Below are 72,089 nucleotides of genomic sequence, written 5' to 3'. Positions count from 1 at the left end.
GAGGGGTTATCCCATTCAACTTTTCCGTTTTCTGCATTCATCATTTATTCGTAAAGACGTAGAACACAATCCGTTCATTGTTCATTGTTTACAAATAAAGTATAGGTATTAACTACCAATCTGTCGTGCATCTTCCCAATTCAAGGGTTTCTGATCCGCAACGCTTCTCAAAAATCGGTTTATTTATAGCAGAGCGGATCAGAAACTCTTGAATTGGGAAGATGTCTGTCATGGTATAAAAATGAAATTATAAAACGCTAGCGTATGCGTGTTTATTTGCATCAGATTTCAACGGCATTAAACAAGCTCTTGACCTCCTCTTTAAAATGATGTCAAATTGAATATAGGTATCGGGATTACTTTTAATTCCCGTGATTAGATATTGAATGTCAAAATATTATTTTCTACATAAGTACTTTAAAGCCGTAAAATACGGTAAAGATTCATCAACGGCAGTAGATAAACAAGTCGGTGGTCCGGTTACCTGGCGCAGCCATGAACTCTGACATTAAAAACTTGAACATTCCCTTTCTAAGTGCCCGTACACTTACAGTTAATGTTATAAGAAATCAAATAATAAATGTTCATTTTACAATTTTTGCGACTACCTTTTGACCAAGTTTCACTGATGTTTGAGTTGAAATACAAATATGGTACGAATATATTTACCAAGCAATATAAATCTGACAACGACTTTACATTGAATTTTGACATCATGGCGGCGCAGCGAATATACTGTCTTCAAACTGGTTGAAATATCAGAAGAAGACTTTTTAAGGCCAAGCAATTGCTTAAACAAAAACTATACGATGACAAGGGATAAAGAGCTTCATGTCGTCATATTTTTTTTACTGATGGTTGTACTAGAATTAAAACAAAGGGACTAAATATCAAGCATTTTTTACACGATAACTTTTGTCAACAGTTCTTTAATAATTGTATATACAAAATGACTGAAGGAGACATTTACAGTAATTTGACTTTCGTGTAAAAATAACCAGAATTTTTTTCCATAAAAAATCAAGAATGAGAGAAAATGTAAATGATGACATCTTGAAATGAAAACAAAAGATGAGAAATAAAGAACAAGTCTTATTTCTGTTCGTTTGTGATGTGTTTAAAACACAGGAGCAATGAGAAGCGTTAAAATGACGGTGCGAAAAATTTGCAGAACTTGCGCCGGGTCACTGGTCCAAGGCACGTTGAACAGCTAACTAGGGATGACCTAATCATGCCGTAGACAGAAAATTTTTCACATCAATAAACTCTATCCTAATTTAGATTATTGTGAATTTTCAAGGGTTAATCTTTGTTCCTAAATGAATAAGAGAAAATGTCTCAATAATTACTGAAAAACCCTCGTATATTGGTCCGCTCGTATATAAAGCACTAAAAATGGCTAGCGACACGAAAAATTGAAATTGTGAAAATTCGCGTTGTTAGCCATTTTCAGTGCTCTATATATTCAATTTACTGGCTTAGTATCTATACATTAGACCCGACACGTTAAATGTGCCTTGTGTTATTAATATTGGGGATATGTTTTGTATAATTTAACACATGTATACAATGTACTTTGATCATGTTTGTTTTTTTTTTTACGAAACTTGAGGTACTGCTAGCAAGCTCACAAATGAAAATATCAAAACTGAAGTCTTTCTCTAACGGAAAAGAATCGATATGTCTCTTTTTCTTAAAGTTATGTTGAACTAGCACAAATGAACAAAGCTCCCATCAGGACATAATTACAGGTCACAAACAATCTTTGAGTCAAACTTTTGCTCATTTCCCATTACAATATATGGCCCAATCAGTGAAAAATGGCACGTAGTTGAAATTTCATTTGTGTAACATGTTGTTACATAAAATTCATTAAGTGCATCAATTATGAACATACTTAGTATCATATGGGTATTTCAAAGTTCATTGGGGTTCATTGGGGTAAAAAGACGCACCCCTAAAAACGGTCGTTAAGGAGAAAATATATCCCACATAAACAGCCCCCATTATATCAATAGGTATAGAAATAAATACGTGAAATAAAATAACAATAATGGTAAATATTTACTTTTTCCAGTGTCTTTGCCTGTGATAACACTACGTATTGATTCTGTATTATATAACACATAACTTCAAATGTCGTATAATTGGGGCCCCAGCGGAGTTTGCTTATTTATATTTAAATTTTTAATCGTACAATGGCTTAAAATTATATAAATATAAGTAATAAGGAATCATTCTTTAAAAATTATAAGGTGATAATTTCGGTCGGGGCGTAATCAAATCTATCATAAAGCCTTTCGGGCTTTATTGGGTTTGATCACGCCCCGAACAAAATTATCACCTTATAATACTCAAAGAATGATTCGTTATTCATTAAATATACACATAACACTCCTTTGCATAATATATCATAGATAGTGTTTTACCCTTTGTATTGGGTAATGACCCTTACCTTATTTTACACCTTTTGTCCATATGCAAGAAAAGTGAGCAAGCTTACAAACCTCCGCTCCCCCATTACTTGACAGTGCTACACGTATTGAAAGTCTGAGTAGGCATTAAATACATGAAATAATTCAATACAGAAGGACAACTTCATAAAATACCTCTTGCAAAAATTCAAATCTATATCCTTTATTTTAATAACAACATTCTTAATTTGACACATTTTTCGTCTTCTATCTACATATATCTACAAGTTATACAAATTCTGTGCAGATGTGTTTATTTTTATATTCAATGTATGGCCGAAATTATAAATTCAAAAAGGTCAAAATTCCAATAAAAATATTTTTGAAAAGGAATTTTCCAGTAATATTATGCACATATAGCCATTGTGTAATAAACAGCTGTAAATTTGTAGTTTTCTTTTACACAAAACAGGGCTGACCAACGGATGGACGTGTGAAAAACAGTATGTGTCAGAAAGACTACAAATTATATACATTGTTTTTAAACAGAAGTACCATTATACATATGTATACTGTTGGGTTTTCACTTGTAGGAAATAAACAAAGTACAGTGCTCATAGCAGTTACCTGACAAATAGAAGCTAGCAAAAACAAAGATATATACATGTTGTTCAATATCTTGTAAATGCAGCATGTGGTTCAACAGGAATTCCAATCAGTGAAGTACGTAATCTTTATCGTCCTTGTGGTCATTCTATATATTACAACGAACCAATGTTTTTATTATACTTTTTCGATGCTGGTGCGTTGCATCTGTTTGGTCCCTGTAGTAAACTTGAAGCTTTTGGAATGGGTTCAGGTTCAGTCGATGGAAACCCTAGATTCCTTATTTCCACTGCAGTAAACCCCGACTTGTCGGGTTGAGGAACGGTCGTTAGTTCGGTTTCATTTGATTCCCGAGAGTCCCTCCTTTCCCTATTGTTGTCCGCCTTTTTATGTTTATCATGTTGCCAGCCTTTTCTTGTTAAAAAAAATCAACAATAAATGATCATTATATACAAAAGAAAAAATAAGTGAAATATGAATAAGTTTAATTAGTTTCTTAAAGGTGCTTGGTCCGATTTTATATCAAATTTTGTGACCGCTTTTAAGCGATGGTTATGCTACAGAGTGCCGTTAGCAAAGGATGTGCAGTGACCTTGAACCAAGATTCTAGGTCTAAGGTTAAGGTCAGAACAGAATTATCTCGCTCAATCTTTACCCACAGAGTGCTTGATTTTGAAAAAGAGTGTGTAGTGACCTAAATAAATCTAGGTCAGAGGTCAATATCATATAAGACTACCAAAGAAATTTTTCAGAGCAATTTATTTACTATCCCATAAGTCATATTTGGCTCAAAGTTTACATTAACAGAGCTTTAAGGTGAAGAGTATGCAGAGCTCCTCTACAAAGTTTCAAGGCCGAATTTGAAGGTCCTAGCAGGTCTCCTCCAGTAAAGGCCATAAATTATTTTCCAATGACCTAAGTTTGCTTTTATTAAACCCCAAAAATTGCTATAAAACCCCAATGCTACTCCTCTCAAACGGTGACACTTAGGTGCACGAAACCTTCACAGATAATCTCCGTCTTAAGAGTAGTGTTGCTTACAATGTATCTTTAAGAACAATGATTTCGCACTCCAGGCTAAGGATAGCTGTCTTTTTTGTTTTGAAGATTTTGCGAAGAATAAAAAAAATATATATATAAAAACCACTGTTCCTAGTGACACAACATAACGTTCACCTTTCCGCATGTAAAAAAGTCGTGTCGTTAAAGTTTCTCTGTTATCCACCCTAAACAAAGACATTGATTTTTTTACCTTGAACACTATTAGAGACATTTACATATGCAGTAGGTATCAAAAGATTGAACTTCAAGGTAGGAAACTGATAACAAAGTCAGAATATCACTGTGTCCCATGGTACAATTATCTATACTATAATTCAATTGCAAGTCATCCTCGATTCACAGTTTGCTGAATTACCCAATATCAATTTAAATTTATAAATACCTTAAGACTCAAACGATGATCTTTCAAAAGTGAGAAATAGTTCAAGATTTCTGTTTCAAACGCCCCCTTAGCTTTACGGTTTGAATACTCGGCTAAAAGATATGTTTACGGGGATGTTGCATTGCAGCAGACATTAAAAGTACCGATGATATCATTTAACAAATTACGAAGTTTTCCCAAATGACCCAAGTGTCAACAATTCACATTTAAAATCTACGTACACAATAAGTATTCGTTCTTGTGAATTTTCCGAGTAAATAATGATAATGTGTCAATAAAGATACATGTATTTAGAATATTTTATCTTTTATCATGTTCATAAGTATTTCATTTACACGTACATATATGTGCATATCTAATAAAATCGTCCTAATGTTACACTATAAGACCTTGGGACAGGCTACAACATAATATTTATCTTAATCGGTAGATGTATATAGGAATCACCTTGTTCGTCCGTCTGTCTGTGCAATTATGTCCGGACTACATCTTTTTTATGGAAAAAAAATTGGAAGTTCTTCACAAAATGACTTTACGGTATGTCATGATTTTGACGGTAGGTCATTTGAAAAAGTTTAAGGTCATTGGAAAGAAAAAGTTTATAATTTGTGTCCGGTCTATGCCTTCCTTATGGAGAAACATTTGGCATTCCCAATTCAGTTAAAAAATTGTTTATGACCTGGGGTGTGTCAAGAACTTGACAAAGGTTAAGTTGTTCAAGTGTTTAAAAAAATGCATACTGCCTGTCAATGTCATATCTTGTAATGGAATGGAAAATAATTAGAGGAAAATAATTAAATTTACATATATGTAATTAAACTAATTGAGAAATTAATTAAATCTGTAAATTTGTCCTGATCATGAGTTTTGGTCATTTTTGCAAGTTCAAGTTCACTGCAAGAAAAATGATGCATACATTACTTTCCAATAGAGAAATGCTTGAATTATTATATTTTCTTAGTGGGGGTTATTATTTGTGAGCTTGCTCGCATTACCTCTAGCAATGTCAACTTTTAATTTTTTCCGATGCAATTGTCGCTTTCAAATTCCTTTCCACAACGTTCACTCTCCCACATCACCATGTATTAGGCTATGCATGTACGCGGTGAAATACAAATATCAATACCGTTACGTCCCTCTGTTTCTTAAAGTGATCAAATACAAAAGTTGGAGCGATTTCATAACATCATGAACATGTTACCTTTAAAAATTCTTCTTATTGAAGATATTTATTCCCACAGCTTGGGAATATTTGCTGAACTACATACCTCCTAGCAATCATGAATATGCAGGCAATCACCACTAGTATTCCAGCTCCAACGATGCCTCCTGCAATAATATCTGAAATAAGGCCAAAATGTACTACATATATCCTTAGTAATATTTTTAATATTTGGGCACGGAATGTCATTATTTCAGAAGAGGACATTATGGACATTATAAACAATTGAATGCATTTCGTTTATCTCCAACAGCAGTAAAAGTACATAAGAAAGTATGTAAAATTTTTATATTTTTAGTATGCTGCATTATTGGTCAAAACCCCTGGTCCAAGTGTAATGAATTATACAAATTAGCTAGAGTGTTTCATAGCCATACCTTAGTTTTTCAAAAATATATAGGGAGTAGAGAAGATTTTTTTAATTTAATACTTTCACACTTGATGGCCATATCGTTCCCGCCCTAGGACCAAGTGAACATAAATTTCACAATTTTGGTAGAGGACTTCATGGGCATTATAAGTATGCATTTAGTTTTTCCCCACATGTATGGAAGTAAGAAGATTTTCGAAAATTTGACGTTTATTATAGTCTGTCCTGCCCATGAATTGATGACCCGAGAGTGATTAAGTAATGAATTGTACAATTTAGATGCATTCTCTCGAAAATATGCTTCAAACAAAAATTGTAATAATTGGTTTAGAAGTCAGAATATAAAACGGACAAAGGCTGATAAAAATAGGTCACCTGACTGACTATGGTGACCTAAAAATAAATGGATTGTAAAAGTTCAATTAAAAATGATGTAATAAAATTTTGTGACTTAACAAGAAAAGGTTTCTTTTGTTTGCATGATCTACAAATATTTTTATTTAAAAATGTGCCTGCATTGATTATTAGTTACATGAAAAACAGATATTTACATTTAATGTTGTCTGGATCATTCGCAGCTGAAGAATCATTAACATTGAAAATTAATTGACTTGATCCCGACTTCTTGGTAGAGGATGGCATGGTAGTGTCTGATGTTTCACCACATGGTATACTGACGATTCCACCGTTTCCATCTAAAACACAGGTGTTTGTTATAGTCAAAATTGAATTAACTAAACTGACATTATTTGATAATTTTCATCTGAGTATTGTATCTTTAACAATGGTGATATGATACTTTTGAAACGACATTGTTTGATTTTGGCTATTATATACACTTCATTAAACACAATAAGCATGCAGAATCAATTTTCTAGTATTTTTAAAATGTTTGACAAAAAGCAAATTACTCATGATCAAAAGTTTATTTCATAACATTTTTCAAAGTGAATATTGATATCGCTGTTGCATGTATGCATGTAATTATGTAACTCGATAAATAAGTATACGTGTAAAAGTTTGATATATATGAATATCTTTTTTCATTTATATACAATGTACTGTCTCTGTTTATGTCATTTTTAGAATTTCAACACGTTAGTATAGCTCCAACTGTATTGCAAGGTTAGATTGTTTCAAGTTCTGCCGAAAAATATAAATAGGTTAAATTTATCATGTAAACGAGGTGCAGCTGAAAATATTGCGAAAAGCGAAAAAGCGATAAAGTAATAATAAACAAACTTTAATTTACCAAAGACGTCAACTTAACAGTCTGGGAGGAAAAACTTCAGAAATATTGTTGAATATACATCTGTACATGTAATATAGCCTCGGACTCTGGTTGCTCTTGGGAATGTTGAATGCATTTACTAGTTTAAAACATCTTTACAATGAAGTTGCATTGATGCTATAATTCGGGTTTTGATTTGATACACTGCTTGAAGAAGAGATTTTTTTTTATTAATGTTTGAATGATTACATGCATCAAACATCCTATGCATGATGCCCCTTTTAGCCATAATGTTGTCGACGTCTTAAAACATTGTTTCTTAGTAGAATATTTGTGGCACAATATCCATCAGAACATTTTTCATTATTATTAATCAAATGTGTTATATATTAAATGTATTAAAAGAATCTACTTCTTACCGTCTGTAGTGCACTCCCCTGCAAAATAAAAAAAAATTAAATCAAAATATATAAACTAGCAATACAAATACTTACTTTAAAAATCTACTTTGTATGATGGCATACTTCGAAAAATAAAACTCTTAAGTATTACAATTTTATCAATGACGTCAAATTAAGACTTTTGCAATTCTTTCGAATCACACTCTTGATGTTTATATTATCTTATCGGTTTAACATATAGGCATGCATTTTAAAGATTGACTCTGTGGTGAATGGAGATTTTTAATATATTCAATCAGTGCTTACTATCTATTCAAGATATATTACTAAACTCAAGTACTCTTTACACAGTTGCGCTGAAAAATATAGTACCATTCATCATCAGCAGATACAACATTATAACAAATTTTTAGGATATCAATGTATATTTTATGCGTGAAAGAAAACAAAATTAACGTAAAATTGTTTTAAATAAATCATTCTTTTCAAAGAAATAAAAACGTGAAGTATTCATGATCCTACGCTATCTGCCTCTAGCTCAGTCTTTTTCACGAAAATATAGGTCATTCTTCGATTGACAATTTTTCATTAGTAAATATTGCTTATATTATTACAATAATTAAACTACTTTCATGATAATTGTTCGTTAGTTATCACATAATATCTTGATTACTATTGTGTATTTCTCTTTTCTTTTTGCTAATGACGGAATGGATATGTAACGTGTGCACTGTTTGCTAGTGACGCAAGACTGGTGGCAATATTTTCTAGAACTATATTTTTTTTAACAAGTTCAGTGATTTTCACTTTGATTTTAACAGCGATCGACTAAGCACAGTACATATTCAAGTAATTTAAAAGTCGAATATCTTGGATAAGGGGTAGCCCATATCTATTCTTATTTATGTGAGATTCATTGAAAATATTAATGCTTTTTTATCACAGATAAAAATAATGAACAATTCTGAATATTTTTTAACTAGTAAAGTATGTATCTAGGGAAATGAACCAAATTTACGTGACTGATAACATTTAAAAAGCACGCCAATTTTTTTTAACCTTAAATGTTTAGAAGAGTCATCCTCCCTAGACGAAAGGAGTTTATGCATGTATTCACCAAACAATTTGTACGATTTCCAAATTACTTTTTACAATATCTAAATGTTAAATTTGAGGTGTATTTGATTTGACAATAATCCAAACTTTATATATTCGTTTCGTGAACTATTTTTATTTGAGTACGCCTGCAATGCTATCATGAGAAAAAGTATCTGATCAGTGACTTATTAATTATAAGATATGGCCGTTATACATTGAATAACTTTATTGCAAAGTGGCCAGTGTGTCGTTTTAGAAAACATGTATGATTTTCTTGATTGGTTCGCAGATTAAAGATATGTTGGAAAATTTGCTCAACTTTAAGGTGGCTCGACACACCAATGCATTATTTGATGGATCGATGAAGAATTCTCTTTGAGAAATGATTATTCAAAAATGACTGATTATTTTATATGAATTTTTTTGTATTGTTTTTATAGAAACCGGAAACATCATTTTAGCTGCGAACAAGATATGTTAGAGCTAAAAATTTGTTATCAATTAATGCACAATACAATTATCTATAAATACATATCAAAAACGGCCAGATAAACTTTGAAATATTTTTGTAAATGAAAAACAGGATTGTATATATTTTTTAAATCTATGGATAAAAACTGCAGATAAACTGTTACTCGCATTTAACAATTGCTGTACAATCATATTTCAACAAGAAATTGTAACCAAATAGTGAAATTAAAGTATAAATGGAAAATTTTATAATCGAACCGATCCCGATTGTAATTAAACTGATCCCGAACGAAATCACATAAAGTTAGAATGAATCAGAATTTTGCAAAAATTTCAGGTTGTTTAGCTGTAAAAAGGTTTCGTCATTTACTAACTTCATAATTTATATCAATTACTTAGAAAAAAACTGCAGTTTATTTGTAAAATTTCAATTTTAAAATAATTCTGATCGGGATCAGGTTTTTTTCAATCGGGATCGGTTCAAATTTGATAAATAGCAATTTTTCCAAAATTCGCATTTTCATTTCAATTTCTTTGTAAAATATCATTGTTTAGTAAATAGTTTATGTGACTATATGTTATTTTTAAAATTTTATCCATAGATTAAAAAGATATTAAAGAATTACAATTTTGATTTTCAGAAATATTTTTTTAATTAAAAAATTAAACACTTGACCAAACGATCTTTGGCATGAATTTATTTATAATTATATTACACATTAATTGACAACAAGTTTTAAGCTCTAATATATTATGTTTGTCCGCAGAACAGTTTTTCCTATTTCACTGAAAAAATACAAAAAAATACGTATTAAATAACTGAAAGCCGATATTGATCTCTGTTTTGTGGAATCATGTTTCAAAAAAAATTCTCTATCGATCCATAAAATAAAATTTTGGTGTGTCGAGGAACCTTAATTTAGGTAACGCTATTTATATTTAGGTCTCGTTTTCACGAAATTGTTAATTTGTTGAATGAGTATATACTTGGAATCTGAGTAAAATCAGATCCTCGATCCAGGATCTGATTTCAATTGTTAATTCCACGTGATTTTTTTTAATGTAGTTGTTTGAGATTTACTTTTAAGGTATCCGATCCATAATAGCCTCAGATTCAATGAATCTGGGTGCATAACAGATATGTATGGGTGTAACACTCAGTATACTTGAACATAATGCTCCTATTTAAGTATCAATATGTAGGTGTGGAATGTGTCCTAATTAATGACCTTTTCCTTTTTTTGAAGAGTTGTCCCCCTTTGCGTTTATTCTATAAAAATTAATTCTAAAAAAGTCTACACGGTATAAAATTTATTTTCAATAGTTTTTGTATTTCTATTGATAAAATACATCTTTCCACCAAAGCATTTTTTGATATTCCTAGTGATTACTTTTTTATCTTAAAAAATGTTCTTGTCTCCATAGACCTTAATGCAATCTTCATTAATTAATTACTACTTAGTTAATAATATTTTTGAAAATTTCTCTCGGTAAATCTTTTTCTACTCTAAAATGTTTTAAATGAATATCAAAGTATTAAATACATGATGAACATTCAAGGTTGGAAAAATTTGGTTGTAATATGGATCGGATACCTTAATACCCTGAAAACAAATCATCTTCTGAGCGTTACTTTTTATTCATGAACTTCAAACAAATAGATTTATAAAGAAAAATGTATGGGAATAGACACAAATTATTAAAGCAAGAAAATAATTTGCTATCATTAATAAGTTAAAAAAGTCTCTACTAAAAAGTGCAAATTTCTATGTTAAATTCATTCATAACTGGCAATGTATATGAACTCGATTTTAGTATTTTACAATACAGATTTTCGACAATTTTTATAAAGCCGTAGTTCAAGAAAATCTAAAATAATTATAGCATAACTGATATTTCATATTTAACATGCTTTGTAAAGCGATAACATCTACTGATAAAACACTTGTTATATGTTTGTTCAATGTGCGATGCTTTAAAAGTCGCGTCTTTGTGCTACACGTATTTGTTTAGCTATCTCGGCCCTGTCGAGAGGTTTAAGGTGTCATATTACATCAAACAGAAATTTATTTCCCAAACGCAGATTTATAACTTTTATATCAAAGAATTTCAACCATTTAAATTCAAATTTAAAAAACCACAGGTATGCTGTTCTTTAACACAATGTATCTATTTGCGAGACCGATCTCAGGGGAAATCCTGTGACTTTACATTTATTCTCTTCAATGCTTCATACGTTAACTTTACTGCTCTGAATAAATAACAATTTAAAATTCTTTACTCAAAATACATGTTTGTGTTGAGAATACATCAAGATTTAGAAACAAGTGGCATTGTGCACTCCGATTGTAGTTTATTTCAACAGTAGTTTGACAACTGCGTTTAGTTTAATTATGCTTACGAAATTTTGTGTAGGAAGTTGCTATGATATCTTCTCATATGGGCGGGGGGCTTACGAAAGCTCAACAACGTGTCTTATGTAAATTTATTTCACTCGACTTCAATTGAATTTCAATATGTTTCATCGAACGAGAGTCCCTGGTATATTTTTAAGTAGCTAAAAATTGATCTCTTTTGATTTTGTAGATCATTTTTTAATGTTTTGAATAGAAGTATTCTGCAAACATGTACTTGAGATCAATTTGTTGTTCTTATAATCAGTTATTTATTGAATTATAAATGTAAATGTACGTATTAATCAAAACTTTAATCATATCTGTAATCATCCTGAGGCGTTTGTTTTTATAACCATTGACTTGAATTGTTGATTTCCACGGGACAATGACTAACATAAAACAGGTCACATTTTATTTAGCTAAGATGATATGGAGCTCAATTCTGTGTCCCAAGAAAAAGGAAAAGGTAAGACATAAGCTGACAGATATTAAGATAAAATACTTATAAATTTATTTCAAATAAAAACATTTTAACCTTAGTGTTATTTCATAATTTTTCAAAAATATTTATGAGTTTAAGTTAAGTTGTACGTAACAGTAGCAATATTTGATTTGAAAAGGACAGAAAGTTTCAAATAAATTTACGAGTACGTGATTATCGCTCGACTAATGGCTCAATCCGTTTAATCGACTTAGCCAACCAAGCAAAATTGTCATTTCTACTTTTTAGATATCGGTTATAAATCGTTGCAAATAAACCTCACAGCGCTAAAACTGTTTTATTATCATATTTCTTTGCACGATGATCCTGTTTACATTTTTAATTTACAATTACATGTTACGTAGAGTTCGTCACATTCAAAGAAACTGTTATGTACTGAGAAAGTATTATTATTATTGTTAAACTTCAATGAAAAAACCCCAGGAAGAGGTCTAAAATTATCTAACAAGAGAAAGCCAACATTAGGCTAGTTTAATTAGGCAAAAACTTCAACATCTTACCTTTTATCCTAGCAAACAGCAAAACAACCACAATAACGAAAAACATGTTTGCCCTACTTCCTCTTTACTGGGGTTACCCAGAAGTTTATTTTGTAAATCGAGAAACCGGTTTTTTAAATATAAAAATATCACCTATAATCATGTTTTTTTAAAGGGACAGGGTGTGTGTGTGTTGGGGGGGGGGGTGGTTCAAAATTAAATTTTCGAAGTTTTGATTTTTTTTTTTGCATAGCTAAACGTAAGGCTATGGTCAGCAAACGTCAATGGTTATCAATGTTCTGTGATAGGACTGGTGAAATGCAGAATGTAATTCTTTGTTATGTAAATAAGACTTGTGAAGTATTTTTGTTTACATCTAGGTTCCCCTATCTATAAATAAAATTCAAGGCTAGTATGAAGATCTACATATGCACAAGCTAAATTTAAAAAAAAATGATGAAATGTCTTTTTAATGCTTATTTCAATCAATTACAGTACAAAAAAATCACTGATGTAAGCAATCCCTGATGCGGACAATACGATGTAATATTTGGTTTCTTGTACCCATTTCAACATTTCACGACCTATTTACTACAGGATAAGGTTCAAAGTGTTCCAACTTTTTACAGATAGTTTGTCTAATGATATATTGATGTTGTCCTAAAAACATTTTTGAACAATATTTTGATAATTCTATCGATATATTTTAGCATATTGAGCTTATATTTCATAAAAGTCAAGAAAAATTAACTCCAATTTTTGCCTAAAAATATCTTATTTCATGTCACAACTCATTTTTTCGAGATATGACCCCTACCTACTTAACATTTACATGATACATTAAATGTATGTCTGTTTGTATGCAAACATTTGGAAAGATGGCATTACTATTCTTTATTTTATTTGAATTTTAATTTGATTGCTCCGAAATTTTGAAACAATCTTTACATTTGCTGTTGTATTCATTATGCACTTGCATGATTCAGCCATCAGTAAAGCAAGGTTTTTAAAATTTGGATTTGGATATAACTTTTTTAGTCTCTACATGTGACCAACTTCATACTGTATTGAAATCATACCTAATAACCGTTCAGACTATAAATATTTGTTTGTTTTCTTCAAAATATCAATTTTCATGCCAAATTTTAGCAATAACTTCAGGAAAAAAATCATTTCTGTTTGGGGCCCAATATCTCTCCCCCCCCCCCCCCGCCCTAAAAAAAAGGCATGTGACGTAGGTCACAAATAAAATAAATGAACATGAACATCTTAGGTCCCCATTTTTATATTAATGATGTTTTTTTATGATTGTCATTACTAGCATTTTAGGTGCCAACCTCATAAGGATGTTATAAAAGATAAACTTGTGGTTCAAAGGAATTTGAAACATAGAACATAGTAATATATTTTTATATTTACGGATATTTTTTTTTTTGCATTCCAATAGGGTCCGTTTTTTTAAAGCAATACTGTCACTTTTACATTCTGGCGTGCGACCAGATTTAACCATAATAAACAAATTATTTTCACGTGCTACAAGACTGCTGTATCACTTGTGGCACCCCTCCTCTCGATGACCATACATCTACTCGACATATGCCTTAAATATATATAGAAAAAATGCCTATGCACAGGAATAAAGGGATTCATTTTCTACATCGAAAGAAGACATGTTACAGAACCTACTCTCGCTATCTTACAAAAGGAAAAAAATACGCATTAAGAACTTCTAGAATGGCGCTGTTAAGCAAAGCAAGATTATCCACTGAGTACTGTACATGTGTAACTATGGTGCATAAGCAATTGTTTCTAAATATGTTTTAAATCTATAACAGGTCGATGTGTATAAACTGGTATAGTCAGTGTACTACGAGTCGAACCGACGTGCATGTAACGTTTTATAAGGTCATTTGGATCTTTTTGTACCGCAGAAGTTGCACGTATCCGTATCATCGTCATCGGTTTCAACCGCTGCTTTCGCTTTTCCTGGCTTTTTCTCCTTTGTATCATTTCTCTTGCCTTTTTCTTCTTCTTTAGCTTTCCTCCTTACTGTATTTTTTTTAAAATCAACTTTCTTCTTTTTTTTCTTCCTCTACCTTATCATTTAGTGTATGTACGTGTTAATTACTAGTGATGATCGTGCCTTTGTTACCAGGTTTTACTCGCTGTCATTGGTTTCGCCGAACAAAGTTGCAAAAATGGAAGATTGGTGTTCTTGAATGAACCGACCCCCCCCCCCCCCCCCCCCGTGACCAGTGAATTTTCTCCAACAAAAAACCCACAAACAGAGAAAAGTGTTGTTGGTGGTTTAGGGATATGGCCTTGGTTCAGGTTGGATTTTGTTGCAGTGCTGATGTTTCTGGAAGCTAAGACTTGTCTATGGCATCCGAATTAAAAAGAGCTACATGTATCCCGGTTTTCCTAAATGCTTCTTTAACTCTCGCTGGGGAACAAATCTCGTCAATGATGTGGGACTATATGATGTTTGTTAATTCATTTGCCCAAGTTGTGTAGCTGTGAAGCTGACTTGTGCTTTTAAAGGACCATTGATACTGATAAAAGGTTGAAGTATGTATGTAGTACGTGGTGGAAGGCGTTCTTCTTGGTTTCCCCGTGCATATTCTATCAGATCTAAGGTTCTATGGAAATCAAAATTGTCTATATTGAGAAGAACTGGTCTTTTTATACCGCAATTTGGATGGAAAATCACTATCCATATATTCACTGTCAATGTATCCGAACAACGTCCTGCAGCGGACTAAAATACTGTTGCCTTGCCTTACGATTCGACATCCTACCACTGCTTCGATCCGGAGCTTTTTGGGTTAGTTCTGTTCATTCGGCGTGTCGGCCTATCAATTTTCGGAACCATTCATCACTGGAACTCTTCACAACAACGAGCACATTTAAAAAATATTTCCTTAAAACGGCATGGTCACGATTTTGGTCAAAAATTATTTTTTCGATTTTAATATTTACAATGCTTCAGAAAGGCATTTTAAATAGACAACCGAAATTTGAGTGCCATTTGTTGAGTTATAAGCGAGTTACAGAGCTTGAAATTTTTCGCAATGTAATCAAAACGTTTGTTTACATTTTGAACGTTAAAGTAAAATTTCAGTTTTAAACCTAAAACAAATGTGTTAAACGTTAGAAACTGTTTATCTATGCTTAAAATAAATAAAAAGATAGACAAATAAGCTAGAAAAAATATTTTTACTGGTACATGTATATTGAACCTATGTAAACAAAAACAGGGCACGAGCCTTGTTTACATGACAAAGAAATGTGAGCCCTGTTTCTTGCTTATGACTCTACGAATGGCTCTCAAATTGTATTTGATCGTTAGAAACGCATTTTTAAAGCATTGTAAATAATAAAAACATAGAAATAAAATTTGACCAAAATCGTGACCATGCCCCTTTAAGTCGCAGTGTCTTGCAAATAAATGACACTGAATCCCTGATACTGATTTCAGCTACATAGCAGTTCTCTATTTCTAGGATTATATAAATAAATAAAGTTGTAAAATTAAAAAATCTTGCAGATACAAACAGTTACACAATTCATACGCAACATTGCGCAGTAGTTTAGAACATTTGAATAAAATGATTTAAACGTAATTTACAAGAAATATAAAAGATATTTCATTTACAAGGTAAACCGAAGCTTACCAGGTATCTAAAAATGCAGGTGTTCAAAATAAGTGAATATCATGCACATTGGTACACTTCACTGTGTCTACCATGGAGGGAAACGTCAAATGGTTGGGGAATTGTCGGGATTTTTGCTATTTATACTAGTGAACTTGTAAATAATTAATATTAATGGATACAGTCGTAAATTTTTAATGGCCAGCTTTTAAATTACATGTAGTAGTAAACAATAAACACGTGGTCAACATACACCCGTAAACAAAATCTTCACGTGAGTAACTACTAGTAAATCACATTCATACATTCACCTCTAATACACGCCATATTGGCAATTTTTGGTCAATTTTCGTGGTATTCGTGGGTAGCGCCGAAACAACTTCCCAACAAATAAGCAAAAAAAACCCCAAACAATCAACGAAAATTGGTTCCCACTAAATTAAAGGACTCAACAGTATATATTTACATTGTACATATACATGTAACTTAACTGCTCATGCTGTGTCTAGTAAGGTGAAGCGCTTAAAAATGTTATAATGTTATAATGCTGTATCTTTCAAACCCAAGTCGTATTTCCCCAAAAGACCAACTGCCAATTGCCTTTGAGGCAAAAAGGGATCACTCGGGCGACAGTCGGCAATTCATCAACCGTTGTGTTGACCGTCTTCGACCTTTATTTTCGTCGGCCGACCAATTTTGTGTCCGTCGGGCCAAGTACATTTTTTTCGGCATCGGTGGTCGATTTCTCCAGTTTAAATAGTCGTTGAATGGTCCGTCGACCAAACCTCGATCATCGTCCGACCATCGACTGACAGATTGTGTGTCTGTCGTTGGTCGGGCGAAAGTTATTCATTTCGATTTTCTTAAATGTCGGCCGGCAGACATCGATTGACGACCGGAAACCGACAGAGGGACGATTGGTTTTTGGGGACGATATTGACAAATCGGATGATGAACGACCGACCGTTTACGGAAAGTGTGAAACTTCTGCCGTCTAACGGTCGGTAAACTGCGGCCTTGGAATAAGTTTGTGGTGAATAGTTTGTATTTTATGTACTTCTTTCTCGTGAAGATAGATGACTAAATATGTTTATACACTTGATATTTATAATAAGAAAATGGAAATATTAATGTACCGTCATTTTACTCTTGCATTTACCAATCATATACATTATTGTAGACAAAGATCAGAAAACTTTGAAGGCCATGAGGCTGGCTACTTGCACATGTGTGCGTTGCAATTGATTAATATAATTACATGACTTTTACCAACATGCTAAATGTCTTGAATCAAATTGCATTGAAAAAGACATGTTTTAATACTTTATTTAAATGTGACAAGTACGCAACATTGGACGTATTCAATATATAAATCAGTTAGATCACACAAGCTATCTAAGCCGTTAAAAAGCATACAGCACATTATTTGTTTCAATTAATGCAATTCAACTATGATAAATATTTTATAAAAACCAAAGTAATGTACAAATATGCTAGGTAAAATTAATTCATTTAAAATTACACAAATGATTAATTCAAACAAAGTATTCATAGAAAAAGAAACAAAACGTGTTAGAACGACATTAAAAATTACACAAATGATTATTTCAAACAAAGGATCTATAGAAAAATAAACCAAACGTGTTAGAATGACACGATATTGGTGTCCTTTATTCATGTATAATTTCAAAACAGTTCTATGTGTTTTGTTTTTCGAACTTCACTTCACTTCACTTCACTTCACTTCACTTCACGGATACAAACTTGTGCGTAATTTAGTCTTGCTTTATTCAGCATTGCATTTTTGTCCGAGTTGTTTGGAACTGTATGAAATTGTGTTGAACACATGTCTTGCTCTCTTTGTTTGTATTTCATTGGTACCTCATGGTTCATGTTTACTTCATGCTTCGTATGTGTCTCTGTTTGATGTGAAAGATGGTTTTGTGTCTTTTCTGAAGGCAACTGAATTTCCTCCGGTTGCACATAACCTTTATGGTTGTCATTTACAAGGAATTTATTGTTAATAAAAGATGCATCTGTGTGCCCTCTGTCCACTTTCTTCGACGCATCTGTGTGCCTTCTGTCCATTTCGTTCGACGCATTTGTGTGCCCTCTGTCCACTTCTTCGGATGCATCTGTGTGCCTTCTGTCCACTTCATCCGCCGCATTTGTGTGCCCTCTGTTCACTTCCTCTAATTCATTGTCGTTTTTTCTATTCTTTTTTCTAAACAAAAATAATTGTAAAATAAAAAACGACGGTAAGTGACAAAATGCAGTACTGTACAAGTACAGTAAAACACGCTTATAACGAAGTCCCGGGGACTGCAAATTTAACTTCGTTAGAAGCGTAATTCGTTATATCCGTCAAGTTTACAACATGAAATAGAGACTTGGGGAATGAAATTCACTTCGCTGTAAGCGTCAATTCATTATAAGCGTGTTCGCTATAACCGTGTTTTACTGTAGTTCGTTAAATGAACTAAACGATTATACGAAAATGACTTGTACCCAAGTAGTCAAGTACTCTCGTTAAGTCATCTTTAAGTTTTCTTTCAGTAATTCTTTATGTGAAAAACGAATGGTATATGTTCATCTTGCATTATTTTTTGTGTTTAAGTTTACTCTTAAATTTCTGGATAATTGTAAAATTGTAAACGATGTCCATGTATAATATTTTCAATAAAATCAAAAAAACATTCAGATCCTGATAGTGCATATTCTTGATGATAAACAAATCAGACATTGAATATAAAGTAGCGACTTAGATATCTTCAGAGGTAATCCAAGTTTAAAAACGGGGAAAATCGAATGTTGCCGGTGAATATTTTCGATGACTGACTAATCAACATGGACACTGAAACTATTTCACAGTTAGATAGAATAGCATTATTCGTTGTACTTTTACATAAAAAATATTCACAGAGGTTCGCGAAAATTATATATATTTACCTTTTAGGCATCAGAACAAAAATTATTCCAAGAAGTATGACAATACCTCCAGCTATAGTCCCTGCCATAATGACTGAATAATAATAATAAATGGATTACCTATCGAACATAATACATTTGTATCATAGCCTGGATAGCATAAGAAAATCGGCATAACGTACAACAATTACTAATATTGATAAATACACTAAGTACTGGTTTTAAATGTATTATTGTGCAGATTCAGCAGATTGCATATTTATTGTCCTTAGTTTGAATTATTAAAAAAGATTTTCTCGTACATAGAAATTGTACATAATTATTGTTTAATTATTAACGAATAATACACGAATTTTGACAAAATCTACAAATGATAAAGAGTGAAAAATAGATACGTCTATCCCTGTCATTCCTTAAACTTTCCAGTCCTACTGATTATATTATAGAAAGACCCAAATACATCCTCTAATACCGCACAACCTACTCCCCAAACTAAAAAGAACTACATGTACCAAACCAACAAAACAATAAACATATGCACTTTTGTTATCAAGTTATAAAACATTGCTGTTGAAAAGAAAAATCCAGCCAAAACACCTTGTGCGTGCAAAAACTGATTTTTTTTTTCAAAACACAAATTTTTACCACCGCCAAAAGTTTTGTATAAAAGAATATTGTCGTACATATAACTCACATTTCGTTATCGGATTCGAAGGTGATGGAGCGCTTATAACAGTAATTTCTGGTGTTGGTTCTATATCTGGTGATTGTCCACACGTTACACTTATATTTCCTTGTCCATTATCTAAAATAAACCGACACGTTTAGATTTTGAAATCTAACCTGGAACATTAAAGGGGCATGGTCACGATTTCGACCAAAAATTATTTTTCTGATTTTAATGTTAACAATGATTCTGCAAGGAATTTTTAATAGGCAACCAAAGTTTGAGTGTCTGACATTTGTAGAGTTATATAAGCAAGTTACAAAGCTTACAATTCTTTGCTATGTAAACAAAGCATTTGTTTACAAATAGAATGTTGAGGTGAAAATTCCTGTTTTAGCCCTAAAATGATTGTGTTGAACGTTAGGAACTGTTTATTTATGCTTAAAGTTAAAAAGAAGATAGACAAATACCTTGAAAAAGATTTTTTACTGGTACATGTATATTGAACCTATGTAAACGAAAACAGGACAGGAGCCTTGTTTACATGACAAGGAATTGTGAGCTCTGTATCTCGCTTACAACTCTACGACTGACTTTCAAATTTCATGTAATCATTTTAAATGCATTCCTTAAGCATTCAGAAAAATAGAATTTGACCAAAATCGTGACCTTGCCTCTTTAATTCGTCTCATTTGAGAGTTTTAATTTGATTTAAATTGATAACAGTTCACTTTTGGACAAAATTTTCAAATCGATTAACTATACCATTTTCAGTTATTTCCAGACATTGGTCCAAATCTCCAGAATGATTTCCATTCTTTAAATATTCTGCATTTATTATTATGTTATCGTACTTCTTTACGGGGAATGTGTCGGTTACATGGGTATGGCACTTATACGTGGCGTTTTTGTTCTCTGTATACACTGTAGCTTGGCTATTACAGGCCTCCGTTGCTCCTTTCCGTGATACAACAAGTAGATCCCCAGCAAACATAGAGACTACATGACATGTGCACGGACGTTTGATTTTGTTGATGTCCACATATATAAATTTTCCCGATTTCGCTGATCCATTACATTTACTCACTGTTATGTGAGGATCTTAAATTTAAAAAAAGCCCAGAAATAACTCTAAATATATGCGCATACAAATTCATATTTTTAAGTTTTAAGAGAGCTGATTGTGTTAATTTATACCAATATAAATTTGATTTCAGAAATTTAATATGTAAAAGGACAATAAAACTTCGCTTACCTTTTGATGGACATTGTGCTGCAAATCATAAAAAGATGATAATAAGAACATAATGAATTTCAACCGGACGGGGGTGTGTAAAGGAATTGATTTTTTTACTACCGTGCTTTTTTTTGTTTCCTTTATGTACAAATGTAAGCTGAAGGAATGAAATAAGTAACGTCCATTTGTGTTATGGTGTATTACATGTATGTCCCACTCACAAAATCTACAATGTCCTAAAATGTATCAACCCCCTCCCCCATATGAAAAACCAAAATGGCTGTTTAGTGAAATATGATGCATGTGCAATCCGTTCAGTCCTACTTGAATTCAAATTGTTGATAAAGAGGGGATCACATTCTTTTTTAAGAATAGTAATGTGTTATTTCATAGCTTTTATTAAAGCCGAAGCTAGTTTCGTCCCGTCCTATTTTACGTGTAACGCAGATATAATGATTTAAACCCTTAAACAGCATTGCAAAATTTGTAATATTTAACGTTTGTTGGTGACTCATGTTTGTAAAAAAATATCAGGCAACATAAGGAACAGCTTTGATTCTTCATTAAACACTTTTTTTGTCATATACATGTAATGTAAACAACTATATAGCAATTGTAACTAGAGAAGGGTGTGAAATTTGTCAAAATTCAACACTATTTACTTAATAAGTAAAACAGGAAGAAAACGTATAAAAATTTAGAGCAGGAAGTTTAACTGAATAAAGGAAAAAACACATAGTTTGTGTCGTTTTTTCAGTAACACGCTTAAATTTAGATAAAATCTTACCTTTTGTCATCACAATAAAAAGAATAATTATGATAATCTGGAAAATATCACCCATTTCCTTCAAAATTTTGCAAGGACAGGCGTGAATCTTGAAATTATGAAAACAGCTTTTGAAATTCTAAAAATATTACACAAAATCGAGTCTCACTTTAAAGCTTAAGTCAATAATAATTTAAAATCCATGATAATGGAAACCCCTGAAACACCATCTTGTAATCATTTTAAGATTAATTTGTTAAATACTGGACATCTCACATATGGGGTGATTTTAATGATAGTTTAGATAAATTTTACTCAAACATACATGTAATATAACATATATAAAGTTTAAAAACATGCCTGGTTTGGTTAACAATTTAAGATATTTTGACTTTTAAAGGTTTTAGCTTTATCACTTACACTTTAAAAACCTGTCAAATATAAAATCAAGATGTATAGGTGTTCTGTGTAAATAGTTTACAAAATACTTATGTCTGTTTATTTTATTTTGGAATGTATCCCTCCTTCTATCCTGTAGGCCAAAAGCAAAATGAGATCGTCTCGGCCTAAGAATAATGTCAAGTGTTCATCGATCAACCTGGTTTACATTTTTATGTTGACAAGGATGCAATTCTGGAGAGAGAGAGAGAGAGAGAGAGAGAGAGAGAGAGAGAGAGGTCATCTTAGTTTTATACATGTACATGCATTTTGTTTTAAAATAAATGAATGTAAAGTGTTTAATGTAATGCTGAAGCATGCAATACAACTGTTTACGACTCTCTTGTTCATGGCATTTATGAATCAAAGTACTGAAGTAGTACTGAAAGCCGTGCTCTTTTGATGTGTCATTATATGCATATTTTGTAGTAAAAACTGACAATCTTTCTCTCTCTCTCTCTCTCTCTCTCATGCTTTTAATGTCGGAAATGCGCCAGAGAGTGACTGAATTATTTTGTTAGCGGCTATAAATAAAGATATGTCTCTCAAGTAGAAAAAAATCATCAGTTGCATTGAAATTTGAAACAAGCGTTAAACATGTAAAACCAACCCCCTTCCCCTCATTACTTCTATGTGCAGCCAAACACCAATGTAATCTAATTAAAATTAGACTTGTAATTCCACTCCTCTACGATACGCTATACAAGACCGAACCGAAAATTGACTAGGCGACGTGCTGATTGATCAATATTTGAGGTCACTCTGAGATGACCCCTTACGGGATGTTGTTAGATTTTGTATAGCGTATCGTAGAGGAGCGGAATTACACGTCTAATTAGTCCCCTACCGGTTTTCACCGCAGGGGACTATAGCTTTCCTCTGCCTCCGTCTCTCCGTCCGTCTGTCTGTCCCACTTCAGTGTTCCACACTTTTTTCTTTATGCGTTTGAGGAATAATATGAAATTTGCTGATCATGAACAGCTTCAAAATGTCGAAATACAGATCAAGTTTACACTTTTGTAGCGTCTGGTTGACACATTTTCCAGAAAACTAAATTTTTATATTCCAATTTTTTAATCTTCTGGTTCGTTATAGGGTTCGGTGTGTATTGAATAAACGAGGAAAGTTTTTAGTCAGTAATAGTATCGTGCATTACTTGAACCATTCCTTTTATTGTTTCTAACAAGCAAATAAGTTCTTTAAAATAGTGTCAATCATTGTGTTGTAAATTTAATCGACAGGGTGTTTTGTATAATTACAATCGGTTTCGTTTTTTGGTTGGTCTGTTGATTCGGGGTACAGAAGACGTTAAGAAATGATATTCTGCATAACATTGCATTGTTTTCACAAATTTCTACAAACCGGTAGGGGACATGTATTGCTTATGCAATACTCTCAGAATGCTTGTTTTAATTAGATTGAACACCGATGCTTTTTAAAGTAGATCATGGAAGTTTATGCGCATTGTATATGTGCCCAAAACGCATAGTCTTGTTTAAAAAAAACACGTAATCAATAAGAAAGGAAAAAATTCAACGCTAAATTTATTCGCAAACAAATAAAAAACCAATAGATTTGAACATGGCTCTCAGTGTAACTGTTTGGTATAGCGGAAGCTTTACTTTGACGCTGCTCGGTTTTTTGTTTACTTTTGAAGTTGTGCTATTTTAAACATGGCAAAGACCGTCTATCGCTAGGCTACATTGTATTAATTTACCGCATGTAATTATGAGATGCTTACTTTAGATAATATACAGGTACCATTTAATCGGAAAAGTTTTTAAAACAATGAATGTCTTATTTGCGGAAATTTTATTATATGCATTTTACTTTAGAAACGCCGTGAGGAAACTTTTCAATATTGACAATCTTATGATATTCAACAATCCCTTTTTCTGACCATTTGTCATTTAAATATGATTAATAAATGTACATAATTTACATAAAAAATATCACAGCTATGATAACTTTATTGTGGTCTTAAAGGTCTATGTGACGTATGTTTAGTGAATAACAATTTTAAGATCTGATTATATGCTTCATTACTTTATTTAAAGATAGAACTTTCACATAAATTACGCTGTATAAGTAAATCGCATAACAAAGATACAACGAAGAAATTAAAAAAAAGTATATTTTATTTTTTTACGTGCCGGTAAAAAATACAAAAGATTTGGATAACCTGGCCTTCTGACAGTCTATCAACAACAATTGCGACGAAGAGAAAGAGGAGTAGACCCTTAAGCTTGACAGATTTGACAAGGTAAAAAAAAGGACAGACTGATAAGGATAGGAACAAAGGGAAAATGGCCATGAGAGACCTTGTAGACGGATGGAATAGGACTCAGAGCCGAAATAAACTTAAGTTTCCATCATGAAGTTGTAGAATTTTGATAGTCATGTTTATTGTGTTAAGTGTCTTTACTTATTTTCATAAAAATAAATTATTAACCAAAAGTAGATTTTCGTTTACAGGAATTTTTAAATAAATGATAAGGTTACACTCTCAGTACATGTATCCCTCAGAGAGAGGGATATTTACTCCTTTTACAGTGTCGATGATGCTAAAACCATGTTTCATCTCTATTACACATAGGGCGAATTTATTGATCAAGAACTAGTTTAGGTTTTAATTCGGTTTTGCAAACTTTTCATCTATTTGCAAAACTGGTTTTGAATAGTTTTGAATTAAAACTAGTTTTTGTATTTATTGGCTTCAAACTAAAACAAGTAACCAGGAAACCTAAAACCACCTCCAAGTGCGGTGTCGAGAGTTTTAAATCCTTTCAAGATGGTGGAAAGAGAGGTGTTCGAAAGAGAATTGTTGATACTAAAATATGGCACATGTGTCAAAGAAAGAACTCAACGAAGCATATGGGTATCGTCTCAACGTTAAACATAATTTTTATGTGTCTCAAAGGATCTGATAGTACATATAGTACTGACCAAAATAATAATGTGGAAGAGAGCGATTCCATTAATACTAACACTGAGAGTTACCCTTTGCAATTTACACCAGACAAACGAAAAACTTTCGAAGTGGTTGTTGAAAAAAAAAAAGAATTCATTGAAAGATCTGCTCATAACATTTTATTTTAGTGCACATTGTAATGCATGTAAAAAGTTCGCCTGTCTATTTCATTGCTGGCCACTCAACTACGGCTCTTTGAAATCAACAAGATTTGTCTGGCTTTTGAGCTAAGACCACGTAATTAGTGAATGTTTCACTTGAAACCAGTGTCATTTTTAACTTGTTTCAAAAGCCGTGAGTGAACCAAATGATTTCTATGGATATACATGTAGAAAAATGAAAATTAATAGTTTTTCATAGCAGAATTTACCTTTTCACAATATTGATATGGTGTTAAAAGCCAATTTTGCAATGGGTTCGCAGAATACCCTAATATTTGGGTTTTGCCAGGAAAAAAAATGTCTGCACTGTTTACTAGAGAATAAAGACTTTCATGCAAATGCAGATGAATTCAAAAATCATCTTCTTCAAATTCCAAGAACAAATCCAGTAGGTATGCGAGTGCAGTGACAGCTATTTTTGTACACTAACTTTCCATTTAGTGCTAAACCTTCAAACCACCCAACTATAATCAAACCATAAACCTAAACTCGAACAAGTTTTTGATCAATAAATTCGCCCATAACTAACAATTTATACATACGTTCTACACTAACGAATATCGGAACTATAATGATTCGAGTATATGATTTATCTAATTTAAGACATGAAAAACATGATTCTAAATTGTACAACAAACTGTTCTTCCATCGTGTTTTCAATTCTGGGTTTCCCCCAATCATAATCGGTGACGTTATAAATGCCGGATTACATTACTATTCATCAAGCGTGTAACAAAGTTTAAAGACAAATAACTAACATGTTTTATGGGCCTAGAGTTTGTGAAACAGTAATTGTAATTAAGAAGCAGGATGTATATTTTTACTTAAACTCATGTCTTAAATTTTAATCCAAATACGCCACATTTACCTTTAAAGATTTGAATTTATTTGGTTGGGATTTAAAAATATGTCTAGAAGGAGGGGGATATAACTTTATTTGGCACCGGGAGGGGGGGGGAGGCTCAAAATGTATATTTCCAAATAAATATAATGAACAATGTTTACCTTTCAATTACTTTGCAGCATTTGTTAACGTTTGGAGTTATTATGTCATGCTAAACGGGCAAAAGTGGCTTGCATGAATTTCATATGAAACATGCATGAGTTTTATGCAAATTCTTTGCATGATATAAAGACGAAAAGTAACACGCAGGAGAATCATGCGAGCCACTTTTCCCTGTGTACAACTTTGACATCTCCTTTCCTATCCATTGGCACGTAACATTTTTAGAAAAATTTTGTACTCAATTAAAGTTACGAAATATGTCATGTTGTAAATTTTGAATTTACTGGGTGGGTGTAAATACAAAATTTACAACATGACAACTTGTCATGTTGTAATTGTCATGTTGTAAATTTTGTATTTACACCCACCCAGTAAATTCATAATTTACAACATGACAATTAACTCGGAAAAAGAACAATGATTCAATCCGTAGGATAGAATAAGGTTTTTTCATACACTTTTACATACATTGTAAAAGGATACTACAACAGATGTGTCCAAAAGAGGATGATGTAGCTTGTCCTAATTGATAGGTAGAGATTCTAATGGCTTAAACTGACTAATAATGAACTCAAAATAACTTCGCTGCTAAAATTGTAATATTTCAAAAACGTTACTATTCAATAATGTAATAACATGTATTATGAAAATTGTTTACGATATTTCCTGTGCAGTATGAAATGTCTTTAAAAAATCTTGCTGATAAGGAAGTGAGAGATAAATGGTACTAAAGCACTTTATATAAGTATAAAAAAAAACAATGTATATGAGTAATAGGACGAATTAAAATAACTTCCTGATAACCATGATTCATTTCATCCAAGTTCCTTGATAGGACGTTCTATTCTATTTAAACCTGTGTAGAAATGAAAAAAAGTGTAACTATTTTTTTCTTTCATGTAGCTGTGCTTTATAATTTATTCTTTGTACAATATCTGGTAATTATACCTCATTCTGATAAGTTCATTTAAAGCAAAATAATTCTGGAAATAAAGGCATGATATACAGTCTATTAAAAACAATGTATTCCGAGATTGTACTAAGATGAAGAGGAAAAGGGGACAGGGGATCAACAGCTCTTTTAAACACTGCATGCATAAACTATTAACATAAAACACTACAAAGATATATGTATTAGCGTACATACACGTTAATTTTGTCAGTGCGTTTCAATTTAACTAATAGTTTCTTCGTTATATTTTCATTCCTTCTTTGCGTTTGCTGATTTACAAAGGATATGTCCAAACTACTTCTATATAGACCATCCAAGCCAATGTTTTTCTTCCTGAAGTCCATCGTAGAACTATGTTCAGATTAAACCACTTGTGATGCTTTTTCCTACTTTAAATACTCTGTCACAAAAGTCATTGAATTGTCACTCGGTGATCTTTCTCGGAACATCGTATCCAGGGTATAAAGATGATGGCTCAAAACTTACATGTTTGTTTGTTGGAACTGAATACATCGTTTTTGATGGTGCGCCATTATGATACTTTATAGAACTTTTCTTTGGAACTGCATACCCAGGCATTGGCGATGCACCAATACCTTTCGGCCGTTTATTTGCTGGCACGTCATAATGAATGTTTGCTGTATCCTTCCCTTTTGAGTCTGTCAGTGGTAAACGAGATTGCTGTTTTTGTTTTGACGTGTACCCCAATTCCTCTACAGGTTTAGTGATGGCATACAATGAGGTGGCAGTAAGCTCACAGTTGTTTTCAAAGCCATTGTATGTATAATTTGTGTATGTCTCCCTAAACCTCTCTCGATTCCTTTTTCTAAATGTTAAGAGAGAAAAACATACATTCTGCTATATTGACAATAAACATAGATCATCTTTGTCTAAAATGCGTTGGCATCTATTTGAAACTTTGTTTAGTTTCAGATATATCACAATAGAGTTTCATACCTTTTCCGAATTATGCCACAAACTAATAGAACGATAAGAACTATACATGCAATGCCTCCAGCTGCGCAACCTACGATAATTTCTACAAAAGACAATTCAAAAAATTCGTAATATATGATACATATTATGGTTTCTGTAAACATTCATCATGCTGTAATAATTTGTATTATCCTGGAATAGTTCTTAATTGATGTATTCTCTTTTTCTTTATAGAATACCATAATGGCGATAGCCAACAAAAATATTTAACTCAATTTTCCCATATATATATATATATATATATATATATATATATATATATAATTTGATAATATTACCTTTCATAAATACAATTCCTTACATACCTGTTGTAGAGTAAAAACTTTATGATGTTGTTGACTAGTGTATATATACATGTACGCATTATACACCTAGAACCATAATAACGTTAATACTTATACAGATTTGACGTTTCCAAACGCCACGCATATTTAGAAGGGTCAGGGAGAATTTCTCTATAAATTCAAATTTATTAAATTTACATCGAAAACTATCAGAAAAAGGTCAAACCCCAATTGTAGCAATGATTTTCATAAAAGAAAAATGTTTTTCAAATTGATCCTAGTAAATGTTTTACAAAGTAAGATTTGCGTCCTTTTTGATATTTCATTCTGGTACGATGTTTATGGATTTTTCATTAAAAAAAATTGATTTTGAATGTCGCTATAATCAATTCAATGCGCCAATGCGCCTAATATTGATTATTTACTGTGTAAGGATACACACGTCATGTGATTTAGAAGTTTGTATGACGTCATCAAAATGCATCAAATATAAATTGTTAGATATCGCTGTTAGTTTATATAAAAAAGAAAAATTCGCCAGGCTTAAATATTATTCAAGAACGTTTTGCATATTATTTTAGATTTGATTAGCCTTAACATACAGTCAATTCAAGCATATCTTTTATAACATACACCATAGCCTAACATGTCATTGAAATCTCATACCATAGCATTAAACTCTCATAGCATAGCATTGAAATCTTTTTGATTCTCATTCGTCATATCATACCTAACATAACATGATTTTTACTTGGTTTTAAATGCTTTTATTTTTAAAAATAAATGTTCACATATAAGGGGTTAACTTTGTTTTGTTTTTTTAATCATTTTACTTTGAAACGTTTGGAACCCATCTGTTTATGGAGGCGTTTTTGTTCAAATCTCATACCATACCATACCATACCATACCAACTTTTCTCGGTCTTTTTTTAGACTTGCATGCATGTACATGTTTTACATGTGTATTACAGTGTATCAACAATGTAAAATCTTGCCCTAAAACCATGACCTGAGGATGAATTGAAGTTCATATAAACTTTTAAATTTACTTTCACTTTCGTTTCAGGTTTGAAGCAATGGAATAGGGTGATTTTCCATTATTTATGATTAATTTCACTTTAACTAAAACTAGGTTTTTCAATTAATTTACTTCAATGTAAGGCACTTAATCGAGGATGTAAATAAAACCTGTGAACTTAATGAAACTTGACGTCTACGTGAGTGTAAATTAAATAGACGGTATATATGACATTGTAAAAAATCTTTAATTAAATTAAAAGGGTGCTTAAAGTTCAGTGCATGTATACGCTTATCTGACGAGGGTAATTTTTATTAGTTCATGATACGTACCAATGCTGATTGCATCAGGAGATTCCTGAGAGGTTGAATTGCTTGTTGTGTTAGGTGGCAATTCGCATAGGTCACTTTCACTTCCTTGACAATTACCTGTAATATTTTTTAAGTTTGTGTGACAAATTAGACTTAAAGAGGGCTTTACGAGTAGGTTGATAATAATTTGTTTTCTCAGTGTCGAAACATTTTGTCAGGATTTTATGAAAATTTCATTATGTAAAAAATATATATATATAGCTTCATCAAAGTACGTACTTCCGTTTCATTATAAATCCATAATTATTCAAAGACAATCTAGTTTTAATCTACCTAATATCAACACTATATGATACTTTTGAAAATCGTAGCTTTCACATTTTCTAACTACAAGATAACAAAAACCAACAATGATTTTAAACCCTGAAAATCTAAAAGAAAACCCGTCAGTTTTAAATGAAGAATAAAATTCTAGAAGAGAACTTAAATCGTATTGAAACTTACCTTTTGCCAATGCAAAAGTGACATAAATCACAAAAGCATACAGAAGACCTTCCATTTTTCATTTATTTTTCTTACCCGGAAAATAATATTAAAAAATCTTTCCGGTTAAGAAGGTTAAAAATATTCTTAATGATTTATACCGTCAATATCAGCACGCGTATGCGGGTCAATAAACATATCGCATTAATAGTAACGGTTACAACGACTTAAAACGCATGGTCGACGTTTAGTACATATATTCTTTACGTTGTCTTTGAGTCTATTTTCCCTGTTTTGTGATTACTCTCTGTTTGTACATCATTGATAAATTATGTTTGTTAAATCTTGGCCCTGTTTAATTCATTCGATCTTTTTTTCTCCTGACTGTGAAGGAGCATGCTCCCGATTTGGGTCAAATTCTATTTTTCTGTTTTTATCGTTTACAATGTTTTAAGAAGACATTTCTGATGATCAAGTGAAGTTTGAGAGTCAGTCGTAGATTTATAAGCAAGATACAGACTAACTTTTCTTTGTCATGTAAACAAGACTCGTGCCCCGTTTTTGTTAACATAGGTTCAGTATTCCAGTAAAACTTAAAGCTTTGTTTAGATAGCAAAGAATTGTAAGTTCTGTAACTTGCATAAAACTCAACGAATGACACTCAAATTTTGGCCGCCCATTTAATGCCATACTAAACCATCGTAAACATTAAAATTTAAAAAAATAATTTTTGACCAAAATCGTGATCATACCCCTTTAAAGAAAATGCTCAATGTACCATCGCGACTGAATAAACATAGTAATCAAAGAGATGAGACCCTGAACGTCAAAATACGTATTGTTATATGACGGGAGTTGATTTTATCGGTTATTATTTATCTTAAAATCAACGATATGTTATTTTGCTTGGCAAGTAGTTTATAATCTCTATTTGAATTACGCACATATTTATAATATGGATTCTCGGACTTTTCCGACAGGAATTTCGAGAAAACCTCTTATGAATCATGTTGTGCAATATTTAAAAATAGAATTGATTTGTCAAACTTTGTATCGGTATTCGAAATATTTCAAAAAGTGTATGGATCCAACCAATAATGAACTCTAGTCTCGTTCAACCAGATGCTCGGCTGTTTTCGTTAATCTCCGACAAGTAAGAGATACCAGGTCACGTGATAGCTTGATGATGCGACCTCTAAATATAGACTGACTCTCTGCTTGTCGGAGATGTACGGAGACAGCCGATGGTTGAACGAGACTATATTGAACTCTGGCGTAGGAATACATACGACTGCAAAAAACTTCTAAATTGTTCGTACTATTTAAAATCTGACTATTTCTTAGGTATTTATAAATAAGTTTCCTTTAAAAAAAATGCTATAGCGTACATTTAATCGAATTTATCGATTATTTTAAAGAACTAACTCTTGTCAGCGGTGATGGTTTGTGCTTAGGTCCAAACACTGTTTCAGTTTCGGTTTGCCAGAGTAACTGCATAGGAGAGTTGATTAAAATCAACTCCCAAAAAAGCAAACTCTTCTTTCAAAGGAGAACGTCTGATACAATTACTTGTTAATTCATCAAAACATCACAATTACTTTATTTAATTTTAACTTATGCTGATAAATTTTACAATTTTTGCATGGAGTATATACAATAAAAAGTTGAACAATGAATATAAAAGTTATAATACAAACAATTCGTTTTATTAAATTATATGCACAAGTGTTTTGAAAGATTATGAAAGCTATTAAAAAAAAAAACAACTTATCAAACATTGAAATTGAAAAACACAAGTTTTCAAGCAAGGTTTACTTTTGCATAACAGATCCGGTCATTGCATTCACTGTTGTCCATGGAGTTGCTTTGTTTTACGGCAGTCGTTTCTATTTCAACTTCGAAAACAAAAAGTTCATCATCGTGATGATTTCGTGCCTGTACCGGAGCAAGTGGATTGCTGTTGTTTTGCTTGAACGGCTGGGCATACACGTCTTCATTAATAACGTCAGAGCAAAGTTCATCATTCTTATTCGGAACTACATTCTTAGCCATTGAATAGACTCCTTGATCTACTGGTTTGTTATTAGCGGGTATGTCATAATCCGAATTGTTTTTCTGATTTATCTTTGAAGCTGTTTGTGGTATTCCAAGATGCTGATTTAGCGCTGAAGATTTCTGGACTTCGTCAGCATGTTTGGACACGTTATTCAATGGGTTGATAGGTAAACCATTGTTGTTTTCAAAGGTCCTATTAGTATGTGCTGTAGCTGATTTCAAAACTAAACTGCCGTTTCCTTCTTTCATGATTCTAAGATATAAGATAATTTCACACACATTCAAGATGTTAGATTCATTTTAAGTAATTCAAAACAATTTAATTTAAAAGTTTATTTATAAACAAATACAATGTTGTAAAGCAATATTTGAGTTATCTTCAAAGTTAAGATTTTTGGTTAGTGAACTGTTACAGTGTATTGTAAAAACAACATAGTAAAAAAACAAACCTGTTCAAAAGTATTATGATGCAAACGATCAGCGCAAGAGCCAAAACAATGCCTCCGGTTGCAATACTGGTGAGAACGGCTGAAAGAAAATATCATATTTATTTTGAGTTTTTTTTCCCTTAAACCATGAATTAGACACAAAAATGCACACTTCGCCATTTGAACAACACAAAAGTAAAATATTGATAAAGTACGAGAAAAGGAAAGGCGATATTAATATATATTTCCCAGTCAAAAATGTATGTTTCGTCTTGGATAAGTAAAACGCCAAGCAGACCTAATCTAGCATTCGATATAATTAAAACAACAATAAATGAAAAAATCATCAAGTTTATCTGTTATTCATTCAAGAGTAAGTGTTGTAAAAACATTTTTTTTCAATTAAAAAAATATCTTCGTTGACCCCCCCCCCCCCCTCCCCCAGATATATCCTGTATTTATTAAAACGAACTTATTTTCTTTAAATGAAAGATATTGAAATACGGGTCTTTAATATATACATCATTATAATGTAATACAAAAACGGTGGCATTCAAGTTTCGACACAACTTTATATGTACATGTAGTTACAATCTTAGAATATTTTCAGCTGTATTTTTACATATATTCTCGGGATTTGTATTCATCGATTCCTGTAACGACGATTTTAAATCAGCAGTACTAGTGTTCAAAACATGTGCTGTGGTGAAATATGCATCCTTCTTGAGCTTTGCGTCTATAGTTGTCGGATCGTTTGACGAAGAATTCAAATCAGCAGTACTGGTGTTCAAACTAAATGTTGTAGAAAAATATGCAAAAGTTTTATTTAGTAGATCTGTACTAGTTTTTTTTATGGTGAAGATTTAAAATCAGCAGTTCGGTAATTCAAAAACATACCTTGTGGAGAAACGCACACTATTCTTGTTGTTTATTGCAACTTTAAATTCTGTAGATGAGACGATAGATTCTGAAGACTTTTTGGGAAACCGTGGAGCAAAATAAGAAACTGTTGAAGTTGTTGTCGATGATGTTGTTGGCTGATGAGGTCCACATCTAACACTCAATTTGTTATATTTATAATCTATAAATTAAAACTTAAGCATCTTTTCCGTTTGTCAACTTCTTTTAAACTATGAGATCACAGTATTCATTTATCAAAATTAAAATAATCCAGATTATTTATTTTTCTTACACAACATACAGTGTCTTATTTAAATGTTTTTTTTTAAATTTGCAATTATATACAGCTGCGTTATATAGGATAACAATTATCTTGGACCAAATTATAATATGTATTATTTGTCAATGTGAAGATATTAATTTTGTCTGCAAAAAGGAACATTTCAAGTTACTCTGATGAAAAAAATTGCACAATCATATATTCTACAATTATAGCAGACTCGTTTAAAAGACAGTTTTACATCAAATTAAAATTTTCATAAAACAATAAAATGATTTAATGTTATCACAATGCATTCAAATATTGTATATTTGAATATATTTACCGTAATTGATGAAAACCAGGCATTGTTTAAACCTCCCAAAAGTATGTCCTGGCTGGTACTCTGCTTTTATTATGATTGTGTCGTTGAATTTGACGTTGAACTTTTTAAAGCCATCATCTTTGCAGTCAAAAATCACTGTGTTGTTCACTCTAACTCTGTTTTTACACAACACATGTGCCGCTTTGTATGATAAGACATATAGATAACCATTGAACAACGAGGTCACAATGCATGTACATGGACCTCCTATTTTATCAAAGTCCGCGTATATTCCTCGTTCAGATCTGGTTGATCCATCGCAGCTTGTAACTGTATTGTGGTCGCCTAAATTTATACATATACACCAGATTGAAACAAGTTGTATATAAATAAATCGGGAAATATGAAATATTAATAATCATAACGCAAACAAACCAAAAAGCAACACTAAATACATACAGCTACACATGTTTAAGGTGGTTGCAGTAATAAAAACTCACCTTTATCTTCACACTGTCCTATAAAATGATAATTAATTAGTGAATAGAATTAATGAATAGAAGGCAAACAACCCGACATTTCAAAACAGAATAAACTTTTTTTCGCAAGTATTGAATCTATATTTTTATTTTCAAGGACTATGTGAAAACAAATTAGAGTTGTCACTTATATTTATAATCTAAAATAGAAAACAACATTACGGTAATTGAAATTATCAAAAAAATTGACTTATCCTCATATATTTTTGTGATTTAATAATTAAATGGGTTATTTTTCCTCTAGAAAGTTTAGATATATATCTATATATAAACAATATATTTTACCCTAGAAAGTATGTTTTTTTTATATAAGGATAAATTATCTAAGGATAAAATATACCTTTTCTATTCAATTAACGAGAATGATCTAAGAGTCAAAAGAACAACCGAAAACCATTTGTTTTAAAAATAATAAAACACCTTTTACAAAAACGTGGATTTGAAACCAAACTATAGAGTTATTGCATTGCATGATAAAAAACAATGCAACGACTTATGCAGAATGTGGTGTCAACCTAAGTTCTTAATGTATATTTAAATACACTTATAATATGTCATCTGAATAAAAGCATTAAACAAAAAGAGGCTTGAACTCGGAATTGCCATTGAAATTATTTTTTGATAAAATTTTTGACAAAAAATGAATAAGTGTACAGTGTTACTTGTATTGTAAGGTAATTAAAGTCTAAAAGGTATTAAAATAATTATTTTCATGTTAAATATCTCTTCCATTCTTTTGTTCCCCGTGTGTTTTTGGGAACCTTAACATGCAAAAACAACAGCATTATATGAAAATTTCCTTTAAACGGAATGGTCAATATCGATATCAGTTGTCAACATCACGATATGTTTTCTATTGTATAAAATCCCAAAAGTCATCCTATGTAAAGGTTTTATTTCGCTCTTCTTAACGTGATGTTTCGTAAATAATTTTACTGAACACTCTGATGATATACCTACATAAATAACCGCTTTGACTTTAATACATATAACACTATCTACTATGTAACTATATGTAAGTACCAAAAACGGTCGACCGAACAATTAGAAACATCCCAGTGAGTCTCTCTCTCTCTCTCTCTCTCTCTCTCTCTCTCTCAGCATATTATTAGTTAGACTTACCATTCACTTGGAACTTTAAACTGATGAGAATGGCAAAGGTGAAAGTTATCACCATTAATTGTTTAAACATCGTATCTGTAAAACCAACTGAGTTATGTTAAAGGTGACAAGTCTCGGGAACTTTTGACTAAGCTTAAGTAGAGTTTTCATCATATGGTTTCCTAACATCACTGCATTATTATCCAGTCAAAAACAATTGGCTCATGATTGGTTGATTCTTTTCCGGTGATGAGACTAGGTGTAATCATTCTCGAAAAAATGATAAGGAAGTTTTTAAAACTTGAAGTCATATTTAGTCATAATCACAAAATCTTACCTAAATCAAAAGCATCATTAAAAAGATGCTTGAAATTCTGATAGACAACATCTATATAGTTTTTGGAAATCATGTCCTCCAACAATCCGTTGGAATTCCCATGGGTACCAATAGTGCCCCCTTGTTAGCAGACTTATTTTTGTATTTTTATGAAGCAGAATTTATTTAAAACCTTGTATGTGAAAATAATAAATCACTCGTTGTGGCCTTCTCAACATTCAGGTATATTGACGACGTATAATCAATTTACAATTGTTATTTCCATACCTAAGTCAGCTCGATATATCCCAGTGTACCACTGTGTCTGCGTCATCTGTTTCATATTTGAATATTTTACTGGAAACGGACATTGATGGTAACCTAACAACAAAACTTTATGATAAATGCGATGACTTCAATTTTTCTATAGTCAACTTCCCTACTTATGTATCAATATACCTTCATCACCTGAATATGCTGTTTTTGTCTCTCAGTAAATTCGATACACAAGGTCATGCTCTTCATATGAACAGTTTTTAAGGTGAGGCAAGCTTCTGACAAACAAGTTGTTAAAACAGGACTATCAACAATCTCGTTTGAAATTATCTTTTCGTAAGTTCTATGGTCGATACAACGTTTTTCATACTAATTGTTAGACCATAATTAATCACCTATTTGTCTACGGAGTTTTTCGTTTTTCCCCGATTAGGACAAAGAGCATACGGCAGGTGTGACCGGTCATCTTAGGATGCTCGCTCAACCATTGTACCTGATCCTACCTCTATCTTTTTAGAGGTCCGCGTTGTTCTGCTTTGAATTTGTATTTAGTTTTTTGGATTTCTGAAATGGTTGACAGTTTTAATTTGTTATTGTCATTTTTTTCATTTTAGAGAAAATAAGATACACGTACACATATCTATGCCTTATTGTTAATTTTGCATGTTGGTTTTATGAAAAACATTCAAATTTCAGTTTGACACAACTAAATTTATATTAAATTCATACATTTATTATGTGTAAGCATAACTTAAATTTGTAAAACAATTTCTTTGCAAAATATTTTGTTTACATTTAAATACCATTCTTATTGTTTGGACGTGTGTTTAGGACATTTATAACATTTTAAAGTTACTCAACATTGAGAATTTCTTTTTCTGATTCCAATGCATTCAATTTTGTAATAATATTTTTTCCTTTTATAGACGGGGTCATGTGACCCCGTCTATTGGTTTACTATCAGCCGAAGTCTCAAACCGGAAGGCACGCGTAGAACACAATAATTGAGTCTACGCGTAAGAAAATAGTGCAGAAAGTTTTCATGTATTTCAGTAAATGTGTATCATAAAAACACGCATTAAATCTTTTAAGTCCTCTGTGTATCAACAAAATTCTATTTAGAATATAAACAAATAGTTTTATTGATCAAAATATTCTTGCTCGAGTTCAAACGTGGAATGAGTTACGTAACTAAATGCACAGCGCCGTTGACGATTCAGTTGGTGTACGAGCTCATTAGTCAATAGAAGAGGTTGATGGTGGAATCAAAATTAAAGTTCCAAAACGCAATGTGCCATTTTTGAAAAGTTGTGAATTTTATTTTGACAATCTTTCACCTGAATACTACCAAACTTCATGCGCAAACTGAAGTTAAAATCGGGACGTGTTATACACAAGATGTTTTACAAATTAAATAGGTGTTTCATTGGCTTCCAGTCTACTTGCGGTATGACTGCTGTTCGTCTCTAACGGAATTTTGTACACAGAAAAAAAACAAGTCTGTATTTGCCTTCTCGTTCGTTGGCTCTTTATTTGATTAAACTGAATTTAAATTTTAGACAATGCATTGTAAGCAAAATCTTTAATAGATTATACATTTTGGAAGACTTATACATCATATAATATATACAATCTTATCGATTGAAGAACCAAGTTAAATGTTAATGATCATGTTTTCCGGCTTAGTTGGAATCAGGCTTGGGGTTAATAACATTGTAAAATAATGCATTACATTACCATTACTTCATGAATTAGGGCATTAAATTACCATTACCATTCCTTAATTTTCTTGAAGTAATGCATTACATTACATGAGTAAAGTATTGCATTACCATTACTTTTTGAAAAGTAAATAAGTTTTAAAAAAGTAATTTAAAAACTAAATAAAGAGTTTTTGTTAATATTTCATAAATAAAACATGCTTAAAATATTTACAGGGTCATGTTCACTATCAGGTTCAAATTTAATGACTTATACAATATTGCTGTTGCACTTGTAGTTCTCAAAGTAAGGTTGGTCCTGTAACATTTACACGCTAATGGCGGAGTTGACAATCTCTATTATTTATGTCTCTGATTTTCGGAGTATGATTTTTAATGAAAGGAACCGTTGTATCGTAATTCGTGTAGGTGATGCACGAGTTTACACAAAAAGTAGTAAGTGGCGAACGGATTTATTTTTACCTATTAATTTTGTATGAATCGCAAATGAAGAAAGTCGTGTCAGATAAATCGGTCTGAAAAATCAAAATGGCGACCGTGACAAATTTTTTTATTGTCAAAGTTCTTGGAATATTATTGTGAAAAAATATTTCTAACGTCAGGTGCCTGTGTTTGTTATCGGTATACAAATGTTCAATTTGTTTGTTAATTCAGCAGTTTTAGAGTTTTTGGGGTTTTCATAAAACTTTTATTACGGATATCGTCCGACTTGTGCGTTTTTCCTTGGATAAAAAAATTGAATAAATCTAATGATTAAAATTATCTACTTTGATATAGTTGTTTGATTTTCCCGGTTAGTAGTAATTTTTAAAAAATTTTCGTGGGGTCTTATTTTACATTATATACCGTTGTGTCAATTTTCTACAATTATGAAGGCCGGGATTAAGTAAAATTTAGACAACGTATCAGACAATTGCAAAAAAGCCGAATTAACATAGATTGTAACAAATAATTCAAACTCATAAATTTTGGAAGCATATTCGAGGAAATCCAGGACAATTACAAATTCAAAACTTCAAGACCCCGTCTTTCAGTACTCTCAGTACTTTGATTCTTTTGCCATAAATGTGTTTTGTACTTTTTGCAAACTCGCTTCATTCGTTCACATCTAATTTTATTATTTTCCCGGATTATACCTTGAGAGATTCTGCTGTTGAGTCACGTTTAATCGACTTTCCGTGATATATCATTTTTATGTCATCATTGCACTTTTGAACACCCTGACCTGTAAACTGGTTTATTATATTAAAGGTTTTGAGGAGTTTTGAAATATGATGTTCCTTAGTGTGCATATCTGGTGTGACATTTTGTTTTGTCAAAAGCCTCCTTTAATTGACTTAATGAGTTACAATGTTTAACCAATTGTTTTACCTGATTTTTTCCACCCAGCGCTTGGTTCAATTATGTTTCAGTTATCAAGAGCTGGTTGTAAAGCTAAGTACTTAGCCTGATTTAACGTTGTAATTGTTTGTGTTTATGCATCTCAGCTCATCCCTGGAACAAATTTCATTTAAACACATGGAATCTTAAAATGTTCTGCATTTTCTTTTTCTTTTTTACCCCTCTGCTGGCTTGGCCCTTTCTTGTTTTAAAAGAACTGAATCTTCTTTAACAGACAATATATATGTATTTGGTTTCAATTTTGTATTTATTACACATTATGTATTTTGTTTTTCTGCTGTTTCTGCTATTTGATTAACAACAAATTTCTTCAGAAGAAATACATTTCTAATATATTGTCTATATTTACGCTGCAATCCCTCCTAGACACTACAATATGTATTTGCATTCAATTTTTTGTTACTTGTGTAGCTCCATATACATTGGATAAACATTGGATAGAACTGTTCAATCAACTTTTATTGCAAATCTTTCAGCACATAGTAGACGAAAGATATGTGAATTAAGCTCCCAAGTACATTTATAGCTTTGTAGCAACCTCTAACGATACAACGTCCACAAATGATATAATGTTGCATTAGTGGTCAGGATGTTGACCACTAATGATATAATTTTATCCTTAACGAACAACCTAACCGTCCGCTAATGATATGATTTCATATTTATATCATTAGCGGTCAAAAACCGTAACCTCTAATGATATGGGAAAAAATGAGAAATAAGTACTACCTTGACCACTAATGATGTACATTTGCACACATTTTCAATTGCATTAGTGGATGGATTTGAAACCTTTACAGTTGATTATTTATCTGGTAATGAGGCGATGTGTACTCTTTTTTCTTCTACAAATAAAAAATAATAAGGAAGTTTAAAAATATAAATATAAATCATAGAGGCAATTTTCAACACAGATACACGTATCTATGCTTTATTGTGAATTTGTACGCACGTAAATTTAATGAAAAGAAACTAATCTACGTTTTTCCGTTTTTTTTAAATTTCTTTCTTCGTCACTTGCTGCTCAGTTATTCTATACCTTTTTTCATTAGTTCATTAGATATAATCATTCACTGGACATGAGAACATAATATCTAGTGACTAGCTTTTCAGCGTTCGAATTAGACCGGGACTTTTAAAGTAAAACATGTATACGAGCTCTATTTCTTAGAACATGATTTTGCTATAAGGACGTGTTATCATATTAAGTATTATTATAACATTTATGATAATAAACTAAATTTAAAAATCCAATGCATTTCATCAGGAAAATGATTTCTTTTCTTAGGAATATATTGTACAAGAAGACACAAAATTGCAGCTCAAATTTCTTTGAAATGTGTTGCAAAAACATTTATGTTTTTTTCTCTTGTTTATACCTATTATTACACGTTTTAAAAATACAAGTTTTTAAAATTAGTTCTGTGAGAAAATTTCCTAAAATGGAAAAAAAAATTAGAATAGTACTTTCTGACTTTATTAACATTAATATTAACATATACTTTTATAAAAAGATTCAAATAATACCGCATCGACAAAGAAACGATTAGTATTGTTTTATCATTAGGGTGATATTAAACACCCTTTTTTATAAATAGTATATAGAAAACAAAAAATTCAAGCTGGGATAGTAAAGGTATTCTTTTTATTAAATATTAAAGGCGCGGGGTTACAGCTAGGAAGCACATCAAAATCTGATGCTGATGCTGCGGTTAAAATTAATCATTTTAGAAATTAAAAACAGCAGAGAAAATTTCAATCATATTTAATTATTTTAGAAAACTCTCCTTGTCATATATAATAGCCAATTATGTTTTTTTACATCGTAGCCTCTCGATCCAGCAGTGATAAATCATTCGACCTATGATTGTCCCTAGTTCAAAGTTAACAATTAAAAAAAAATTTCGATATTTTGTATAACATTTTTAAGGTTATTTGGTATATCCATACTAGCATTCTTGTTAACACATTGATGTTAGGAACATATAACTGAACAATTGCGAACGAATATGTATAAATATGGTGTTAAAATTATTAACAAATATAACTGAATGTTATTGTACAAACTGTGAACAACCTTATACATGTCAATGGGTGCGAATTGCAGGGTCTCTGCTGTAAAAGGATTAAACATTAATGCATAAATCGTGTCAAGACATAATCGCATTCAAAATGTATGCCCCTTTATCGTTCAATACATAAGCTGTCTTCTGTTATTGTTTAGAAAGAATGAAATACATATCAAAGTCGATAGTGTTTTAAAACCACTGTTCAGTAACATTACAGCAATGCTTTTTTTTTTTAAATCTAGTAGGGTGCTTTAGTTGATATATGTATATACATGTAATTATGCAAACTTGTTTCATAAGTGTTTTTTACTACCTTTCGTAGTTTCGACATGATAAAACGCCTTTTTGTCAAATTTGTACTATGGAACGAGTTTGTTTTCATTTTGGTTCCATTTTCAATCTTTCTTATTAGACCGGATTTTTTGCAGTGCTATAATATTGATTATTTACGTCTCCATCTTTGACCTCAAGGAAGCGTTCGTGGTCCTTTTGCGGAACAGCATATATGGGTGTTGGTGATAGACCACGGTTTATAAATATGTTGTTTGGAACAGCATAAAGGGGCGATGGTGATAAATCACGTTTAATAGATCCAGTGTTCAGAACTTCATAGGATGACATTGACGATGCATACTGATCTATAGGCTTGTTATTCGATGGTACGTCATAATCCGGGTCGATTTGACGCATAGTGTTTAAAGCTTTCTGCTGAGGTGAAGCATTTTCTTGGTTCTGTTTCGATGTAGCATGTAAGTCAACTTCCTCTTCAGTTTGACGGGTGTTATACAAAGGGTTGTCTGGTAGTTCATTGCTGCTGTCAAAAACCTTATACGAGAGCGTTAATTGCACAACCGGAGATACCGCTTTATTTTTTCGATTCCTTCGTCTAAAGTTTATAACAGAAAATGTACAAATAACAACATGCAAAAACTATCTAGATAAAATACTAGCAAAGCCTTATTAATATTTTACCACATTTTTTTTCAAATATTATCTGGCAAATTAAGTTTTGTACGTTGCGTATCAAGGGTATTATGTACATGAATTAAAACTATGTATACTTCTGAATCGAAGAAGAAGTGGGTATATTGTTTTACCCTTGTGTGTAAGTCTTCGTGTCCGTCTGTCTGTCCGTAACAAAACTTCTGTCACTTTTTCCCAAGCAACTTTCAATCGAAGATTCTCAGAATTTTAGCATACACTTTTTAAAAAGATATTTTATATGGTAGGATACATTGTTATTTCAATCAGACGCCAAATTTCTGTTAATTGACGATTTTGTTTATTTTTAACTTTTTGTCAACGATTACTCAGCAACAATTTTAACACATGCCATATGGTAGGATTTTTAAAAAAAAAGAATTCGATATCAACTTCCTCTTAAATTTCGAATTTGCTTATTTTGTATGTTCACATCAGAGCGGGGGTATCACTAGTGAGCATTGGCTCATAAATATCTTGTTTTGTTACATAGTTAAGTACATACCTAAGCATGATAAAGCTGCACGCTACCAGAAAGACAGATAAAACAATGCCTCCAGCTGCAGACAATGGGATAACATCTGAAGCATATTGATTTAATTTGGCTCAGTTTCATAAACAAACACATAAAATATAATACAAGATTAGTTAGTTTTCCATTATAATTAGTTAAAATGTCGTTTTAAGAAATAAACTGACTGAGAGCTAACGTATTCTTTGTTAACTGATAAGTAGATCCAATTATCATTTGTTCTGTCTTCATTCAAAAAGAAACAAAAGAGTGCTGTTTTAATTCTGCGAGTGCGGTTCCTTTGGCAAATTATGAAAATATTAAATAAGTGTTTCTGAAAAAACTTACGTAGAGTGGATGAGTAAGTTAGAGTTGATGAAGTGGTGATTGTATAAAATGTTGCTGTTGTTGCCGTGTCAGATGGTGTTCCACAAGTTACACTTAAAGTTCCTCCTCGTCCACCTAAAAACACATCAATATTTTACCTTTCAAATTGTGAAAGATTATATTTAATTGCCAAATTTGAAGATTTAGAAATCTTGGCAAGGTTGTGATATAATCTATCATATCAAGAACTGATCCGTGTTGGTCAGTTATCATAATCTGTAAAATAACAGACAAATGCTGTAAACCAATTTTTATTCGCGTGAGAGAAATTTTCGCGAAAGGAACGTAAACGGACCAGTATATTACATATAAATTGCAAATAAAGTAGTCGCATATGAAATTTTGTTTACAGTATACAGGTGAGATAGAGGAGAAGGCACACTGAACAAAGAACACTTCTTTAAATTTTCGAACTTTCTTGCATATACATGTATGGCATTTGAATATGTTGCCAAATACTTTAATAATACTTTCTTATCCCGTATCAGATATAAGAGTATAAAAATATTTTATGATCTTAACGCAAAAAGTATCTATACATGTATGGCATGTATTAATGATAGAAATAAAATGAAGAAAAAATAAAATTTCAATTGGATTATTTAATATTTTAACCAACGATGTAACACATCATGAATTGCTCCATTTCTATAACAAAGATTTTAGTAGTGGAGGCATATTTGTTTTACATGTACTGACAACCAGTTGATAAAAGTAGTCGTTACGTTTGTCATGGTTATCTTTGTGTTTTTCGTTCGATAAACCAAATACTGAACTACCTATTTAAAAATAGTTTGCATGTGACACAATTAAATTTTATTTGTATAAATATATATTTGTATATTCTTACATTTGGTACATTTATTTTGTTGCAATCATTCATTCTTCTTTCTGCATTGTGCCGAGGCGATACTTAAAAGTCCACTAACTTGACATTTTTTCGAATATATATTGTATTAAAACTACCAACGAATGGTTCTTCTTTCCAATAAATTTTAACTACCTGGACATGTCATTTCTAAACTAAAATTTAATTTATTCATAAACAGAAAATTGTATAAAATTACCGTTTTCACTGAATCCAACACATTGTTTAAAGCCATCTTTATTGTTCCCTGCCATATATTCTGCCCTTACAATAAGTTTGTCGTTCACTCCGACTTTAAACGTAGAAGTTGTAATTTGATTGCAGTAAAAAACAACTGTGTTGTTTACTATTACTCTGGTATAACACAACTGTGTTGTTACTTTATATGATGTCACAAGGAGTTCACCAACAAACAGTGAGTGTACAGTACAGGTACATCGGCGGCCTATCTTATTCATATCGACAAAAACATTAGATCCAGACCTCGACGATCCATCACAACTGCTCACTGTTCTGAAATCATCTAGAAATTTAAGATATATAAACTCATATTTTACATAAAACAAATAGTCGAATAATACTACATGTAATAACAAATATTAAAAGTGGCGTGTAGTTAGCAGAAATGATATTCTCATCATAATATATCGATGTCTAGAGAGTAGCGTAACAAACAATCTGACCAACAAAGATAGATACATTTTGTTATTCAATAAAAATATTAACTTTTACAGCTTAACGTCATTATAATTAATTGTTCTATGAAAGAAATTAATTAATGATGAAAATTAGCTTACTGTCATCTAAACATTGACCTGCAGTAAAAAACAAGAACATTTCATGAATTTTCAAAAAGTCAGGAGAGAAATGTTAACACGAGAAATAAAAATCGTAAGATCAAAAGTCTGTCTGTCTCTCTCTCAGATTTAATAATGAACAATTCATATCACCAATTACCATATGAACAAAACAGCATGAATGATTTCAATTTGAAACTTCATTTGTTGGATGAAGAATACTTAAGTCAAAACCTTCTTACCACCTACATTGAATACACATGTACCTAAAAATATAGTCTGATATATGTATAATCAAAATATCGAGAAACTACTGGTGATATCAAAGGACTTTTCTTTTCAAATTTCCCTTTTACTGACCTCATAAAAACCATTAATTAAATAGAATTTCCCCTTTTCAAATCATTATCAGTTTAACTGATAATTATGACACCATTTAACATGTGTGTTTGTGGATCAGTGGGCATTATTGGGAACGTTGAGCTAATAACGAAACTTAAAATTCTGAATACAAAAGAGCAACCAAATATGAAACAGATCCCAGCTATAGGAATAAAGGGAACTTTTTTTTTATTATTTAAACAATTTCCGTGTGTCGTTTGAAATAAAAGTTCATCAAGTGACAAGCATGTATTCGTAATCAGTCGTTTTTATTAAGATATCTTCCTGTTAATTTAAGTAGTTTATTTGAATGTAAATAAATACACCAACGGTAATGACGAAGACCTGAAACTAAATGCTTGAATGAAAAAAAAATATTCAGTTTTGATGTGCATGTGCAATAGAGGTCATTTTCCAGGAGTAATATATACATATCAGACTGGTGTCAAGTTATTTAATATTTTTTCATGATAAAGAAAAACACCAGTCAGAAAGTATCATATAATTTTTTACCAATAAAATGTCTCTTCCTAATTTTCTTCGCAAAATGCTGCTATAAACAAATAATTTATTATTTTGGTTAAAACGTTTTAAACCATCTTTTCTACATTCTTTCGTCTGTTTTTTGTCTGTTTGCAGAAAAATAATAAAACATTTTTCATTGCAGTAGTTGGGCTACAAAACAGGTCAAACTTATGTATGGCCGACGACTATATATACTTGTGTTAACATGCCCGGTTCTAGTAGGGGGAGGGAATGGTCAGGTTCCTAGAAGTTTCAAATTCATGATCAATTCAATACGTAAAATTGCTAGAAAATGCGATTCCCCATAACCCCTCCCCCGTTAGAAAAAAATCTTAGGCTGCGTGTGCTAAATATTTGCATGTGTTATTCAAATTACATAAATTTTGCATGATCAAAGTAAGAAAAACAGGTAATTGTAGTGGGCTTATAGATACATGTACACTTATATCAAAGCATCAAATAAAATGATTCTTCAACCAATTTATTAAAACGATAAAAAGGAACTCACCTTTTGCCATTGAAAAGGGCATACAAATCAGAACTGCACAGAATAAAGTCTTCATTTTCAGCAAATTTTAAGAACAAGGAAAAATAACCAACGTAATAACAGAAAAGTCATTTCCGGTATTATGAGTAAGTTTTTAAAAAAGCAAGGATATATAACTTCGATTTAGACATCTGACAACACGAAATTTGATTAACTCTCGCACTTTATGTACCTGAATTACAATAAATATTGAATACCGCGAAACTACATTTATACATTCTCTTCATTGTTATGAAAGGAAGCTTTCCTTATTTCCCCCACAAGCGTAGGCTGCTTTGCAGCAGCGAATGTTAGGAGCGAGAATTTTAAAAATAAAAATATTTCGAAAGTGCATGTTTCTGTAAATGTAGGAGTATTAATTTCTTAAAAATTCTTCTAGATTTAATACTACGTAGTTTGTGTATTTCTGTATATAAATCTGTAAAATAATGCTAAAAACTGCAACCGACATACATGCAAACAGCAATTTCGTGTTTTTACTTGTAGCATTATACATTTAAAGAAGTGAATTCTGCGTATCATCATTACATGTGTGCATTTCTCATTTTCTGGTCATAGTAACGTTTTAATCATTTGTAAAATTGAAAGAGTTTTAATGGTTAAAAACATTTTATTCATCTTTCCTATTGAATTTAAGTACGCAAGCTGTAAAATTAATATACGTCTTCCCAATTTTTTAGAATTTAGATTCTCTATTTAAAAAATCCAAGAACAAATGATCCATAGAAATTCACTTATAGATAATTCTAAGACATCTCATAGTCATTATAATTTTCCCTAGTTTTTTCTAAACCGAGTCGTAGTTTTTACAGCATAGTAATTTTGGAATGAAAAATGGGAAAAATTTTCAATGTTCATATACCAGTCAAAGTAGACTACATGTTTTGAGTAATTTTATTAAGTAGTAATATGCATTAAATGATGATTTTTGTTGCAGATTTAAGTTCTTTTTCAAGAGAACGCGACAGAGATTACGCGATAATTTTGTATTTTATTGACTAAATGCGCTAGTTTTGGAGCACTTACCCATAATCAGTGTTGCTATGATTGAAAAAGGTAGTAAGTATTTTATGTTCGTTGAGATTGTTTGAATTAGAACATAAATAGTCTAATTTATGTTAAAATATAATAAAAACTTATGATGAAAACAATTGCTGATGGCAGTAGCTTTTTCGTTTATCATTTCCTTTAACAAGCCTTAAAAAGACAATTGAAAGAGTTTCCCCATTTTAATGTCAGTGAAAGAATAATTTTGATAGATTTAAGCGCTATGAAAACAAGAAAAATATATCCGTATTTGAATGGAAATAAAATTTCCTGTTCATTGATCAGAAGTAGTTTTTTATGTTTAAAAAATAAACCAACGATGCTGACGATAGGATGCAACTTCGTGCTAGATTGAAAAAGAATAGATAGATAGATAGATAGATAGATAGATAGATAGATAGATAGATAGATAGATAGATAGATAGATAGATAGATAGATAGATAGATAGATAGATAGATAGATAGATAGATAGATAGATAGATAGATCGATCGATCGATCGATAGATAGATATAATCACAGGCTGGTATTACATAACTTAAAAACTAGGATATCATCATTTATTTAGGATTTTTTTTAGATAAGGATATTACCTTTTCACAATTTTAGATTTTTTTAAATTCTGGTCACATACATGTAAATACTACTATTAAAATCCCATGTTGGAGCTGTCAAGACCTTGCCTTTTTGCAGAAAAATTAAATTTAGTTTATGGACTTGGTTATATGCCCGAAAATAATTTATCCTCGCCCCCCCCCCTACTTCCCCAGCAAAAAAGCGTATACTACGTATGTTTAATATAAGTATGTTTTAAAAGAATTTAAAAAAAATCAAAATCGAAAGTTAACGTGCATTTTGCATATTCAATATAAGGAAATACAGGTAGCTGACGTGGACTTAGAGCATCAAAGCATCAAAGAAAGATTCTTAAAACAATTTGCTGAGAAGACAATAAAAGAGCTCACCTTTTGCCACTAAAAAAAATATACAGATCACAGAAGCACAGAACAGAGCCTCCATTTTTCACAAAGGTCTATGTGCAGAATGGTCTAATATCTGCCCCGATTTCAACCAATTTTTGAATTATATCGTATAAAAATCAAATCTTCACAAATCATTGAATAGAGGATGCCTATAACTTTAATAATGATTTTAGTCATCATTGCTCATTCGCTTTTTATCTATGACTTCACCTAAATGACCTAATTCCCGCAAATTTACAAACAAATAAAAATATTCTCATTTTTGCTCTATATTTTGCATTCGGAAGTATAGAGCGCAGGTCTGCTCAAGTGCGATTTTAACATATGTTTTTCTTCAGATAGTTATACACATTATACTAAAAAATGGTACTTGAGCAAGCCTTCGCTCGATGTTTCCCAGTCGAAAAACCATCGGCAAACACAAATATTTTGCTACAAAACATCAATTTATCAAAATAATACAATCTTCATGACGTAATTTATACATTGTGACGTCACTGTGGTGATAACCTTTTACACCTTTACTTTTAATATGATTTTAACTATCTTTCACTTTATTTTTGAAACTCTTTCTAAAACTTTGATTTTGGGGGCAAAAAATGCATAAATGCATAGTCCTTTGAAGAATAAGGAAGAATAACCGATTAATAATTTGATTTTGCTTTAGACATCTGACAATAAAAAAAGTTTTCTAAATCAATTTCAAAATGAATATTCATTTGAAAAACAAAATTAATTTGCTTAACCGGTTTTAATTTTGAACATGTGTGGTATTCAAAGCAATTATATTTCATTCAAACTATATACATGTATTGTATGTTACTCATGCGTAAAGTTGAGGCGTCTCTTAATGTTACATGTACTACATATATTTTTTAATTTTTTTTTGCTGTTGTCTGAAGTCGTTGAAAAAAAATAGCAAAACATTTATATCAGGTATTTTATAGGTTTAAGTGATCTGTAAAACATATAAAAATATTGAATTTCCTCTTGCTACTTTACGTGGGTGAATATCAATAACTATTGAAAACCGCGCAACTTCATGTATACATACTCGTCATTGTTATGAAAGGAAACTGTTATTATCCCATAAGCGGAGGCTGCTTTGCAGCGGCTAATGTTTGAAAGGAAATTCTTGGATATTTACTTGTAATTTGTGTTTCACAGTATATCAATCTGTAAAATGATGCTAAAAACTGCACCGACATTATAACTACAATTTCATGGTTCTTTTTATATACAACTAATAAGTAAAATTTGCGTATCGTTGGATTAAACGAGCTTTCTTGATTTTTTTGTCCTAGTAAGGTCTAATGAATCATAAATATTGTTAACATATGCAGTTTGACGTTGAAAATTGTGTGAAATATGAATGAGTTGAGAGATATCAACATTTTACTTTGACTTTACATAAAATCTAGTTCTGTAAAATAAATAATCTATTCAATCAATATAGAGAAGTGAAATTATGTTGTTTTTTAACGAACCGCAGTCGCGTTTAGTTCATAACCCGTCTGCGACCGTTTTTCATTCCCTCTGTACCACCTTGTCTCTTTCGGTAGAGAATAACTTGATTTGAAGCATTAACATTTATGTTTTCGATTTTTAATATGTGCCTCAAGGGGAATGAAAACTTAAAATATCTTGTACAATAAATCAATTAATTATCATCTACTTTAATTGTAAATTGTATTTATTTTCAATGAAAACCACGGGACAATGAATAAATAAAGAAAATCAATCGCTTAATTTCAATTTCCCGCCGCTATGCGAGCTGCTATTGAACTTAAATCTATGACGTCACGCCATCTATTCTGGTTTGTCTTATCAACATAGCATCAGTATTAGTAAATCATGATATTCGCTTAAAATGACAAGTTCTCGAAAATTTGAAACAATATCTATTTAAGATCGTTCTTTTTCCTTTGACTTTCCACTTAATGACAAACTAACTTCAAATGGAACATGTTAGTTGAAATCTAAGAGCGGAGTTTAGTATCGGAGAAATCTCCGCGTAATTGTGGAAATTGTCAACAGATGCCAAATATCGTAGAAAATGTCTGTCGTCGTTTTTTCGACATGGTAATTCAGACTTTCGCGAATGTATTTTAAACATCTCAATTACACTTATAACATAGGTATTCAGTTAGCGAAGCACTTGACGTAGAATAATAATTTACTCGAGGTCATTTTCAACTTTAAATGATTGCTGAGTATGAGCTGTCATTCATTTATTAAATGCATATATTTATGCATACATGTATTTATTCCTAAAATTGGCGTGTGAACCTAAACGCTGTGTACATTGTATATGGAAACCTAACCGGAATAGATGGTGTGACGTCAAAATAATTATATTTTTTTGTTATAATACAGAAGAGTTCTACATCTGACATGTCAGCCTCCAGTAATATAATATGCTATTTCCAAGTTCGAACGTTCATTAAAGCTTAATTACGTTGTTTATTTTTCAAAATATCACGACACAAGTAATAATTTACATGTACACTACTTTATTGAGATAAATAGATTATTTTTTTTTACTTTCCTTTCTGTTTAATATCACACCGATTCATAACACCGGTTTTTACTTCTTTGAGAAAATTTTTCAAAAGATTGAGATAACCATTAACATTGTACACTCTGACTTTAATGGCAATGATATATAGTTAAAATTAAAATCAAAAATAAGTACAACAGCTAGATACATAAAAATAACAGATAACATAACACATGGCAGTTTGTTTCATTATCTAGTGATATCATAATACTATTAATTTATAAGAAAATATTATATAACGAAAAGGTTCAAGCTGAGTATACTTTTTAGCGTACAAGTGTAAACAGTTAAAGGAACACATAAGCATTGTTGATATTTCTGTATTTCTGCGGGTAAAATTGATTTTTCTGAAAAAGATAACACAGCAGAACAAATTCCTCATATTTCATTTTAATGTCAGATTTGATGTTTTGTTTCTGGTTACAAAATCTCTCCTTGCGTGTAATGTGATAATTAAATTGCCGACTATTTATGGATATCATTGTTTGTCGATTCAATATTTAAAGAATGATTTACAGAACATTCAAAATTAAATTGTGCCTACGTAAAAGTTGTCATAAATAGTATAACAAATGATTGCGATCTTTTTTGTAACCTTTATCTAGTGATATGTGTGTAAACTATGACCAATCATAGAACATGTATGCAACTATCAAGGTCTATACTTTAAAAGGATTAAAAGCTAACGCACAAATCAGACCGTTGGTATAATCGCTTTCCAAATGTAGTTCCTTTAATTATCGTCCAATAACCAATATTTCTTAATTTGATCGGAATAAAGCAAATTTATTTCGAAGTCGATGGGAATATTAATAAAATTAGGTCCTTTGATCCGCCTTTGTGTAGCGATGGCATGTTAGTGGATCAAAAGATTTAATTTCAAACAGAGTTAAACGATGGTTTTTTAATTAAAACCACTGTTAAATACATGTAACATTACAGCAATGCTATTTTTTATTTATGGTGATTTTGATAATATAACTATATATGCAGACTTGTTTCATAAGTGTTTTGTACTTCTCTTTATAGTTTTGACATAATTAATCACCTAAATGTTTTATTTAGTAATATGGAATAAGTTTGTATATGGACGTCGTGTATTGTTGAATTTTTGTGATCGGCTTCAGCCGATCACAGTTGTGTCCATATGAGGTATCCGGCAAATTTAACTAATGCCGATCAACTCTAAAAGGAAAACTTGTTCATTTTTCTACTAATATGAGGCGGGCTTTTTCGCATTGTTATATTAGTGATCATTAACTACTCCGGTTTTGAATTGATGGACACATTAATGGCAGCATTCATAAGCGTTGGCAATGGGCCACGTTTAATAAAACTGTTGTTTGGAACCGCATAAAGGGGCATTGGTGACGAATCATGTTTCAAACGATTGGTGTAAGGAGCTTCATACAAGCACATTGACGATGTATCCTTATCTACAGGCTTGTCACTCAATGGTACATCATAGTCTGTGCCGATTCTGTGCATAGTGTTTAAAGCTGTATGCTGTGATGAAACAGTTTCTTGGTTCTGTTTGATGTTACATTTAACTCCACATCCTCCACAGTTTGACAGGTGTCGTATAAATGGTTGTCTGATAGTTTATTTCTGCTGTCAAAAACCATATACGAAAGTGATGCGTCCACCTCCGGAGATTTAGCTTTTTTTTTTCGATTCTTTCTTCTAAAGGTTAAAAGAGAAAATGTACAAATGACAACAAGAAAATATATCTCAAAAAGAAATATTTGTTCAGTTTTATTCTAATTATATCACATTTTCGTTTAGTTTCAAAATACTATTGCAAAGTTTTATACGTTGCATATCAAAGACAATACACATCAAAATTATTTTTATCACATAATGGAGAATATACCTAAGCATGACAAAGCTGAACACTACAATAGAGACAAGTAAAACGATTCCTCCAGCTGCAGACAATGCAATAACACCTGAAACATAATAATAGTGCTGTATTCGGCTCAGTTTATAAAGTTTACAAATACATAAAATTATACACATGATTGATTCGTTTTCAATTAGATGTATTCATTGTTAACTGATAACCAGAATAATTATTGTTTTGTCTTCGTTTAAAATGAAATGGAATAAGAATTTTATGTTCCTTTGTTTTAAAAACGTTGCTTAATTAGGCAGAAAAGAGAATACATTATTAGAATGAATAATGTCATTCATTTATTAAATGACAATAAAATACATGTATGTACAAAAAGGGGTCATCCATAAACATGTTACATAGTAATAATACATGTGATGCTGAATTCAATCATGACTCATTATAAAACAGACTTATTAAAAATAAAAAGAAACTTACCTATGTTGCTCTGCATTGGAAATTTAGACCCTAAAGTAGATGAAGTAATAACTGTAAAAACAAGCTGTGTTGTTGTCGAGTCGGCTGGTGTTCCACAGGTTACACTTATATTTCCTCCTCGTCCACCTTAAAAACATTTTTTTTCCTTTTGATATGTGCATAATTAGAGTTATATTCCACTGTGGGTTATCCAACGAACCAATACGAATTGTTTAGTTCAACACATCTGAATTTCAACACGGTAAGGTTAGGTAATAAACTTCATGACATTGTATAAAATCAAGTGCTGGTCCGTGTTGTGTAGTTTAAATACAATAACAAGCAAACATATGCTGAAAACTGTTTTCGCGTTCGAGAAATCTTCGCTTGGGTTGCAAGAGCCTCGCCGTTGCTAATATTTCTCACCGCGTACATATACCAGTTTATAACAAGAAAATCGGGAAATAAAGTCGTCACGAATAAAAGTTTGTTACAGCATACAGATTTCAGGAGATTGGTCATACTGCAAATGAAAGAGTATATCGTCTTGTGTTTACGGTTTTTGCAAAAGAGGAGATGGACGGAAAGACATACAGAGCAAAGAACAATTTGATGTTTGATCTTTTTTGCATATATAACGGTTTAAGTTGTCAAATACTTTCAAATCTTTTGTAAGATATAATTAGATTACAAGAATGCATCTGTACTGATCTTAATTCAAAGAGGTATTTGTATGATGTACTGATGATAGAAAAGAATAAAGAAGATTAAAAATTCATTTGTTTGCTGACAACAGTTAAGAACAGTACAGCACCCGCAACGTTATTTTTTACAAGGGTCATGTTGTAAATTTTGAATTTACCGCATGGCAGTAAATACAAAATTTACAACATGATAACTGATTAACGATAGGATAGGATTCACGCACGATAGGATAGGATTGATACAGGATAGGAAAGGATAAACGATGTTCATGATAAACGTATACTCGCGTTAAACGATCTTAAGGATTAATCTAATAATGGCATTATTTGAGAAAGAACACATACGAATCGAGATATACGTAGAATTATTTGTTATTAACAAATGCTGAGTTGTTAAACTGCGCTGCATCATTTATGTAATGAAAAAATTAACCACCCTTTTTAACAAAAAGTATGAGCTTAGATGATCAAAGTATTATCTGTATTGTTGACATTATTTTCATTAACGAGTTTCCTAACCTATCGCCAAGAACATTTCAGCCTGAGATCAAACTACAAGGAAAATAGCGGGTTCATTAAAATACAACTCTTGTTCTAAATAAATGTAATATATAATAGTTGTAAACAATTACCATTTTGAATAAACCCCAAACATTGGGTAAATCTATCTGTAATGTTTTTTGACATATGTTCTGCTTTCATAATAATTGTGTCGTTCACTCCGACTTTAAACGTTAAAGATATAACTTGATTGCAGTAAAAAATAACTGTGTTGTTTACTATTACTCTGGAATAACACAACTGTGTTGTTACTTTATATGATGTCACAAGGAGTTCACCAACAAACAGTGAGTTTACAGTACAGGTACACGGGCGGCCTATTTTATTCATATCGACAAAAACATAAGATCCAGACCTGACCGATCCATCACAACTGCTCACTTTTCTGAAATCATCTGAAATTTAAGAAATATAAACTCATATTTTACATAAAACAAATAGTCGACTAATACTACATGTAATAACAAATATTAAAAGTAACGTGTAGTTAGCAGAAATGATATTATCATTATAATACACCGATGTCTAGAGATTAGCGTAACAAACAATCTGACCAACCAAGATAGATACATTGTTGTAAATCAATAAAAATGTTGACTTTTACAGCTTAACGTCATTATAATTAATTGTTCAATGAAAAAAATGAACTAATGATGAAAATTCGCTTACTGTCTTCTAAACATTGACCTGCAATAAAAAACAAGACCATTTTATGAATTCACAAAGAGTAAAGAGTTGAGAGAAATGTTAACAAGAGAAATAAAAATCATAAGACCAAAAGTCTTTCCGTCTGTCTGTCTGTCTATTGTCTCTCTCTCTCTCTCTCTCTTTCTCTCTCTCACAGATTTAATAATAAACAATTCATATCACCAATTAACATATGGACAAAACATCAAAAAGAATTGGCGTGAATGATTTCAATTTGAGACTTCATTTGTTGGATGAAGAATACGTTAGTCAAAACCTTCCAACCACTAACTAATATTAAAAGACAAAACTTATGCCTACATTGAATACACATGTACCTAAAACAAATAGTCTGATATAATGAAGAAAACTACTGGTGTTTTCAAAGAACTTTTCTTTTTAAATTTCCTTTTTACTGATTTTATAAAAGACCATTTTCAAATCATTCTTATTTTAACTGACAATCATTACTCCATTTAACATATTTGTGTGTGTGGGCATTATTGGGAAAGATGAGATGATTAAGAAACTTAAAATTCTGAATACAAAAAAGTAACCATATATGAAACAGATCCCAGCTATAGGAATAAAGGGAAACAATTGTTATTTACACAATTTCCGTGTGTCGTTTGAAATAAAAGTTCACCAAGAAACATGCATGTATTCTTAATCAGTCGTTTTTATTAAGATATCTTCCTGTTAATTCAAGTAGTTTATTTGAATGTAAATAAATTAACCAACGGTGATGACGAAGACCTGAAACCTAATGCTTGAATGAAAAAAAAATCACCTTTGATGTGCATGAGCAATAGAGGTCATTTTCCAGGAGTACTATATACATATCAGACTGGTGTCAAGTTATTTAACATTTTTTCATAATATAGAAAAAATCCAGTCAGAAAGTATCATATAATTTTTTACCAATAAAATGTCTCTTCCTAATTTTCTTCGCAAAATGCTGCTATAAAACAAATAATTTATTATTTTGGTTAAAACGTTTCAAACCATCTTTTGTACATTCTTTCGTCTGATTTTTGTCTGTTGGCAGAAAAATAATAAAACATTTTTCATTGCAGTAGTTGGGCTACAAAACAGGTCAAATTTATGTATGGCCGACGACTATATATACTTGTGTTAACATCCCCGTTCTAGTAGGGGGAGGGAATGGTCAGGTTCCTAGAAGTTTCAAATTCAATTCAATAGGAAAAATTGCCAGAAAATGCAATTCCCCATAACCCCTCCCCCGTTAGAAAAAAATCTTAGGCTGCGTGTGCTAAATATTTGCATGTGTTATTCAAATTACATCAATTTTGCATGATCAAAGTAAGAAAAATAGGTAATTGTAGTGGGCTTATAGATTCATGTACACGTATATCAAAGCATCAAATAAAATGATTCTTCAACCAATTTATTATAACGATAAAAAGGAACTCACCTTTTGCCATTGAAAAGGGCATACAAATCAGAACTGCACAGAATAAAGTCTTCATTTTCAGCAAATTTTAAGAACAAGGAAAAATAACCAACGTAATAACAGAAAAGTCATTTCCGGTATTATGAGTAAGTTTAAAAAAAAAAAAAGCAAGGATATATAACTTCGATTTAGACATCTGACAACACGAAATTTGATTAACTCTCGCACTTTATGTACCTGAATTACAATAAATATTGAATACCGCAAAACTACATGTATACATTCTCTTCATTGTTATGAAAGAAAGCTTTCCTTATTTCCCCCACAAGCGTAGGCGGCTTTGCAGCAGCTAATGTTAGGAGCGAGAATTTTAAAAATAAAAATATTTCGAAAGTGCATGTTTCTGTAAATGTAGGAGTATTAATTTCTTAAAAATTCTATTAGATTTAATAGTACGTAGTTTGTGTATTTCTGTATATAAATCTGTAAAATAATGCTAAAAACTGCAACCGACATACATGCAAACAGCAATTTCGTGTTTTTACATGTAGTATTATACATTTAAAGAAGTGAATTCTGCGTATCATCATTACATGTGTGCATTTCTCATTTTCTGGTCATAGTAACGTTTTAATCATCTGTAAAATTGAAAGAGTTTTAATGGTTAAAAACATTTTATTCATCTTTCCTTTTGAATTTAAGTACGCAAGATGTAAAATTAATATACGTGTTCCCAATTTTTAAGAATCTAGATTCTCTATTTAAAAAATCCAAGAACAAATTATCCATAGAAATTCACTTATAGATAATTCTAAGACATCTCATAGTCATTATAATTTTCCCTATTTTTTTCTAAACCGAGTCGTACTTTTTACAGCATAGTAATTTTGGAATGAAAAAAGGGAAAACTTTTTAATGTTCATATACCAGTCAAAGTAGACTACATGTTTTGAGTAATTTTATTAAGTAGTAATATGCATTAAATGAGGATTTTTGTTGCAGATTTAATTTCTTTTTCAAGAGAACGCTACAGAGATTACGCGATAATTCTGTATTTTATTAACTAAATGAGCTAGTTTTGGAGCACTTACCCATAATCAGTGTTGCTATGATTGAAAAAGGTAGTAAGTATCTTATGTTCGTTGAGATTGTTTGAATTAGAACATAAATAGTCTAATTTATGTTAAAATATAATAAAAACTTATGATGAAAACTATTGCTGATGGCAGTAGCTTTTTCGTTTATCATTTCCTTTAACAAGCCTTGAAAAGACAATTGAAAGAGTTTCCCCATTTAATGTCAGTAAAAGAATAATTTTGATAGATTTAAGCGCTATGAAAACAAGAAAAATATTTCCGTATGTGAATGGAAATAAAATTTCCTGTTAATTGATCAGAAGTAGTTTTTTTTTATGTTTAAAAAATAAACCAACGATGCTGACGATAGCATGCAACTTCGTGCTAGATTGAAAAAAAGAGATATATAGATAGATAGAGAGAGAGAGATAGATAGATAGATACATGTACATGTAGATAGATAGAAAGATATATACATGTAGATAGATAGACAGATAGATAGATAGATACATTGTAGATAGATAGATAGATAGATAGATAGATAGATAGATAGATAGATAGATAGATAGATAGATAGATAGATAGATAGATAGACAGATAGATAGATAGATAGATAGATAGATAGATACATTGTAGATAGATAGATAGATAGATAGATAGATAGATAGATAGATAGATAGATAGATAGATAGATAGATAGATAGATAGATAGATAGATAGATAGATAGATAGATAGATAGATATAATCACAGGCTGGTATTACATAACTTAAAAACTAGGATATCATCATTTATTTAGGATTTTTTTTTAGATAAGGATATTACCTTTTCACAATTTAAGATTTTTTTAAATTCTGATCACATACATGTAAATACTACTATTAAAATCCAATGTTGGAGCTGTCAAGACCTTGCCTTTTTGCAGAAAAATTAAATTTAGTTTATGGACTTGGTTATATGCCCGAAAATAATTCTTCCTCGCCCCCCCCCCCCCTACTTCCCCAGCAAAAAAAAGCGTATACTACGTATGTTTAATATAAGTATGTTTTAAAAGTATTTTAAAAAAAATCAAAATCGAAAGTTAACGTGCATTTTGCATATTCAATATAAGGAAATACAGGTAGCTGACGTGGACTTACAGCATCAAAGCATCAAAGAAAGATTCTCAAAACAATTTGCTTAGAAGACAATAAAAGAGCTCACCTTTTGCCTCTAAAAAATATACAGATCACAGAAGCACAGAACAGAACTTCCATTTTTCACAAAGGACTATGTGCAGAATGGTCAAATATCTGCCCCGATTTCAACCAATTTTTAAATTGTATCGTATAAAAATCGAATCTTCACAAATCATTGTATAGAGGATGCCTATAACTTTAATAATGATTTTAGTCATCATTGCTCATTCGCTTTTTATCTATGACTTCACCTAAATGACCTTATTCCCGCATATTTACAAACAAATGAAAATATTCTCATTTTTGCTCTATATTTTGCATTCGGAATTATAGAGCGCAGGTCTGCTCAAGTGCGATTTTAACATATGTTTTTCTTCAGATAGTTATACACATTATACTAAAAAATGGTACTTGAGCAAGCCTTCGCTCGATGTTTCCCAGTCGAAAAACCATTGGCAAACACAAATATTTTGCTACAAAACATCAATTTATCAAAATAATACAATCTTCATGACGTCATTTATACATTATGACGTCACTGAGGTGATAACCTTTAACACCTTTATTTTCAATATGAGTTTAACTATCTTTCACCTTATTTTTGAAACTCTAAAACTTTGGTTTTGGGGGCAAAAAATGCATAAATGCATAGTCCTTTGAAGAATAAGGAAGAATAACCGATTAATAATTTGATTTTGCTTTAGAAATCTGACAATAAAAAAAAGTTTTCTTAATCAATTTAAAATGAATATTCATTTGAAAAAAAAATGAATTTGCTTAACCGGTTTTAATTTTGAACATGTGTGGTATTCAAAGAAATTATATTTTATTCAAACTATATACATGTATTGTATGTTACTCATGCGTAAAGTTGAGGCGTCTCTTAATGTTACAAGTACTACATATATTTTTTAATTTTTTTTTGCTGTTAGCTGAAGTCGTTAAAAAAATAGCAAAACATCTATATCAGGTATTTTATAGGTTTAAGTGATCTGTAAAACATATAAAAATATTAAATTTCCTCTTGCTACTTTACGTGGGTGAATATCAATAACTATTGAAAACCGCGCAACTTCATGTATACATACTCGTCATTGTTATGAAAGGAAACTGTTATTATGCCATAAGCGGAGGCTGCTTTGCAGCGGCTAATGTTTGAGAGGAAATTCTTGGATATTTATTAGTAATTTGTGTTTTACATTATATCAATCTGTAAAATGATGCTAAAAACTGCACCGACATTATAACTACAATTTCATGGTTCTTTTTATATACAACTAATAAGTAAAATTTGCGTATCGTTGGATTAAACCAGCTTTCTTGATTTTTTTGTCCTAGTAAGGTCTAATGAATCAAAAATATTGTTAACATATGCAGTTTGACGTTGAAAATTGTGTGAAATATGAATGAGTTGAGAGATATCAACATTTTACTTTGACTTTACATAAAATCTAGTTCTGTAAAATAAATAATCTATTCAATCAATATAGAGAAGAAGTGAAATTATGTTGTTTTTGTAACGAACCGTAGTCGCGTTTAGTTCATAACACGTCTGCGACCGTTTCTCATTCCCTCTGTACCACCTTGTCTCTATCGGTAGAGAATAACTTGACTTGAAGCATTAACATTTATGTTTTCAATTTTTAATATGTGCCTAAAGGGGAAGGAAACTTAAAATATCTTGTACAATAAATCAATTAATTATCATCTACTTTAATTGTAAATTGTATTTATTTTCAATGAAAACCGCGGGACAATGAATAAATAAAGAAAATCAATCGCTTAATTTAAATTTCCCGCCGCTATGCGAGCTGCTATTGAACTTAAATCTATGACGTCACGCCATCTATTCTGGTTTGTCTTATCAACATAGCATCAGTATTAGTAAATCATGATATTCGCTTAAAATGACAAGTACTCGAAATTTTGAAACAATATCTTTTTGAGATCGTTCTTTTTCCTGATGACAAACTAACTTCAAATGGGACATGTAAGTTGAAATCTAAAAGCGGAGTTTAGTATCGGAAAAATCTCCGCGTAATTGTGGAAATTTTCAACAGATGCCAACTATCGTAGAAAATGTCTGTCGTCGTTATTTCGACATGGTAATTCAGACTTTCGAGAATGTATTTTAAACATCTCAATTATACTTATAACATAGGTATTCAGTTAGCGAAGAACTTGACGTAGAATAATAATTTACTCGAGGTCATTTTCAACTTTGAATGATAGCTGATTATGAGCTGTCATTCATTTATAAAAATGCATATATTTATTCATACATGTATTTATTCCTAAAATTGGCATGTGAACCTAAACATTATCCATTTAGTTCAGTCGATTACTTGAGTTACAAAAAGGTATAAACCAGCGTTTTAATCAGAGCAGTGTGTACATTGTATATGGAAACCAAACCGGAATAGATGGTGTGACGTCAAAATAATCATCTATTTTTTATTCATAATACAAAAGAGTTCTACATCTGACATGTCAGCCTCCAGTAATATAATATGATTTTTCCAAGTTCGAACGTTCATTAAAGCTTAATTACGTTGTTTATTTTTCAAAATATCACGACACAAGTGATAATTTACACCACTTTATTAAGATAAATAAATTATTTTTTTACTTTCCTTTCTCTTTAATATCACTCCTATTCATAACACCGGCTTTTACTTCTTTGAGAAAATGTTTCAAAAGATTGGGATAACCTTTAATATTGTACACTCTGACTTAAATGGCATTGATATATAGTTAAAATAAAAATCAAAAATAAGTACAATAGCTAGATACATAAATATTACAGATAACATAACTCATGGCAGTTTGTTTCGTTATCTAGTGGTATCATAACACTATTGATTTATAAGAAAATATTATATAACGAAAAGGTTCAAGCCGAGTATTACTTTTTTAGCGTACAAGTATAAACAGTTAAAGGAACACATAAGCATTGTTGATATTTCTGTATTTTTGCAGGTAAAATTGATTATTCTGAAAAAGATAATACAGCAGAACAAGTGTTCCTCATATGTCATTATAATGTCAGATTCGATGTATTGTTTCTGGTTACAAAATCTCTCCTTGCGTGTAATGTGATAAAAAATTGCCGACTATTTATGGATATCATTGTTTGTCGATTCAATATTTAAAGAATGATTCACAGAACATTCAAAATTAAATTGTGCCTACGTAAAAGTTGCCATAAATGGAATAACAAATAATTGCGATCTTTTTTGTAACCTTTATCTAGTGATATGTGTGGAAACTATGAACAATCATAGAACATGTATGCAACTATCAAGGTGTCCACTTTAAAAGGATTAAAAGCCAACGCACAAATCAGACCGTTGGTATAATCGCTTTCCAAATGTAGTTCCTTTAATTATCGTCCAATAACCAATATTTCTTAATTTGATCGGAATAAAGCAAATTTATTTCGAAGTCGATGGCAATATTACTAAAATTAGGTCCTTTGATCCGCCTTTGTGTAGCGATGGCATGTTAGTGGATCAAAAGATTTAATTTCAAATAGAGTTAAACGATGGTTTTTTAATTAAAACCACTGTTAAATAACATTACAGCAATGCTATTTTTTATTTATGGTGATTTTGATAATATAACTATATATGCAGACTTGTTTCATAAGTGTTTTGTACTTCTCTTTATAGTTTTGACTTAATTAATTACCTAAATGATTTATTTAGTAATATGGAATAAGTTTGTATATGGACGTCGTGTAATGTTGAATTTTTGTGATCGGCTTCAGCCGATCACAGTTGTGTCCATATGAGGTATCCGGCAAAATTTAACTAATGCCGATCAACTCTAAAAGGAAAACTTGTTCATTTTTCTACTAATATGAGGCGGGCTTTTTCGCACTGTTATATTAGTGATCATTAACTACTCCGATTTTGAATTTATGGACACATTAATGGCAGCATTCATAAGCGTTGGCAATGGGCCACGTTTAATAAAACTGTTGTGTGGAACCGCATAAAGGGGCATTGGTGACGAATCATGTTTCAAACGATTGGTGTAAGGAACTTCATACTAGCATATTGACGATGTATCCTTATCTACAGGCTTGTCACTCAATGGTACATCATAGTCTGTGCCGATTCTGTGCATAGTGTTTAAAGCTGTATGCTGTGATGAAACAGTTTCTTGGTTCTGTTTTGATGTTACATTTAACTCCACATCCTCCACAGTTTGACAGGTGTCGTATAAATGGTTGTCTGATAGTTTATTTCTGCTGTCAAAAACCATATACGAAAGTGATGCGTCCACCTCCGGAGATTTAGCTTTCTTTTGTCGATTCTTTCTTCTAAAGGTTAAAAGAGAAAATGTACAAATGACAACAAGAAAATATGCCTCAAAAAGAAATATTTGTTCAGTTTTATTCTAATTATATCACATTTTCGTTTAGTTTCAAAATACTATTGCAAAGTTTTTTACGTTGCATATCAAAGACAATACACATCAAAATTATTTTTATCACATAATGGAGAATATACCTAAGCATGACAAAGCTGGACACTACAATAGAGACAAGTAAAACGATTCCTCCAGCTGCAGACAATGCAATAACACCTGAAACATAATAATAGTGCTGTATTCGGCTCAGTTTATAAAGTTTACAAATACATAAAATTATACACAGGATTGATTCGTTTTCAATTAGATGTATTCATTGTTAACTGATAACCAGAATAATTATTGTTTTGTCTTCGTTTAAAATGAAATGGAATAAGAATTTTATGTTCCTTTGTTTTAAAAACGTTGCTTAATTAGGCAGAAAACAGAACACATTATTAGAATGAATAATGTCATTCATTTAGTAAATGACAATAAAATACATGTATGTACAAAAAAGGGGTCATCCATAAACATATTACATAGTAATAATACATGTTGTGCTGAATGCAATCATGACTCATTATAAAACAGACTTATTGAATATGAATAACAACACAAGACACAAGAAATGAGGCAAAAGAAAGTTACCTATGTTGCTCTGCATTGGAAATTTAGACCCTAAAGTAAATGAAGTAGTAACTGTAAAAACAAGCGGTGTTGTTGTCGAGTCGGCTGGTGTTCCACAAGTTACACTTACATTTCCTCTTCGTCCACCTTTAAAAACGTTTTTTTTCCTTTTGATATGTGCATAATTAGATTTATATTTCACTGTGGGTTATCCAACGAAACAATAAGAATTGCTTAGTTCAACACATCTAAATTCCAAGGCGGTAACGTTGGGAAATAAACTATATGCATAATATCAAGTGCTGGTCCGTGTTGTGTAGTTTAAATACAATAACAAGCAAACATATGCTGTAAACTGTTTTCGCGTTCGAGAAATCTTCGCTTGGGTTGCAAGAGCCTCGTCGTTGCCAATATATCTCACCGCGTACATGTACCAGTTTATAACAAGATAATCGGGAAATAAAGTCGTCACGAATAAAAGTTTGTTACAGCATACAGATTTCAGGATTTTGGTCATACTGCAAATGAAAGAGTATATCGTCTTGTGTTTACGGTTTTTGCAAAAGAGGAGATGGATGGAAAGACATACAGAGCAAAGAACAATTTGATGTTTAATCTTTCTTGCATATATAACGTTTTAAGTTGTCAAATACTTTCACATCTTTTGTAAGATATAATTAGATTACAAGAATGCATCTGTAATGATCTTAATTCAAAGAGGTATTTGTATGATGTACTGATGATAGAAAAGAATAAAGAAGATTAAAAATTCATTTGTTTGCTGACAACAGTTACAAACAGTACAGCACCCGCAACGTTATTTTTTACAAGGGTCATGTTGTAAATTTTGAGTTTACCGCATGGCAGTAAATACAAAATTTACAACATGATAACTGATTAACGATAGGATAGGATTCACGCACGATAGGATAGGATTGATACAGGATAGGAAAGGATAAACGATGTTCATGATAAACGTATACCCGCGTTAAACGATCTTAAGGATTAATCTAATAATGGCATTATTTGAGAAAAAACACATACGAATCGAGATATACGTAGAATTATTTGTTATTAACAAATGCTGAGTTGTTAAACTGCGCTGCATCATTTATGTAATGAAAAAATTAACCACTTTTTTAACAAAAAGTATGAGCTTAGATGATCAAAATATTATCTGTATTGTTGACATTATTTTCATTAACGACCTTCCTAACCTATCGCCAAGAACATTTCAGCCTGAGATCAAACTACAAGGAAAATAGCAGGTTCATTAAAATACAACTCTTGTTCTAAATAAATGTAATATATAATAGTTGTAAACAATTACCATTTTGAATAAACCCCAAACATTGGGTAAATCTATCTGTAATGTTTTTTGACATATGTTCTGCTTTCACAATAATTGTGTCGTTCACTCCGACTTTAAACGTTAAAGATATAACTTGATTGCAGTAAAAAATAACTGTGTTGTTTACTATTACTCTGGAATAACACAAATGTGTTGTTACTTTATATGATGTCACAAGTAGATCACCAACAAACAGTGAGTGTACAGTACAGGTACACGGGCGGCCTATTTTATTCATATCGACAAAAACATAAGATCCAGACCTCACCGATCCATCACAACTGCTCACTGTTCTGAAATCATCTGGAATTTAAGATATATAAACTCATATTTTACATAAAACAAATTGTCGACTAATACTACATGTAATAACAGATATTAAAAGTAACGTGTAGTTAGCAGAAATTATATTCTCATTATAATAAATCGATGTCTAGAGAGTAGTGTAACAAACAATCTGACCAACAGAGATAGATACATTTTTGTAATTCAATGAAAACCTTAACTTTTACAGCTTAACGTCCTCATAATTAATATTGTTCCATGACAAAAATGAACTAATGATGAAAATTCGCTTACTGTCATCTAAACATTGACCTGCAATAAAAAAGAAGACCATTTTATGATTTAACAAAGAGTGAAGAGAAATGTTAACACGTGAAATAAAAATCATAAGGTTAAAAGTCTGTCTGTCTGTCTGTCTGTCTGTCTCCCTCTCTCATTTAATAATAAACAATTCATATCACCAATTAACATATCGACAAAACATCAAAAAGGATTGGGATGAATGATTTCAATTTGAAACTTCATTTGTTGGATGAAGAATACGTAAGTCGTTAGACCATTAATTAAATAGAATTTCCCCTTTTCAAATCATTCTCATTTTAACTGATAATCATGACACCATTTAACATGTGTGGATCAGTGGGCATTATTGGGAAAGATGAGCTAATTACGAAACTTAAACTTATGAATACAAAAGAGCAACCATATATGAAACAGATCCCAGCTTAGGAATAAAGGAATTTTTTTTTATTATTTACACAATTTCCGTGTGTCGTTTGAAATAAAAGTTCACCAAGTGACATGCATGTATTCTTAATCAGTCGTTTTTATTAAGATACCTTCCTGCTGATTTAAGTAGTCTTTTTGAATGTAAATAGATAAACCAACGGCGATGACGAAGACCTGCAATTTAATGCCTGAATGAAAAAAAATTCAGCTTTGATGTGCATGTGCAATAGAGGTCATTTTCCAGGAGTAATATATACACATCAGGCTGGTGTCAAGTTATTTGACATTTTTATATGATGCAGATAAATTTCGGTCAGAAAGTATCATATAATTTTCCTGCAGGGGGAGGGAATGGACAGGTTCCTAGAAGTTTCAAATTTAATTCACTAAGTAAAATTGCCAGAAAATGCCATTCCCCGTAACCCCCCCCCCCCCCCCAATCAGAAAAAAATCTTAGGCTGCGTGGGCTAAATATTTGCATGTGTTATTCAAATTACATCAATTTTGCATGATCAAAGTAAGAAAAACAGGTAATTGACGTGGGCGTATAGATACATGTACACGTATATCAAAGCATCAAAGAAATTGATTCTTCAACCAATTTATTAAGACGACAAAAAGGAACTCACCTTTTGCCATTGAAAAGGACATACAAATCAGAACTGCACGGAATAAAGTCTTCATTTTCAGCGAATTTTAAGAACAAGGAAAAAATAACCGACGTAATAACAGAGAAGTCATTTCCGGTATTATAAGTAAGTTTTTTTTTAAGCAAAGATATATAACTTCGATTAAGACATCTGACAACATGAAACAGGATTTATAAATTTAAAATAAGAATAAGTTTTCTTATTTTGATCCTTTTAATGTACAAGTATATTATATTCACAGCAATCATATTTGTATTTTATCTATTGGGTGTTACATGTTATCATAGATATAGCATTGGCGTGTCTCAAAAATAGTGTACATAATTGTACAGTTCTAAGCTTCAATTTTCTGTCGGCTAATAAAGTCGTAAAATTTGACTAAAATATCTATAGTAGTTTCAGGTTTTTTAAAGTTTATGTTTTGTGAAATATGTTAAGAAATTGGATTAACTCTCGCACTTAATGTACCTGAATTACAATAAATATTGAATACTGCGAAGTGACATGTATACATTTTCATCATTGTTATGAAAGGAAGCTTTCCTTATTTTCCGCACAAGCGTAGGCTGCTTTGCAGCAGCTAATGTTAGGAACAAGAATTTTTTAAAAATGAAAATATTTCGAAAGCGCATGCTTCTGCAAATGTATGAGTATTAATCTCTTACAAATTCTTTTATATATTTAATAGTACAGATTTTGTGTATTTCTGTATATACATCTGTGAAATAATGCTAAAAACTGCAACCGACATACATGCAAACAGCAATTTCGTGTTTTTACATGTAGTATTATAGATACATGTAAAAAGAAGTGAATTCTGCGTATCATCATTACATGTGTGCATTTCCCATTTCATTTTCAGGTCCTAGTAACGTTTTAATCATCTTTAAAATTGAAAGATTGTTGTGCGAAATAGTTCCAAACATTTTATTCATCTTTTCTTTTGAATTTAAGTACACAAGCTGTGAAAATAATATACGTCATTCCAATTTTTAGGAATCTAGCTTCTCTATTTAAAAAGTCAAAGAAAAAATTATCCATAGAAATTCACTAACAGATAATTCTAAGACATCTCTTAGTCATAATAATTTTCCCTAGATTTTCCTAAACCGAGTCGTAGTTTTTTTACAGCATAGTAATTTTGGAATGAAAAATGAGAGAAAGGTGTTCAATGTACATATACCAGTCAAAGTAGACATGTTTGTAAGATCACTGTACGCTCATTTACATTCATTTTAAATAGTGCAATAAATGAAGAAAATAAAATATATCATTTCTTTACTCCAATATAGCATTGAGTTACTGTACGTATTTGTTCGATCGAGACGACCCAATGAGACGGTATTTGATTATTTAATTTGCATTCATTAAAAAAAATTAAATTGATTGATTTGTCAACGGCGTAAACACTTTTTGTAGATTATTAAATTTTCAAATTAATATACGTCTTTCCCATTTTTAGGGAGTCTAGCTTCTTTATTTGAAAAGTCCGAGCACAATTATTAATAGAAATTTACCAATAGATAATTTTAAGACATCTCTTAGTCATACATGTAATACTTTTCCCGAAATTTTTCTAAACCTAGTCGTTGTTTTTTTACCGCATAGTATTTTTGGTATGAAAATTGTGGAAAAAGATTTTCAATGTATATATACCAGTCATAGTAGACATGTTTGTAATACCACTGCACGTTCATTTACATTCATTTATAAATAGCGCAATAAATTAAGAAAATAAAATATATCATTTCTTTACTCTAACATAGCATTGAGTTACAGTACGTAATTGTTCCATCGAGCTGACCCAATGAGACGGTATTTGATTATTTAATTTGCATTCAGTTTAAAAAAAATTAATTGATTGATTTGTCAACGGCGTCAACACTTTCTGTAAATCATTAAATTAACAAAAATGAAGTACCATTTTTAGAGTAAGATATGAACAAACATGACCATTTCCTTACAATTATAAGGTCATTATCCTCTTGAAAAACTTACATTTTTTAAAAATACTCTTGGGCAGTAATAATGTAATAGCCAGTTTGTAGATCGATATTTTAAATTCTACAACGTATAATGCCATTATACGTTGTAGAATTTCATATATTAGTTTAAAGTAGGTCAAATGATTGGACGATGCAATATTGAGAAATGATGTGCTTTCATCAAATAATGATACATGCAAAGAAATCTTTACTTTACTTTACAACATTATTATCGGTTTCAGGACGTCATGGGGCATCTCATCGATTCAACAGTACAGATTGACCGGTCCTGGGTATTTTGTACAACTCCATGTTTTCCCCTAACATCTCTATCAATTTATTTCGGCATTCTTTTTGTATAATGAGACTACTATACTTCATTTTATGGTATCTTTATTAAATGATATTGACTTCGTACAACGTTATAATGCATAGAAAGGACATCAGCTTGAATTTATCGCAAAGCTGTAAATTACACCTCTGTTACAAACATTTTTGTCTTCGACGTTTGTCTTTCAACTTTTTTATAACACCTTAAAAAAGCATATTGATCAATAATTGTAAACGATGTTTTTAAATATAGCCATTCTAACTGTTGTGCCGTAGACTTAATATAATAGATACATGAAGTATTGTTTTCAGTTATCTTATTAGGGTCTTCCGTTTCCAACGGAAGACCCTTTTGTTTTTCTTCGGATTCTTTTTAGGGTCTTCCGTTTTCAACGGAAGACCCTCTTGTTATTCTTCGGTTTCTTTTTATTATTATTTTTTTTCTTTTTCTTTTTTTTCTGACTCCTTTTCGGCTTCATAACTCAAAAAGTTTTCACCTTATTTAAAGGAAACTTTCAGGGATTATGTGCAATTATATTGCCTCAAAGATGTTAAAGTTTCCATAACAACGTCACCTCCGTTTTGACGTTACGTTATTTTTAAACTTTAAAAAAAGTCATTTTGTCCGCGACATTTCTCAAAAACGCTCTTAGATAGAGTCTTGAAATTTTCTGTGGTTATGAATTTGGCAATTTACATGTGCAAAAAGGCTGGAAATAAAAATCTGTCGCTTCCGGTCGAAACCGGAAGTGAAACAAATTTTTCGAAAAAATGAATTTTCTGATCAAATCAAAAATGAATATATGTTTTATAAAGCTTATCAAGCTGAATCTAACACTGAAATCCGTTTTAAAATCGGACAATGCATTAAAGAGATATCGGGGTTTAAAAATTGATTTTTCCGGAAATTTTGTTTCCGCGTCCTTGGTTTAAAAAATAGCGTAATGTTCAAAGTAAAGTTAACTCGTACCAACAATAATTGTTAAGTCGTACTTGAACACATTCGGATTTTTTTTGTTAAGTCGTTCTTGAAATCAGGAAGGTTTTTGTTAATTCGTACTTAAAATCATTCGGATTTTGTTAAGTCGTACCAGGGATAATTCGATTTTTTCATCTTTTTATTTTAGTTACTCTTGTTATTGGTTCAAGAGCTCTGCTTCTTACAGGAACTTCCAGCTTTACTTCCGACATTAACGGAAGACCCACTCGTTGCTTTGCAACGAGCTTTGCTCTAGTTCATTATTATTATTCTTCCTCTGACTTTTTTTGTGGCTTATATCTCAAAAACTATTCAACCGATTTCCACGAAATTTTCAGAACTTGTTTGGTATCGTAAATACTCGAGGTTATTAAAATTTGAACTTATGACGTCACTTCCGGTTTCAGAAATTGACGATTTTGTAAATTTTTAAGGGTCATTTTGTCCACGCATCTCCTCCGAAACTAATCAAGATAGAAGCTTGAAATTTTCAGGGATTGTAGATAAATGTATGTAGATGTACCCTATTGCCTTCACTTATGAAAATTGTGCAAGGCTTCGAAGCTCGCCCGAAACTGAAAATAAGCACCAAATTTTTCCACGAAATTTTAGAACATTTTCTGTAATATCTTTTGATGTATACATATTTTGTTAAATAATGTAATGCAAAAGATATTTATTTTTGCAAGACCTTTAATTTGATATCAAGGAAAAGGGGCTGGCCCCTCCAATTAGGGGCCAGGGGGGCTCTAAAGTCTTCTTACAATAACCTTTTACTAAACAATAATTTGTTATTAATCATAGAAGCAAAAATGTTTAATGTACATCTGTTTATCTATACAGTACCATAGCTAAGTCATATATTACGTAATTAGGGGTTTCAAGGGGCCAGAAGTTCAAAACTTTGATCATTTATATCGGAAAAAGGAGAAACATTTTGAAAAGCAATATAGAACAAAAGTTGCTCAAAATAATGTTCTGTACAATATGTCATCTTCAATTTTTTGTTGATGGCCCCATTAAGGAGTTTAAGGGTCGGCCCCTAAAACACATTTGTACAGATATCTCGAGAACGGTTGACACTTTGTGAACACTTGTTGAACAAAATATGTTTATATTTGCAATACCTTTAATTTGATTTCAAGAATAAGGGGCTGGCCCCTTAAATTAGGGGCCAAGAGGGCTCTTAAAACTTCTTACAATAACTCTTTACTAACAAAAGTTTGTTATTAATTATAGAAGCAAAATTATTCACTGTACAACTCTTTATCTTTACAGTACCATACCTAAGTCATATTTTAGGTAATTAGGGGTTTCAAGGGGCCAGAAGTTCAAAACATTGATCATTAATATCTGAAAAAGGAAAACTATTTTGAAAAGCAA

General features: G+C 31.3%; 5 protein-coding genes and 2 long non-coding RNA genes across 8 annotated transcripts; all 7 read right to left on the bottom strand.

Annotated features, from left to right (window-relative positions):
* Nucleotides 1-2,711: 2,711 nt before the first annotated feature.
* Nucleotides 2,712-12,772, bottom strand: LOC105323724 (uncharacterized). Its single transcript, XM_034478162.2, has 5 exons — nucleotides 12,656-12,772; nucleotides 7,707-7,724; nucleotides 6,608-6,751; nucleotides 5,733-5,805; nucleotides 2,712-3,434 (listed from the first exon to the last, which is right to left on the bottom strand). The coding sequence occupies exons 1-5, from the start codon at nucleotides 12,699-12,701 to the stop codon at nucleotides 3,176-3,178; spliced, it is 540 nt and encodes a 179-aa protein (XP_034334053.2). The 5' UTR covers nucleotides 12,702-12,772; the 3' UTR covers nucleotides 2,712-3,175.
* A 4,826-nt stretch (nucleotides 12,773-17,598) lies between these two features.
* On the bottom strand, nucleotides 17,599-22,076 carry LOC117690821 (uncharacterized). The gene is made up of 6 exons (XM_034475535.2): nucleotides 21,907-22,076; nucleotides 21,138-21,155; nucleotides 20,648-20,983; nucleotides 19,910-20,020; nucleotides 19,237-19,309; nucleotides 17,599-18,511 (listed from the first exon to the last, which is right to left on the bottom strand). The coding sequence occupies exons 1-6, from the start codon at nucleotides 21,959-21,961 to the stop codon at nucleotides 18,028-18,030; spliced, it is 1,077 nt and encodes a 358-aa protein (XP_034331426.2). The 5' UTR covers nucleotides 21,962-22,076; the 3' UTR covers nucleotides 17,599-18,027.
* A 5,269-nt stretch (nucleotides 22,077-27,345) lies between these two features.
* On the bottom strand, nucleotides 27,346-30,608 carry LOC117690887 (uncharacterized). The gene is made up of 4 exons (XM_066071276.1): nucleotides 30,527-30,608; nucleotides 30,044-30,139; nucleotides 28,371-28,452; nucleotides 27,346-28,239 (listed from the first exon to the last, which is right to left on the bottom strand). The coding sequence occupies exons 1-4, from the start codon at nucleotides 30,579-30,581 to the stop codon at nucleotides 27,837-27,839; spliced, it is 636 nt and encodes a 211-aa protein (XP_065927348.1). The 5' UTR covers nucleotides 30,582-30,608; the 3' UTR covers nucleotides 27,346-27,836.
* Nucleotides 30,609-32,132: 1,524 nt separating this feature from the next.
* LOC136271814 (uncharacterized) lies at nucleotides 32,133-36,275 on the bottom strand. 2 transcript variants are annotated; one of them, XM_066072343.1, is made up of 7 exons: nucleotides 36,134-36,275; nucleotides 34,973-34,990; nucleotides 34,494-34,817; nucleotides 33,886-34,069; nucleotides 33,611-33,780; nucleotides 33,010-33,088; nucleotides 32,134-32,813 (listed from the first exon to the last, which is right to left on the bottom strand). In XM_066072343.1, exons 1-7 carry the CDS (start codon nucleotides 36,201-36,203, stop codon nucleotides 32,306-32,308), a joined length of 1,353 nt encoding a protein of 450 aa, XP_065928415.1. In that variant the 5' UTR covers nucleotides 36,204-36,275; the 3' UTR covers nucleotides 32,134-32,305. The 2 variants fall into 2 exon arrangements, with proteins under 2 accessions (XP_065928416.1, XP_065928415.1); XM_066072344.1 differs by lacking the exon at nucleotides 34,973-34,990 and having other exon boundaries at nucleotides 32,133-32,813; nucleotides 36,134-36,268.
* A 5,179-nt stretch (nucleotides 36,276-41,454) lies between these two features.
* On the bottom strand, nucleotides 41,455-46,960 carry LOC105340446 (uncharacterized). The gene is made up of 6 exons (XM_066071892.1): nucleotides 46,854-46,960; nucleotides 45,440-45,457; nucleotides 44,842-45,165; nucleotides 43,736-43,849; nucleotides 43,382-43,457; nucleotides 41,455-42,781 (listed from the first exon to the last, which is right to left on the bottom strand). Exons 1-6 carry the CDS (start codon nucleotides 46,906-46,908, stop codon nucleotides 42,304-42,306), a joined length of 1,065 nt encoding a protein of 354 aa, XP_065927964.1. The 5' UTR covers nucleotides 46,909-46,960; the 3' UTR covers nucleotides 41,455-42,303.
* Nucleotides 46,961-55,258: 8,298 nt separating this feature from the next.
* LOC136271630 (uncharacterized) lies at nucleotides 55,259-57,286 on the bottom strand. The gene is made up of 3 exons (XR_010709571.1): nucleotides 57,180-57,286; nucleotides 55,727-55,744; nucleotides 55,259-55,452 (listed from the first exon to the last, which is right to left on the bottom strand). It is a non-coding gene; the product is annotated as an uncharacterized lncRNA (long non-coding RNA).
* An 8,401-nt stretch (nucleotides 57,287-65,687) lies between these two features.
* Nucleotides 65,688-67,475, bottom strand: LOC136271243 (uncharacterized). Its single transcript, XR_010709135.1, has 3 exons — nucleotides 67,392-67,475; nucleotides 66,328-66,345; nucleotides 65,688-66,051 (listed from the first exon to the last, which is right to left on the bottom strand). It is a non-coding gene; the product is annotated as an uncharacterized lncRNA (long non-coding RNA).
* Between the last annotated feature and the right edge of the window lie 4,614 nt (nucleotides 67,476-72,089).

This window comes from Magallana gigas, chromosome 9 (genome assembly GCF_963853765.1).
Source record: "Magallana gigas chromosome 9, xbMagGiga1.1, whole genome shotgun sequence".
Lineage (NCBI taxonomy): Eukaryota > Metazoa > Mollusca > Bivalvia > Ostreida > Ostreidae > Magallana > Magallana gigas.
The sequence above is the reverse complement of the archived record's forward strand: the minus strand, read 5'-3'. Positions and strand labels throughout refer to the sequence as shown.

Bases quoted from the DNA above. Each gene is read 5' to 3' on its own strand.
- LOC117690887 (XM_066071276.1), bottom strand. From the start codon at position 30,581: ATGGAAGGTCTTCTGTATGCTTTTGTGATTTATGTCACTTTTGCATTG. The intron at 30,140-30,526 runs GTAAGTTTCAAT...AAAATATTACAG, and splicing joins CACTTTTGCATTGGCAAAAG to GTAATTGTCAAGGAAGTGAA. The intron at 28,240-28,370 runs GTATGAAACTCT...CTTAACATTTAG, and splicing joins TGTGGCATAATTCGGAAAAG to AAAAAGGAATCGAGAGAGGT.
- LOC105340446 (XM_066071892.1), bottom strand. From the start codon at position 46,908: ATGAAGACTTTATTCTGTGCAGTTCTGATTTGTATGCCCTTTTCAATG. The intron at 43,458-43,735 runs GTAAGTTTTTTC...AATATGCTTCAG, and splicing joins AACTTACTCATCCACTCTAC to ATGTTATCCCATTGTCTGCA. The intron at 42,782-43,381 runs GTATGTACTTAA...TATAAACTTTAG, and splicing joins TGCAGCTTTATCATGCTTAG to ACGAAGGAATCGAAAAAATA.
- LOC136271814 (XM_066072343.1), bottom strand. From the start codon at position 36,203: ATGTTTAAACAATTAATGGTGATAACTTTCACCTTTGCCATTCTCATC. The intron at 34,070-34,493 runs GTAAATATATTC...TTTAATTTATAG, and splicing joins CCTGGTTTTCATCAATTACG to ATTATAAATATAACAAATTG. The intron at 33,089-33,610 runs GTAAAAATACAG...ATTTTCTTTCAG, and splicing joins TACAAATCCCGAGAATATAT to CCGTTCTCACCAGTATTGCA.
- LOC105323724 (XM_034478162.2), bottom strand. From the start codon at position 12,701: ATGTTTTTCGTTATTGTGGTTGTTTTGCTGTTTGCTAGGATAAAAG. The intron at 5,806-6,607 runs GTAAATATCTGT...GCCTTATTTCAG, and splicing joins TGATCCAGACAACATTAAAT to ATATTATTGCAGGAGGCATC. The intron at 3,435-5,732 runs GTATGTAGTTCA...TTTTTTAACAAG, and splicing joins ATATTCATGATTGCTAGGAG to AAAAGGCTGGCAACATGATA.
- LOC117690821 (XM_034475535.2), bottom strand. From the start codon at position 21,961: ATGGGTGATATTTTCCAGATTATCATAATTATTCTTTTTATTGTGATG. The intron at 20,021-20,647 runs GTATAGTTAATC...GGTTTATTTTAG, and splicing joins TCTGGAAATAACTGAAAATG to ATAATGGACAAGGAAATATA. The intron at 19,310-19,909 runs GTGAGTTATATG...ATTATTATTCAG, and splicing joins TTCGAATCCGATAACGAAAT to TCATTATGGCAGGGACTATA.